This window comes from Passer domesticus, chromosome 10, assembly GCF_036417665.1.
Source record: "Passer domesticus isolate bPasDom1 chromosome 10, bPasDom1.hap1, whole genome shotgun sequence".
Classification (NCBI taxonomy): Eukaryota; Metazoa; Chordata; class Aves; order Passeriformes; family Passeridae; genus Passer; species Passer domesticus.
The window spans coordinates 6,966,611-7,021,829 of NC_087483.1; the positions used below are offsets into that span (position 1 = coordinate 6,966,611).

Below are 55,219 nucleotides of genomic sequence, written 5' to 3' on the forward strand. Positions count from 1 at the left end.
CAGCCCTGTGCGGTTCCGGGTCCCCTGTCACTGCCCTGTGCCCTTCAGGTCTTTGAGTGCTTGGACTTGTGTAAATGTGGTGACAGCATACTGGAGATCATGTCAAGGTGCCTGCAGAGCGAGTGCAGGGAGAGGCGTCGCCTGGCGCTCAGGGCCCTCATGGTGCTCAGCAAGGATCCCTTGAGGGTGAGAAGGGGGCAGAGGCTGGAGTTGTGAGGGCAGTGTCGGGTTGGGGAATGCAGTTGATTTGACTTGGCTGAGCTTCAGCAGCTGAGGCAGCTGCTCCCATCTCTCCTGCCTCACCTGCCCCAGTGCTTTGGGGCAGGCCTTTGGCCTGTGGGCCCTGCAGCAGCAGGGTGGGGTCGCAGTGCCCGGGCGCTGTTGGCGGTGCAGCTGTCCATGGCCTCCCAGCTCAGCCTTGTGTTCCACACAGGCCAGAAGAATGTGCAGTCTGTCTAAAAACCTTGTGGAGCTGCTGGGTGATGCAGATGGATATGTTGTCAGCATGACCCTCTCTGTGCTCACAAATATACTTGAGAATGACCACATCCTGATATCCAGCACCACTGCCCCGCAGCTGGCTGAGGCACTCCTGCCACTCTTTGACTGTGTAAGGCCACGGTTGCTGCCCAGAAATTTTGTGGATTTTCAGGACTTTGCCATGTGGGCTTGGAAAAATTGGGGTTGAGATATTTTCCTTTCTTCCAGGACGACATCCATATGCAGCTGCTCTCCCTAAACCTCTTCTTCAAGGTGATGGACTTGGTAGTGAAGAAAGGAAAAAAGCCCCTGAAGAGAATTGTGAAACAGAGCCTGCTGCCACTCTTCTTTCATTGCCATGATGCGAACGAGCGTGTGGCAAAAGTGAGGTTTTGTGTGATGCTGATGCCTCCCTGGAAGGGGTCTCCTGGTTGGCCTCTCCCGGGCTCCAGCCTTCTGCTCCCAGTCTTGCCACGGATGCAAGGCCTGTTCTTTGGGTTGCGGTGGCAGCTCCATGTCTCTGCTCCTCTTTAGGCCTCTCGTGAATTGCTGCTTTGTGTGGTAAGGTTCCTGAGGAGAAGGAAGCTCAAGCAACTACTTAAGAGGGAGAAGATGTTGAAGTTTGGCACCAGCCTGGTAAGAAGGGCCTGGAAGCCCCAGGCTCAGCCTGGAGAAGGCCCCTGAGCGCGGGGCTCAGTGTGCGGGGCTGGCAGCTGTGCCCCTGCCCGCTGCTGCAGCCAGAGGCCGCGCGGGCTCTTCTCCAGGCTGCTGTGGGCCCGAGCCGGGTGCCCATGGAGCCCCGGCGCGGCGGGGCTGCGGGGCGGCCCCGCGGCTCCCCGGGCAGCAGCCGGCCCTCTGCCCCCTGCGGAGCCCGGCGCCAGCAGCTGCTGGCCGCGCCTCAGGGCTGTGCGGGCAGGGGAGGCCGGGGCTGGGCGCAGGGAGCGCCCGCCACAGGGGCTGCGCCCGCGCCAAGCCTTCCCTGCTGCCGCTCTCTGCAGCTGGCAGAGGACACGAGCCGAGCGGCCGAGCAGCTGCGCCGGGCCCAGCGCTACCTCCAGAGCCCACAGGAGCCCCTGCGAGAGGCGGCCATCAGGTTCATGGGTGAGCCACGAGGCCGGGCTCCCTCCCCGGCCCGCCACAGCTCGGCCCCAGCCCCGCCCACTGCCCCGGCAGCGCCATCCGGGCCCGGCGCTGTGGAGCCCCGCCTGGCCCGGGCGCTGCTGCCGCCCTCTGGCAGCCGTGCCCTTGGGCGGCAGCGTGCGGCAAGGGCCCGGGCTGAGCCCTGCCGGGCCAGCAGGGCGTGTGGCCGCAGCGCTGGCAGCGCCGCTGGCAGGGAGCTGTGCCGCTGGCAGCGCCGTGACAGGCTCTGCCTTCACAGGGTCTGCCAGGGTATCCATGAGGGGACAGAAGGAAGTCCTCGAGGTCCTCAATGAGGGTGAGTTCGGGCAGTGGGCTGACATTGGTGACTCATGGGGAGAGCTGCAATCCCTGCCCTGGCTGCGCTGAGCTTCGCTCCCTGTGTGGATGTGGGGTGGTGTGAGCAGGCCACACACAGATTTCAGGGACATGGGCTGGGGTCTTCGTGTGTAGCCCTTGGGGGGAGATCCTGTTGGCCCTTCCTCTCTTCTGGCCGATGCAAGAGCTGAGTGGGACACTCTTGGCAGGAGGGTCTCCTAGGATTCCCGCAGATGTGCGCCCTCACTGTGGCTCTCTTCCTCTCTGTTCCAGCCATTCACACCCGGAAGAAAGGCTGTACATCCCACTGTAGCAGGAATATTCAAGCACAGTTTACAAGTCGAGTTGAAGAATTAAGTTCATCTTCAGGATCCAGTGAATCAGTGTCCTAAGAATAGCACCAGGAGATGCTGAAGAGGACACCATCTCCACTGCCACTGGAACCCCACGCACAGCTGATAATTGGTACAGCGGAGCCTGTGGGACACTGGTCTGGCTTCAGCCAACTCCCTGCCTGTAGATAGCTCCCTCCCTCCAGCTTTCACACCGTGTCGACCCTCCCCGCTTTGGTCCATTCCAGTTCATCCCTTTGCTTCGCCTGCCATTAATAAACAGTTTGGCTTCTTCATTTTGCCTGCATCCCTGTGGAGCTGAAGCGCCGCAAATGCGGGGCCCTGGGACACACAGGCCCCTGCTGCCGTTCTCTTCCACGCCGTGTTTTGTGCACAGGAACGAGGGCAGGTCAGGCTGGCACGGTCCCTGTGCTGAAGGTGCAGTTCCACAACCCTGTGCGGTTACAGATCTTGCTGAGCACACGGAAGGCCAGCAGTGGCACAAGGAGCCTGGGTGTCAGGAGTGAAGTCGTGTCTGAGGCCCTGCCACATTTGATCTGCTGTTGTGCACGTCAGCAAGACAATGAAGAACAGACAGTGAAGGAAGCCTTATGGGTGAACTGGTGGGAATGTGACCCTTAAGAGAGACAATGGATTGGTCAATCGATGGGAAATTGACCTGTGAAAGAGGAACAATACCCAATGGAGCTGTGTTTGGCATGGAGGGGGCATCACAAGCCATTGCAGCCTCTTCTCACGCGCTGACCGAGCATGAGACGACGTTATAACAGGAAAAACTCCGCTCCAGAGGAGGAGATGTCAGGCCTGGTTGTGGGGTGGAGGGATGAGAGGGACAACATGCATGTCCTTCTGATGGAGGGGATGCCCTGAATGTGGGTGGCCTGCCTGCCCCTCCCAGTGGAGCACCATGCTGAGATCCCCTGAGAGGAGCCCAGTGCTCCTTGCTCCTCTCTGCTGACACGTCAGCCTTTGTCTGGGTTCGGGATGGCCCTGGCTGTGTGAGGGCTGCTACGTGGATATGAGACAGCCGGTCCTGTGCCGCTGGGTGCCAGCAGTGCCTCGCAGCAGTCCTGCATCCACGTCAGGATGCTGGCCAAGAGAGGCCCTGGAAGCTGAGGCACATGATTTGAAGCTTTTGCAGCTACAAACAGGTCTAGGCCAGTCGTGCTCCCTCAGGATACAGCAGTCCTGAGGGGTCTCCCAAGAGTGGCCTGATGCCACCCACTCCTTGTGGCACCAGCTGCTTTCCTGTGGAATGTTCTACCTCCGCCAAGAGGAAAGAGGCAGCTGGAGAAAGAGATTGCCAGGCTGCTCTCCATCCTTTAGCAGCAGCCCTGGCTGAGTGGAGAAGTCCCAGCCGAGCACGAATGTGCCAACGGAACAGCCGTGCTCAGGAAGGCTCCCTGGGAAGGATGAGCCAGGAACCATGGGCCTGGCAGCCTGAGCTTGCTGATGGGCAAGGCCTTGGAGCAGATCCTCCTGAGTGCCATCCCACGGCACGTGCAGGGAACCAGGGGGTCTGCTGGAGGCTGGGAAAGCTCTGCGGAGGGACGGGGACAGCTGGGGGTGCTGGCGGGGTGTTGAGGGCTCCTGTGCGGGTGTTTGGGGGGTTGGTGTTGGGGGGCATGTTGGGGAAGGAGTTGTCTGGAAGGTGAGAGGTCTCGGCTGGAATTTGAGTCACTTTGGAGGCAGCATGTGTGCTTTGGCCCAGCTTTGGTTATGGAGGGCAAAAAGAATAGCTGTGACTATTTCTTGATTCTCCTGCAGGGAACAAGAAGGGAGAACTGTAATTTATTGGCAACTTAGTTATATGCACTGGGCAAGATTGGCCCTTTTGCCATCTACTCATTTGTTTTGGTTATTTTTGTAATAGGGAATGTACTTGCATTTCTTAGGAGCTTTTAATCCTCAAAAGAATTAGAATATTATAATCCGTTCATCGGAAACCACTTGCAAACCAAAGAATGGCCTTGTATTTGCCTCTGTATCGTGTTATGTTTTGTAAAGTGACTCTCAGTGGATGATGTTAAGGCAAATGAGTTGCTTCTGCCAGAGATGGGAACAAACTTCCAAACCATTCACATTCTCCGGCCATCGCCGTTCATTTGAGATGTTTGCAAATTTTGGAACTACTTGAGTTGAGCAATGGGAAAGTAAAGCTTTCATCAACTGAGGATTCTTAATTGCCCTGAGACCACAAAGCAGGGCAGTATTTGCTGATGGGCTGAGCCTTTCCTAAAGATCCTTTCGGGCTGCCTTAGACACTTGGGGCCAGGGATTCCTTCCAACCAGGGCCACTTTGGGTGGGCTGGGCATGGCCCCAGGGCAGGTGGCAGTGTGTGCAAGGGCCCTTTGTGACACCTGCAGCACAGTCACCCTGGCATGGAATGGAAGAGTGTGTCCTTTGTGACACGTGGTGACATAGGAGCTGGCAGCGACAAGAGCACGGCACAGTGCACAGAGCAGGCGCCGGGACAGGACAGGACAGAGCGGTGCTGTGAGGAGCCCCCACACAGCGCACTCGTTCGTGTCCGACCCGGAGCTTTTCTGTGGCGTTGTTCCTGCTGCTGGCCTCGTGGCCAGACTGTGGCATTTGGTGACCTGAATCATTTTGAGGAATCTCTGTCATTGTGGCAGGAGCCCTCAAGACCAGAGTGCAGGACTTGCTGTCCTACACCTTTCCTGAGGCTTCTCTGACTCAGGTGCCTTCAAGGCACAACTGCAATTGCTGACCTGGCAATATCCTGAGGATACTCTCTTGAAGGTGCCTTCAAGGCTGGATGCTGCAATGGCTGGCAGATTTCCTGGCCTGTTGAAGGTGTTCAGGGGGAAAAATAAAAAAGGCCCTGCAGCTACCCCAGCACAACAGCCTGAAGAGCCGGAGCGGATCCAGACACTGCAGGATGGTGAGTGGCAGAGCTGGGCCACAGGGCTGATGGCTGGCAGCCAGTGTGGGCCCATCCCATGCCATCCCATCCCATGCCATCCCATGCCATCCCATCCCATGCCATCCCATCCCATCCCCTGGGGACATGCCCATGGACAGGAGGGAAGCGGGGCAGGGCAGACACCCCGCAGTGGCCGTGCTCCATCCCCCTGGGGCATCCCGGAGCTGTCCCTGCCTGGGAGCGCAGGGCTGGGCTGTGTTCTCCGGCCTCTCCCGCAGCCCCTCAGCTCTGGCTGCGCTCGCTCTTTGCCAGATGCGTCCCTGGACGGGACACAAGCGCAGAAACCCGGCCATGGCCGCTTCCACAGAACCCTGAAGGTACCTGCAGCCATCCCAGCCAGGGGCTGGGCCTGCTGTCCCTGCTCAGCCGAGCACTACGCTTGAAGCATGCCATGGATCGTCCTTGGATTCCCTGTCCTTTGTTCTCCCGCAGATGTTCCGGAAGCTTCTGCGTATTCAGCGCAGAGAGACCGGGAGCAGTGCAGCTGAGGGCCCCGCCAAGCCTGACTCCGGGCTGACTGAGCTCCAGGCAGAGCCTGATGTCAGCCTGGATTCAGCTGAGCTCTCACAAGACTTGGACACCTCAGAGACTGAAATCTGGGCAACGGCTCTTCTCACAACAATGACTGAGGATGCAGTCATCACAAACAGTGACATTGAAGAGAGTGAGGGCATGACAAATACTGGCACCTCACCCGCCCCCACTGTTATTCATACTGCCCCTATGGAATTTTTCGAGGAGAGTGCTGTTCCTTCTCAGCAGCAGGTAAGCAGCCCGGGGTCAGGCCTGGAGGCCTCCCAGGACCGTGTGTCCCCTCAAGCCATTGTCACTGGGGCCCCTCAGGCTTTGAGGCCAGCACAGCGTGGCGGGAAGGGAAGTACTTCTTGGGGGAAGCTGGAGAAATTGCAGCCGCTGGACAGCGCTCCAAGTCTCTCCCATGCCTTTTCCAGGTGCCAGCCATTGTAAGGAACATCCACCAGAGGCTGGTGTCCCATGACACTGTGGATGCCAGGCTGCAAACTGACATTGTGAGGCTGGCTGAGAAACATCCTGTTGACGTGGTGCTGACCCTCCTGCGCTGTGCCCCAACGTGTGACAGGTACGAGGCCCACATGCCTTGAGAGCTCAGGGCTCACCAGCCTTTAGGGCCCGTGGCCCATCACAGCCTGTCCAATGGGCTCTGCCAGACAGGCAGAGAGCTCCAGGACCCTCGGGCCCCTCTCTTTGCCCAGCCTGCTGCCAATGCTCCTTCCCTGCCCCTCAGGGCACCGGGGCTCTGTCACCTGTGCCCCCACAGCTGCACAGGGCATGGTACTGTGACTGAGACACCCCTGACACACAGCCCTGATCCCACAGAGCTGCTGCAATCATGTGGAAAACCATAGGATCAGTGGGACCAGCACTGGAGAAAGTGCTGCCAACACTGCTGTGTGTGATGGAGGACTGGCCTGTGCACAGCGCATCCACCTCCGATGGGGATGACACAGATGTCTTTGCCCTGGCTGTGAGTTGCTGGAACTGGTCTCTTCTCAGCCCCCGGCTGCCTCTCCAGCAGCTCTCCAACCTCTCCCTGCCTCAGTCACTGGGCTGAAACCTGGGCTAGGGCCAGGCTCAGGGGCCACCAGGCCCACTGCTCCCCCTGCATCTGCCCTTGGGCCCTGACCCAAGGACACCTGGGCACTGAGCGCCGTTTGGGGCTGCTTCTTTTGCAGGCAACTCTGGTGATCTGGGTGATTGTGTCTGAATGCCACAAGGCCATGATCCCTTATTCTGGGCGACTGTTTGTGGCTCTGCTCTTCCATATTGTCATCACCACACAGCAGATGCCACCAGAGGAAGCTGGGCACTTTTGGAAAGCATGTCGGGAGGAACACCGCCTTCCCAGGAAGCCCAGCAGGTCCCAGTCCTCCTGTCCTTCCCATGCCCTTGTGGCCAGTGCCAGTGCTCCCAGTGTGACCTGGGCTTTGCTCTGCACACAGGTTTGCAGTACAGGCCATGAAGGCTCTGCTCTACCGCCTGCGGTGTGACAAGGAGGTGATGGCTGTGGAGCGCAAGCGTGGCTGGGACACGCTGCTGCGTGCTCACACCCAGCACTATGCCGTGGGTCTGCTGGCCAGGTGAGACCCCCTTCTCCTCCACGCTGCCCTCAACATTTGTGCCCTGTGCCCGGGTGCCCCCACACAGTCCCTGTGGTCATGGGCCAGAGGGCCTTGACACCAAGGGACGGCCAAGGAAACTGGAAAAGGCTGGGAGAGGAGGGGGTCCCAAAGGGACCACCTCCCACAGCGCTCACATTCCCTCCAGGGAGTCTGGGGAAAGACCAGACCTCCGTGAGTCCGTCCTGGCAGAGGTTTGGTCCCCCCACCTCAAGGTCTTGGTGCCTTTTTCCTCCTTCCAGGGAGATGCGCCGTATCTTTATCCCCTTTTGTTCCCTCATTGCATTACATCTACTGAAGGAGCTCCACAGGGCGGACCCATACTGGGATCTGCCCTTCCTGGCATTCCTTGTGGAGGTGAGCCTGGTGGCCAGCACTGCCTCGCTGAGCTGCCTCCCAGCTCTCTGCCCTCTGGTAGCCGCAGCTGCCTGGGACGGTGCCCGTGCCCGTGCCCTGTGCTGCTGCCTGGGCCCAGCCCTGTGCGGTTCCGGGTCCCCTGTCACTGCCCTGTGCCCTTCAGGTCTTTGAGTGCTTGGACTTGTGTAAATGTGGTGACAGCATACTGGAGATCATGTCAAGGTGCCTGCAGAGCGAGTGCAGGGAGAGGCGTCGCCTGGCGCTCAGGGCCCTCATGGTGCTCAGCAAGGATCCCTTGAGGGTGAGAAGGGGGCAGAGGCTGGAGTTGTGAGGGCAGTGTCGGGTTGGGGAATGCAGTTGATTTGACTTGGCTGAGCTTCAGCAGCTGAGGCAGCTGCTCCCATCTCTCCTGCCTCACCTGCCCCAGTGCTTTGGGGCAGGCCTTTGGCCTGTGGGCCCTGCAGCAGCAGGGTGGGGTCGCAGTGCCCGGGCGCTGTTGGCGGTGCAGCTGTCCATGGCCTCCCAGCTCAGCCTTGTGTTCCACACAGGCCAGAAGAATGTGCAGTCTGTCTAAAAACCTTGTGGAGCTGCTGGGTGATGCAGATGGATATGTTGTCAGCATGACCCTCTCTGTGCTCACAAATATACTTGAGAATGACCACATCCTGATATCCAGCACCACTGCCCCGCAGCTGGCTGAGGCACTCCTGCCACTCTTTGACTGTGTAAGGCCACGGTTGCTGCCCAGAAATTTTGTGGATTTTCAGGACTTTGCCATGTGGGCTTGGAAAAATTGGGGTTGAGATATTTTCCTTTCTTCCAGGACGACATCCATATGCAGCTGCTCTCCCTAAACCTCTTCTTCAAGGTGATGGACTTGGTAGTGAAGAAAGGAAAAAAGCCCCTGAAGAGAATTGTGAAACAGAGCCTGCTGCCACTCTTCTTTCATTGCCATGATGCGAACGAGCGTGTGGCAAAAGTGAGGTTTTGTGTGATGCTGATGCCTCCCTGGAAGGGGTCTCCTGGTTGGCCTCTCCCGGGCTCCAGCCTTCTGCTCCCAGTCTTGCCACGGATGCAAGGCCTGTTCTTTGGGTTGCGGTGGCAGCTCCATGTCTCTGCTCCTCTTTAGGCCTCTCGTGAATTGCTGCTTTGTGTGGTAAGGTTCCTGAGGAGAAGGAAGCTCAAGCAACTACTTAAGAGGGAGAAGATGTTGAAGTTTGGCACCAGCCTGGTAAGAAGGGCCTGGAAGCCCCAGGCTCAGCCTGGAGAAGGCCCCTGAGCGCGGGGCTCAGTGTGCGGGGCTGGCAGCTGTGCCCCTGCCCGCTGCTGCAGCCAGAGGCCGCGCGGGCTCTTCTCCAGGCTGCTGTGGGCCCGAGCCGGGTGCCCATGGAGCCCCGGCGCGGCGGGGCTGCGGGGCGGCCCCGCGGCTCCCCGGGCAGCAGCCGGCCCTCTGCCCCCTGCGGAGCCCGGCGCCAGCAGCTGCTGGCCGCGCCTCAGGGCTGTGCGGGCAGGGGAGGCCGGGGCTGGGCGCAGGGAGCGCCCGCCACAGGGGCTGCGCCCGCGCCAAGCCTTCCCTGCTGCCGCTCTCTGCAGCTGGCAGAGGACACGAGCCGAGCGGCCGAGCAGCTGCGCCGGGCCCAGCGCTACCTCCAGAGCCCACAGGAGCCCCTGCGAGAGGCGGCCATCAGGTTCATGGGTGAGCCCTGAGGCCGGGCTCCCTCCCCGGCCCGCCACAGCTCGGCCCCAGCCCCGCCCACTGCCCCGGCAGCGCCATCCGGGCCCGGCGCCGTGGAGCCCCGCCTGGCCCGGGCGCTGCTGCCGCCCTCTGGCAGCCGTGCCCTTGGGCGGCAGCGTGCGGCAAGGGCCCGGGCTGAGCCCTGCCGGGCCAGCAGGGCGTGTGGCCGCAGCGCTGGCAGCGCCGCTGGCAGGGAGCTGTGCCGCTGGCAGCGCCGTGACAGGCTCTGCCTTCACAGGGTCTGCCAGGGTATCCATGAGGGGACAGAAGGAAGTGCTCGAGGTCCTCAATGAGGGTGAGTTCGGGCAGTGGGCTGACATTGGTGAATCATGGGGAGAGCTGCAATCCCTGCCCTGGCTGAGCTGAGCTTCGCTCCCTGTGTGGATGTGGGGTGGTGTGAGCAGGCCACACACAGATTTCAGGGACATGGGCTGGGGTCTTCGTGTGTAGCCCTTGGGGGGAGATCCTGTTGGCCCTTCCTCTCTTCTGGCCGATGCAAGAGCTGAGTGGGACACTCTTGGCAGGAGGGTCTCCTAGGATTCCCGCAGATGTGCGCCCTCACTGTGGCTCTCTTCCTCTCTGTTCCAGCCATTCACACCCGGAAGAAAGGCTGTACATCCCACTGTAGCAGGAATATTCAAGCACAGTTTACAAGTCGAGTTGAAGAATTAAGTTCATCTTCAGGATCCAGTGAATCAGTGTCCTAAGAATAGCACCAGGAGATGCTGAAGAGGACACCATCTCCACTGCCACTGGAACCCCACGCACAGCTGATAATTGGTACAGCGGAGCCTGTGGGACACTGGTCTGGCTTCAGCCAACTCCCTGCCTGTAGATAGCTCCCTCCCTCCAGCTTTCACACCGTGTCGACCCTCCCCGCTTTGGTCCATTCCAGTTCATCCCTTTGCTTCGCCTGCCATTAATAAACAGTTTGGCTTCTTCATTTTGCCTGCATCCCTGTGGAGCTGAAGCGCCGCAAATGCGGGGCCCTGGGACACACAGGCCCCTGCTGCCGTTCTCTTCCACGCCGTGTTTTGTGCACAGGAACGAGGGCAGGTCAGGCTGGCACGGTCCCTGTGCTGAAGGTGCAGTTCCACAACCCTGTGCGGTTACAGATCTTGCTGAGCACACGGAAGGCCAGCAGTGGCACAAGGAGCCTGGGTGTCAGGAGTGAAGTCGTGTCTGAGGCCCTGCCACATTTGATCTGCTGTTGTGCACGTCAGCAAGACAATGAAGAACAGACAGTGAAGGAAGCCTTATGGGTGAACTGGTGGGAATGTGACCCTTAAGAGAGACAATGGATTGGTCAATCGATGGGAAATTGACCTGTGAAAGAGGAACAATACCCAATGGAGCTGTGTTTGGCATGGAGGGGGCATCACAAGCCATTGCAGCCTCTTCTCACGCGCTGACCGAGCATGAGACGACGTTATAACAGGAAAAACTCCGCTCCAGAGGAGGAGATGTCAGGCCTGGTTGTGGGGTGGAGGGATGAGAGGGACAACATGCATGTCCTTCTGATGGAGGGGATGCCCTGAATGTGGGTGGCCTGCCTGCCCCTCCCAGTGGAGCACCATGCTGAGATCCCCTGAGAGGAGCCCAGTGCTCCTTGCTCCTCTCTGCTGACACGTCAGCCTTTGTCTGGGTTCGGGATGGCCCTGGCTGTGTGAGGGCTGCTACGTGGATATGAGACAGCCGGTCCTGTGCCGCTGGGTGCCAGCAGTGCCTCGCAGCAGTCCTGCATCCACGTCAGGATGCTGGCCAAGAGAGGCCCTGGAAGCTGAGGCACATGATTTGAAGCTTTTGCAGCTACAAACAGTTCTAGGCCAGTCGTGCTCCCTCAGGATACAGCAGTCCTGAGGGGTCTCCCAAGAGTGGCCTGATGCCACCCACTCCTTGTGGCACCAGCTGCTTTCCTGTGGAATGTTCTACCTCCGCCAAGAGGAAAGAGGCAGCTGGAGAAAGAGATTGCCAGGCTGCTCTCCATCCTTTAGCAGCAGCCCTGGCTGAGTGGAGAAGTCCCAGCCGAGCACGAATGTGCCAACGGAACAGCCGTGCTCAGGAAGGCTCCCTGGGAAGGATGAGCCAGGAACCATGGGCCTGGCAGCCTGAGCTTGCTGATGGGCAAGGCCTTGGAGCAGATCCTCCTGAGTGCCATCCCACGGCACGTGCAGGGAACCAGGGGGTCTGCTGGAGGCTGGGAAAGCTCTGCGGAGGGACGGGGACAGCTGGGGGTGCTGGCGGGGTGTTGAGGGCTCCTGTGCGGGTGTTTGGGGGGTTGGTGTTGGGGGGCATGTTGGGGAAGGAGTTGTCTGGAAGGTGAGAGGTCTCGGCTGGAATTTGAGTCACTTTGGAGGCAGCATGTGTGCTTTGGCCCAGCTTTGGTTATGGAGGGCAAAAAGAATAGCTGTGACTATTTCTTGATTCTCCTGCAGGGAACAAGAAGGGAGAACTGTAATTTATTGGCAACTTAGTTATATGCACTGGGCAAGATTGGCCCTTTTGCCATCTACTCATTTGTTTTGGTTATTTTTGTAATAGGGAATGTACTTGCATTTCTTAGGAGCTTTTAATCCTCAAAAGAATTAGAATATTATAATCCGTTCATCGGAAACCACTTGCAAACCAAAGAATGGCCTTGTATTTGCCTCTGTATCGTGTTATGTTTTGTAAAGTGACTCTCAGTGGATGATGTTAAGGCAAATGAGTTGCTTCTGCCAGAGATGGGAACAAACTTCCAAACCATTCACATTCTCCGGCCATCGCCGTTCATTTGAGATGTTTGCAAATTTTGGAACTACTTGAGTTGAGCAATGGGAAAGTAAAGCTTTCATCAACTGAGGATTCTTAATTGCCCTGAGACCACAAAGCAGGGCAGTATTTGCTGATGGGCTGAGCCTTTCCTAAAGATCCTTTCGGGCTGCCTTAGACACTTGGGGCCAGGGATTCCTTCCAACCAGGGCCACTTTGGGTGGGCTGGGCATGGCCCCAGGGCAGGTGGCAGTGTGTGCAAGGGCCCTTTGTGACACGCTGCAGCACGGTCACCCTGGCATGGAATGGAAGAGCGTGTCCTTTGTGACATGTGGTGACATAGGAGCTGACAGTGACAGGAGCACGGCACAGTGCACAGAGCAGGCGACAGGACAGGACGGGACAGAGCGGTGCTGTGAGGAGCCCCTGCACAGCGCACTCGTTCGTGTCTGACCCGGAGCTTTTCTGTGGCGTTGTTCCTGCTGCTGGCCTCGTGGCCAGACTGTGGCATTTGGTGACCTGAATAATTTTGAGGAATCTCTGTCATTGTGGCAGGAGCCCTCAAGACCAGAGTGCAGGACTTGCTGTCCTACATCTTTCCTGAGGCTTCTCTGACTCAGGTGCCTTCAAGGCACAACTGCAATTGCTGACCTGGCAATATCCTGAGGATACTCTCTTGAAGGTGCCTTCAAGGCTGGATGCTGCAATGGCTGGCAGATTTCCTGGCCTGTTGAAGGTGTTCAGGGGGAAAAATAAAAAAGGCCCTGCAGCTACCCCAGCACAACAGCCTGAAGAGCCGGAGCGGATCCAGACACTGCAGGATGGTGAGTGGCAGAGCTGGGCCACAGGGCTGATGGCTGGCAGCCAGTGTGGGCCCATCCCATGCCATCCCATCCCATCCCATGGCATCCCATCCCATCCCATCCCATCCCATCCCATCCCATCCCATCCCATCCCATCCCATCCCATCCCATCCCATCCCATCCCATCCCATCCCATCCCATGCCATCCCATGCCATCCCATCCCATGCCATCCCATCCCATCCCCTGGGGACATGCCCATGGACAGGAGGGAAGCGGGGCGGGGCAGACACCCCGCAGTGGCCGTGCTCCATCCCCCTGGGGCATCCCGGAGCTGTCCCTGCCTGGGAGCGCAGGGCTGGGCTGTGTTCTCCGGCCTCTCCCGCAGCCCCTCAGCTCTGGCTGCGCTCGCTCTTTGCCAGATGCATCCCTGGACGGGACACAAGCGCAGAAACCCGGCCGTGGCCGCTTCCACAGAAACCTGAAGGTACCTGCAGCCATCCCAGCCAGGGGCTGGGCCTGCTGTCCCTGCTCAGCCGAGCACTACGCTTGAAGCATGCCATGGATCGTCCCTGGATTCCCTGTCCTTTGTTCTCCCGCAGATGTTCCGGAAGTTTCTGCGCATTCAGCGCAGAGAGACCGGGAGCAGTGCAGCTGAGGGCCCCGCCAAGCCTGACTCCGGGCTGACCGAGCTCCAGGCAGAGCCTGATGTCAGCCTGGATTCAGCTGAGCTCCCAGAAGACTTGGACACCTCAGAGACTGAAATCTGGGCAAAGGCTCTTCTCACAACAATGACTGAGGATGCAGTCATCACAAACAGTGACATTGAAGAGAGTGAGGGCATGACAAATACTGGCACCTCACCTGCCCCCACTGTTATTCATACTGCCCCTATGGAATTTTTCGAGGAGAGTGCTGTTCCTTCTCAGCAGCAGGTAAGCAGCCCGGGGTCAGGCCTGGAGGCCTCCCAGGACCGTGTGTCCCCTCAAGCCATTGTCACTGGGGCCCCTCAGGCTTTGAGGCCAGCACAGCGTGGCGGGAAGGGAAGTACTTCTTGGGGGAAGCTGGAGAAATTGCAGCCGCTGGACAGCGCTCCAAGTCTCTCCCATGCCTTTTCCAGGTGCCAGCCATTGTAAGGAACATCCACCAGAGGCTGGTGTCCCATGACACTGTGGATGCCAGGCTGCAAACTGACATTGTGAGGCTGGCTGAGGAACATCCTGTTGACGTGGTGCTGACCCTCCTGCGCTGTGCCCCAACGTGTGACAGGTACGGGGCCCACATGCCTTGAGAGCTCAGGGCTCACCAGCCTTTAGGGCCCGTGGCCCATCACAGCCTGTCCAATGGGCTCTGCCAGACAGGCAGAGAGCTCCAGGACCCTGGGGCCCCTCTCTTTGCCCAGCCTGCTGCCAGTGCTCCCTCCCTGCCCCTCAGGGCACCGGGGCTCTGTCACCTGTGCCCCCACAGCTGCACAGGGCATGGTACTGTGACTGAGACACCCCTGACACAGAGCCCTGATCCCACAGAGCTGCTGCAATCATGTGGAAAAGCATAGGATCAGTGGGACCAGCACTGGAGAAAGTGCTGCCAACACTGCTGTGTGTGATGGAGGACTGGCCTGTGCACAGCGCATCCACCTCCGATGGGGATGACACAGATGTCTTTGCCCTGGCTGTGAGTTGCTGGAACTGGTCTCTTCTCAGCCCCCGGCTGCCTCTCCAGCAGCTCTCCATCCTCTCCCTGCCTCAGTCACTGGGCTGAAACCTGGGCTAGGGCCAGGCTCAGGGGCCACCAGGCCCACTGCTCCCCCTGCATCTGCCCTTGGGCCCTGACCCAAGGACACCTGGGCACTGAGCGCCATTTGGGGCTGCTTCTTTTGCAGGCAACTCTGGTGATCTGGGTGATTGTGTCTGAATGCCACAAGGCCATGATCCCTTATTCTGGGCGACTGTTTGTGGCTCTGCTCTTCCATATTGTCATCACCACACAGCAGATGCCACCAGAGGAAGCTGGGCACTTTTGGAAAGCATGTCGGGAGGAACACCGCCTTCCCAGGAAGCCCAGCAGGTCCCAGTCCTCCTGTCCTTCCCATGCCCTTGTGGCCAGTGCCAGTGCTCCCAGTGTGACCTGGGCTTTGCTCTGCACACAGGTTTGCAGTGCAGGCCATGAAGGCTCTGCTCTACCGCCTGCGGTGTGACAAGGAGGTGATGGCTGTGGAGCGCAAGCGTGGCTGGGACACGCTGCTGCGTGCTCACACCCAGCACTATGCCGTGGGTCTGCTGGCCAGGTGAGACCCCCTTCTCCTCCACGCTTCCCTCAACATTTGTGCCCTGTGCCTGGGTGCCCCCACACAGTCCCTGTGGTCATGGGCCAGAGGGCCTTGACACCGAGGGACGGCCAAGGAAACTGGAAAAGGCTGGGAGAGGAGGGTGTCCCAAAGGGACCACCTCCCACAGCGCTCACATTCCCTCCAGGGAGTCTGGGGAAAGACCAGACCTCCGTGAGTCCGTCCTGGCAGAGGTTTGGTCCCCCCACCTCAAGGTCTTGGTGCCTTTTTCCTCCTTCCAGGGAGATGCGCCGTATCTTTATCCCCTTTTGTTCCCTCATTGCATTACATCTACTGAAAGAGCTCCACAGGGCGGACCCATACTGGGATCTGCCCTTCCTGGCATTCCTTGTGGAGGTGAGCCTGCTGGCCAGCACTGCCTCGCTGAGCTGCCTCCCAGCTCTCTGCCCTCTGGTAGCCGCAGCTGCCTGGGACGGTGCCCGTGCCCGTGCCCTGTGCTGCTGCCTGGGCCCAGCCCTGTGCGGTTCCGGGTCCCCTGTCACTGCCCTGTGCCCTTCAGGTCTTTGAGTGCTTGGACTTGTGTAAATGTGGTGACAGCATACTGGAGATCATGTCAAGGTGCCTGCAGAGCGAGTGCAGGGAGAGGCGTCGCCTGGCGCTCAGGGCCCTCATGGTGCTCAGCAAGGATCCCTTGAGGGTGAGAAGGGGGCAGAGGCTGGAGTTGTGAGGGCAGTGTCGGCTTGGGGAATGCAGTTGATTTGACTTGGCTGAGCTTCAGCAGCTGAGGCAGCTGCTCCCATCTCTCCTGCCTCACCTGCCCCAGTGCTTTGGGGCAGGCCTTTGGCCTGTGGGCCCTGCAGCAGCAGGGTGGGGTCGCAGTGCCCGGGCGCTGTTGGCGCTGCAGCTGTCCATGGCCTCCCAGCTCAGCCTTGTGTTCCACACAGGCCAGAAGAATGTGCAGTCTGTCTAAAAACCTTGTGGAGCTGCTGGGTGATGCAGATGGATATGTTGTCAGCATGACCCTCTCTGTGCTCACAAATATACTTGAGAATGACCACATCCTGATATCCAGCACCACTGCCCCGCAGCTGGCTGAGGCACTCCTGCCACTCTTTGACTGTGTAAGGCCACGGTTGCTGCCCAGAAATTTTGTGGATTTTCAGGACTTTGCCATGTGGGCTTGGAAAAATTGGGGTTGAGATATTTTCCTTTCTTCCAGGACGACATCCATATGCAGCTGCTCTCCCTAAACCTCTTCTTCAAGGTGATGGACTTGGTAGTGAAGAAAGGAAAAAAGCCCCTGAAGAGAATTGTGAAACAGAGCCTGCTGCCACTCTTCTTTCATTGCCATGATGCGAACGAGCGTGTGGCAAAAGTGAGGTTTTGTGTGATGCTGATGCCTCCCTGGAAGGGGTCTCCTGGTTGGCCTCTCCCGGGCTCCAGCCTTCTGCTCCCAGTCTTGCCACGGATGCAAGGCCTGTTCTTTGGGTTGCGGTGGCAGCTCCATGTCTCTGCTCCTCTTTAGGCCTCTCGTGAATTGCTGCTTTGTGTGGTAAGGTTCCTGAGGAGAAGGAAGCTCAAGCAACTACTTAAGAGGGAGAAGATGTTGAAGTTTGGCACCAGCCTGGTAAGAAGGGCCTGGAAGCCCCAGGCTCAGCCTGGAGAAGGCCCCTGAGCGTGGGGCTCAGTGTGCGGGGCTGGCAGCTGTGCCCCTGCCCGCTGCTGCAGCCAGAGGCCGCGCGGGCTCTTCTCCAGGCTGCTGTGGGCCGAGCTGGGTGCCCATGGAGCCCCGGCGCGGCGGGGCTGCGGGGCGGCCCCGCGGCTCCCCGGGCAGCAGCCGGCCCTCTGCCCCCTGCGGAGCCCGGCGCCAGCGGCTGCTGGCCGCGCCTCAGGGCTGTGCGGGCAGGGGAGGCCGGGGCTGGGCGCAGGGAGCGCCCGCCACAGGGGCTGAGCCCGCGCCGAGCCTTCTCTGCTGCCGCTCTCTGCAGCTGGCAGAGGACACGAGCCGAGCGGCCGAGCAGCTGCGCCGGGCCCAGCGCTACCTCCAGAGCCCACAGGAGCCCCTGCGAGAGGCGGCCATCAGGTTCATGGGTGAGCCACGAGGCCGGGCTCCCTCCCCGGCCCGCCGCAGCTCGGCCCCAGCCCCGCCCGCTGCCCCGGCAGCGCCATCCGGGCCCGGCGCCGTGCAGCCCCGCCTGGCCCGGGCGCTGCTGCCGCCCTCTGGCAGCCGTGCCCTTGGGCGGCAGCGTGCGGCAAGGGCCCGGGCTGAGCCCTGCCGGGCCAGCAGGGCGTGTGGCCGCAGCGCTGGCAGCGCCGCTGGCAGGGAGCTGTGCCGCTGGCAGCGCCGTGACAGGCTCTGCCTTCACAGGGTCTGCCAGGGTATCCATGAGGGGACAGAAGGAAGTCCTCGAGGTCCTCAATGAGGGTGAGTTCGGGCAGTGGGCTGACATTGGTGACTCATGGGGAGAGCTGCAATCCCTGCCCTGGCTGCGCTGAGCTTCGCTCCCTGTGTGGATGTGGGGTGGTGTGAGCAGGCCACACACAGATTTCAGGGACATGGGCTGGGGTCTTCGTGTGTAGCCCTTGGGGGGAGATCCTGTTGGCCCTTCCTCTCTTCTGGCCGATGCAAGAGCTGAGTGGGACACTCTTGGCAGGAGGGTCTCCTAGGATTCCCGCAGATGTGCGCCCTCACTGTGGCTCTCTTCCTCTCTGTTCCAGCCATTCACACCCGGAAGAAAGGCTGTACATCCCACTGTAGCAGGAATATTCAAGCACAGTTTACAAGTCGAGTTGAAGAATTAAGTTCATCTTCAGGATCCAGTGAATCAGTGTCCTAAGAATAGCACCAGGAGATGCTGAAGAGGACACCATCTCCACTGCCACTGGAACCCCACGCACAGCTGATAATTGGTACAGCGGAGCCTGTGGGACACTGGTCTGGCTTCAGCCAACTCCCTGCCTGTAGATAGCTCCCTCCCTCCAGCTTTCACACCGTGTCGACCCTCCCCGCTTTGGTCCATTCCAGTTCATCCCTTTGCTTCGCCTGCCATTAATAAACAGTTTGGCTTCTTCATTTTGCCTGCATCCCGGTGGAGCTGAAGCGCCGCAAATGCGGGGCCCTGGGACACACAGGCCCCTGCTGCCGTTCTCTTCCACGCCGTGTTTTGTGCACAGGAACGAGGGCAGGTCAGGCTGGCACGGTCCCCGTGCTGAAGGTGCAGTTCCACAACCCTGTGCGGTTACAGATCTTGCTGAGCACACGGAAGGCCAGCAGTGGCACAAGGAGCCTGGGTGTCAGGAGTGAAGTCGTGTCTAAGGCCCTGCCACATTTGATCTGCTGTTGTGCACGTCAGCAAGACAATGAAGAACAGGCAGTGAAGGAAGCCTTATGGGTGAACTGGTGGGAATGTGACCCTTAAGAGAGACAATGGATTGGTCAATCCATGGGAAGTTAACCTGTGAAAGAGGAACAATACCCAATGGAGCTGTGTTTGGCATGGAGGTGGCATCACAAGCCATTGCAGCCTCTTCTCACGCGCTGACCAAGCATGAGACGACGTTATAACAGGAAAAACTCCGCTCCAGAGGAGGAGATGTCAGGCCTGGTTGTGGGGTGGAGGGATGAGAGGGACAACATGCATGTCCTTCTGATGGAGGGGATGCCCTGAATGTGGGTGGCCTGCCTGCCCCTCCCATTGCAGCACCATGCTGAGATCCCCTGAGAGGAGCCCAGTGCTCCTTGCTCCTCTCTGCTGACACGTCAGCCTTTGGCTGGGTTCGGGATGGCCCTGGCTGTGTGAGGGCTGCTACGTGGACATGAGACAGCCGGTCCTGTGCCGCTGGGTGCCAGCAGTGCCTCGCAGCAGTCCTGCATCCACGTCAGGATGCTGGCCAAGAGAGGCCCTGGAAGCTGAGGCACATGATTTGAAGCTTTTGCAGCTACAAACAGGTCAAGGCCAGTGGTGCTCCCTCAGGATACAGCAGTCCTGAGGGGTCTCCCAAGAGTGGCCTGATGCCACCCACTCCTTGTGGCACCAGCTGCTTTCCTGTGGAATGTTCTACTTCCGCCAAGAGGAAAGAGGCAGCTGGAGAAAGAGCTTGCCAGGCTGCTCTCCATCCTTTAGCAGCAGCCCTGGCTGAGTGGAGAAGTCCCAGGCGAGCGCAAATGTGCCAATGGAATAGCCGTGCTCAGGAAGGCTCAGTGGGAAGGATGAGCCAGGAACCATGGGCCTGGCAGCCTGAGCTTGCTGATGGGCAAGGCCTTGGAGCAGATCCTCCTGAGTGCCATCCCACGGCATGTGCAGGGAACCAGGGGGTCTGCTGGAGGCTGGGAAAGCTCTGCGGAGGGACGGGGACAGCTGGGGGTGCTGGCGGGGTGTTGAGGGCTCCTGTGCGGGTGTTTGGGGGGGTTGGTGTTGGGGGGCATGTTGGGGAAGGAGTTGTCTGGAAGGTGAGAGGTCTCGGCTGGAATTTGAGTCACTTTGGAGGCAGCATGTGTGCTTTGGCCCAGCTTTGGTTATGGAGGGCAAAAAGAATAGCTGTGACTATTTCTTGATTCTCCTGCAGGGAACAAGAAGGGAGAACTGTAATTTATTGGCAACTTAGTTATATGCACTGGGAAAGATTGGCCCTTTTGCCATCTACTCATTTGTTTTGGTTATTTTTGTAATAGGGAATGTACTTGCATTTCTTAGGAGCTTTTAATCCTCAAAAGAATTAGAATATTATAATCCGTTCATCGGAAACCACTTGCAAACCAAAGAATGGCCTTGTATTTGCCTCTGTATCGTGTTATGTTTTGTAAAGTGACTCTCAGTGGATGATGTTAAGGCAAATGAGTTGCTTCTGCCAGAGATGGGAACAAACTTCCAAACCATTCACATTCTCCGGCCATTGCCGTTCATTTGAGATGTTTGCAAATTTTGGAACTACTTGAGTTGAGCAATGGGAAAGTAAAGCTTTCATCAACTGAGGATTCTTAATTGCCCTGAGACCACAAAGCAGGGCAGTATTTGCTGATGGGCTGAGCCTTTCCTAAAGATCCTTTCGGGCTGCCTTAGACACTTGGGGCCAGGGATTCCTTCCAACCAGGGCCACTTTGGGTGGGCTGGGCATGGCCCCAGGGCAGGTGGCAGTGTGTGCAAGGGCCCTTTGTGACACACTGCAGCACGGTCACCCTGGCATGGAATGGAACAGTGTGTCCTTTGTGACACGTGGTGACATAGGAGCTGGCAGCGACAAGAGCACGGCACAGTGCACAGAGCAGGCGCCGGGACAGGACAGGACAGAGCGGTGCTGTGAGGAGCCCCTGCACAGTGCACTCGTTCGTGTCCGACCCGGAGCTTTTCTGTGGCGTTGTTCCTGCTGCTGGCCTCGTGGCCAGACTGTGGCATTTGGTGACCTGAATCATTTTGAGGAATCTCTGTCATTGTGGCAGGAGCCCTCAAGACCAGAGTGCAGGACTTGGTGTCCTACACCTTTCCTGAGGCTTCTCTGACTCAGGTGCCTTCAAGGCACGACTGCAATTGCTGACCTGGCAATATCCTGAGGATACTCTCTTGAAGGTGCCTTCAAGGCTGGATGCTGCAATGGCTGGCAGATTTCCTGGCCTGTTGAAGGTGTTCAGGGGGAAAAATAAAAAAGGCCCTGCAGCTACCCCAGCACAACAGCCTGAAGAGCCGGAGCGGATCCAGACACTGCAGGATGGTGAGTGGCAGAGCTGGGCCACAGGGCTGGTGGCTGGCAGCCAGTGTGGGCCCATCCCATGCCATCCCATCCCATGCCATCCCATCCCATGCCATCCCATGGCATCCCATCCCATGCCATCCCATGCCATGCCATGCCATCCCATCCCATGCCATCCCATCCCATCCCCTGGGGACATGCCCATGGACAGGAGGGAAGCGGGGCAGGGCAGACACCCCGCAGTGGCCGTGCTCCATCCCCCTGGGGCAACCCGGAGCTGTCCCTGCCTGGGAGCGCAGGGCTGGGCTGTGTTCTCCGGCCTCTCCCGCAGCCCCTCAGCTCTGGCTGCGCTCGCTCTTTGCCAGATGCATCCCTGGACGGGACACAAGCGCAGAAACCCGGCCGTGGCCGCTTCCACAGAACCCTGAAGGTACCTGCAGCCATCCCAGCCAGGGGCTGGGCCTGCTGTCCCTGCTCAGCCGAGCACTACGCTTGAAGCATGCCATGGATCGTCCCTGGATTCCCTGTCCTTTGTTCTCCCGCAGATGTTCCGGAAGTTTCTGCGCATTCAGCGCAGAGAGACCGGGAGCAGTGCAGCTGAGGGCCCCGCCAAGCCTGACTCCGGGCTGACCGAGCTCCAGGCAGAGCCTGATGTCAGCCTGGATTCAGCTGAGCTCCCAGAAGACTTGGACACCTCAGAGACTGAAATCTGGGCAACGGCTCTTCTCACAACAATGACTGAGGATGCAGTCATCACAAACAGTGACATTGAAGAGAGTGAGGGCATGACAAATACTGGCACCTCACCCGCCCCCACTGTTATTCATACTGCCCCTATGGAATTTTTCGAGGAGAGTGCTGTTCCTTCTCAGCAGCAGGTAAGCAGCCCGGGGTCAGGCCTGGAGGCCTCCCAGAACCGTGTGTCCCCTCAAGCCATTGTCACTGGGGCCCCTCAGGCTTTGAGGCCAGCACAGCGTGGTGGGAAGGGAAGCACTTCTTGGGGGAAGCTGGAGAAATTGCAGCCGCTGGACAGCGCTCCAAGTCTCTCCCATGCCTTTTCCAGGTGCCAGCCATTGTAAGGAACATCCACCAGAGGCTGGTGTCCCATGACACTGTGGATGCCAGGCTGCAAACTGACATTGTGAGGCTGGCTGAGGAACATCCTGTTGACGTGGTGCTGACCCTCCTGCGCTGTGCCCCAACGTGTGACAGGTACGGGGCCCACATGCCTTGAGAGCTCAGGGCTCACCAGCCTTTAGGGCCCGTGGCCCATCACAGCCTGTCCAATGGGCTCTGCCAGACAGGCAGAGAGCTCCAGGACCCTGGGGCCCCTCTCTTTGCCCAGCCTGCTGCCAGTGCTCCCTCCCTGCCCCTCAGGGCACCGGGGCTCTGTCACCTGTGCCCCCACAGCTGCACAGGGCATGGTACTGTGACTGAGACACCCCTGACACAGAGCCCTGATCCCACAGAGCTGCTGCAATCATGTGGAAAAGCATAGGATCAGTGGGACCAGCACTGGAGAAAGTGCTGCCAACACTGCTGTGTGTGATGGAGGACTGGCCTGTGCACAGCGCATCCACCTCCGATGGGGATGACACAGATGTCTTTGCCCTGGCTGTGAGTTGCTGGAACTGGTCTCTTCTCAGCCCCCGGCTGCCTCTCCAGCAGCTCTCCATCCTCTCCCTGCCTCAGTCACTGGGCTGAAACCTGGGCTAGGGCCAGGCTCAGGGGCCACCAGGCCCACTGCTCCCCCTGCATCTGCCCTTGGGCCCTGACCCAAGGACACCTGGGCACTGAGCGCCGTTTGGGGCTGCTTCTTTTGCAGGCAACTCTGGTGATCTGGGTGATTGTGTCTGAATGCCACAAGGCCATGATCCCTTATTCTGGGCGACTGTTTGTGGCTCTGCTCTTCCATATTGTCATCACCACACAGCAGATGCCACCAGAGGAAGCTGGGCACTTTTGGAAAGCATGTCGGGAGGAACACCGCCTTCCCAGGAAGCCCAGCAGGTCCCAGTCCTCCTGTCCTTCCCATGCCCTTGTGGCCAGTGCCAGTGCTCCCAGTGTGACCTGGGCTTTGCTCTGCACACAGGTTTGCAGTGCAGGCCATGAAGGCTCTGCTCTACCGCCTGCGGTGTGACAAGGAGGTGATGGCTGTGGAGCGCAAGCGTGGCTGGGACACGCTGCTGCGTGCTCACACCCAGCACTATGCCGTGGGTCTGCTGGCCAGGTGAGACCCCCTTCTCCTCCACGCTGCCCTCAACATTTGTGCCCTGTGCCCGGGTGCCCCCACACAGTCCCTGTGGTCATGGGCCAGAGGGCCTTGACACCGAGGGACGGCCAAGGAAACTGGAAAAGGCTGGGAGAGGAGGGGGTCCCAAAGGGACCACCTCCCACAGCGCTCACATTCCCTCCAGGGAGTCTGGGGAAAGACCAGACCTCCGTGAGTCCGTCCTGGCAGAGGTTTGGTCCCCCCACCTCAAGGTCTTGGTGCCTTTTTCCTCCTTCCAGGGAGATGCGCCGTATCTTTATCCCCTTTTGTTCCCTCATTGCATTACATCTACTGAAGGAGCTCCACAGGGCGGACCCATACTGGGATCTGCCCTTCCTGGCATTCCTTGTGGAGGTGAGCCTGGTGGCCAGCACTGCCCCCCTGAGCTGCCTCCCAGCTCTCTGCCCTCTGGTAGCCGCAGCTGCCTGGGACGGTGCCCGTGCCCTGTGCTGCTGCCTGGGCCCAGCCCTGTGCGGTTCCGGGTCCCCTGTCACTGCCCTGTGCCCTTCAGGTCTTTGAGTGCTTGGACTTGTGTAAATGTGGTGACAGCATACTGGAGATCATGTCAAGGTGCCTGCAGAGCGAGTGCAGGGAGAGGCGTCGCCTGGCGCTCAGGGCCCTCATGGTGCTCAGCAAGGATCCCTTGAGGGTGAGAAGGGGGCAGAGGCTGGAGTTGTGAGGGCAGTGTCGGGTTGGGGAATGCAGTTGATTTGACTTGGCTGAGCTTCAGCAGCTGAGGCAGCTGCTCCCATCTCTCCTGCCTCACCGGCCCCAGTGCTTTGGGGCAGGCCTTTGGCCTGTGGGCCCTGCAGCAGCAGGGTGGGGTCGCAGTGCCCGGGCGCTGTTGGCGGTGCAGCTGTCCATGGCCTCCCAGCTCAGCCTTGTGTTCCACACAGGCCAGAAGAATGTGCAGTCTGTCTAAAAACCTTGTGGAGCTGCTGGGTGATGCAGATGGATATGTTGTCAGCATGACCCTCTCTGTGCTCACAAATATACTTGAGAATGACCACATCCTGATATCCAGCACCACTGCCCCGCAGCTGGCTGAGGCACTCCTGCCACTCTTTGACTGTGTAAGGCCACGGTTGCTGCCCAGAAATTTTGTGGATTTTCAGGACTTTGCCATGTGGGCTTGGAAAAATTGGGGTTGAGATATTTTCCTTTCTTCCAGGACGACATCCATATGCAGCTGCTCTCCCTAAACCTCTTCTTCAAGGTGATGGACTTGGTAGTGAAGAAAGGAAAAAAGCCCCTGAAGAGAATTGTGAAACAGAGCCTGCTGCCACTCTTCTTTCATTGCCATGATGCGAACGAGCGTGTGGCAAAAGTGAGGTTTTGTGTGATGCTGATGCCTCCCTGGAAGGGGTCTCCTGGTTGGCCTCTCCCGGGCTCCAGCCTTCTGCTCCCAGTCTTGCCACGGATGCAAGGCCTGTTCTTTGGGTTGCGGTGGCAGCTCCATGTCTCTGCTCCTCTTTAGGCCTCTCGTGAATTGCTGCTTTGTGTGGTAAGGTTCCTGAGGAGAAGGAAGCTCAAGCAACTACTTAAGAGGGAGAAGATGTTGAAGTTTGGCACCAGCCTGGTAAGAAGGGCCTGGAAGCCCCAGGCTCAGCCTGGAGAAGGCCCCTGAGCGCGGGGCTCAGTGTGCGGGGCTGGCAGCTGTGCCCCTGCCCGCTGCTGCAGCCAGAGGCCGCGCGGGCTCTTCTCCAGGCTGCTGTGGGCCCGAGCCGGGTGCCCATGGAGCCCCGGCGCGGCGGGGCTGCGGGGCGGCCCCGCGGCTCCCCGGGCAGCAGCCGGCCCTCTGCCCCCTGCGGAGCCCGGCGCCAGCAGCTGCTGGCCGCGCCTCAGGGCTGTGCGGGCAGGGGAGGCCGGGGCTGGGCGCAGGGAGCGCCCGCCACAGGGGCTGCGCCCGCGCCAAGCCTTCCCTGCTGCCGCTCTCTGCAGCTGGCAGAGGACACGAGCCGAGCGGCCGAGCAGCTGCGCCGGGCCCAGCGCTACCTCCAGAGCCCACAGGAGCCCCTGCGAGAGGCGGCCATCAGGTTCATGGGTGAGCCACGAGGCCGGGCTCCCTCCCCGGCCCGCCGCAGCTCGGCCCCAGCCCCGCCCGCTGCCCCGGCAGCGCCATCCGGGCCCGGCGCCGTGGAGCCCCGCCTGGCCCGGGCGCTGCTGCCGCCCTCTGGCAGCCGTGCCCTTGGGCGGCAGCGTGCGGCAAGGGCCCGGGCTGAGCCCTGCCGGGCCAGCAGGGCGTGTGGCCGCAGCGCTGGCAGCGCCGCTGGCAGGGAGCTGTGCCGCTGGCAGCGCCGTGACAGGCTCTGCCTTCACAGGGTCTGCCAGGGTATCCATGAGGGGACAGAAGGAAGTGCTCGAGGTCCTCAATGAGGGTGAGTTCGGGCAGTGGGCTGACATTGGTGACTCATGGGGAGAGCTGCAATCCCTGCCCTGGCTGCGCTGAGCTTCGCTCCCTGTGTGGATGTGGGGTGGTGTGAGCAGGCCACACACAGATTTCAGGGACATGGGCTGGGGTCTTCGTGTGTAGTCCTTGGGGGGAGATCCTGTTGGCCCTTCCTCTCTTCTGGCCGATGCAAGAGCTGAGTGGGACACTCTTGGCAGGAGGGTCTCCTAGGATTCCCGCAGATGTGCGCCCTCACTGTGGCTCTCTTCCTCTCTGTTCCAGCCATTCACACCCGGAAGAAAGGCTGTACATCCCACTGTAGCAGGAATATTCAAGCACAGTTTACAAGTTGAGTTGAAGAATTAAGTTCATCTTCAGGATCCAGTGAATCAGTGTCCTAAGAATAGCACCAGGAGATGCTGAAGAGGACACCATCTCCACTGCCACTGGAACCCCACGCACAGCTGATAATTGGTACAGCGGAGCCTGTGGGACACTGGTCTGGCTTCAGCCAACTCCCTGCCTGTAGATAGCTCCCTCCCTCCAGCTTTCACACCGTGTCGACCCTCCCCGCTTTGGTCCATTCCAGTTCATCCCTTTGCTTCGCCTGCCATTAATAAACAGTTTGGCTTCTTCATTTTGCTTGCATCCCTGTGGAACTGAAGCGCCGCAAATGCGGGGCCCTGGGACACACAGGCCCCTGCTGCCGTTCTCTTCCACGCCGTGTTTTGTGCACAGGAACGAGGGCAGGTCAGGCTGGCACGGTCCCTGTGCTGAAGGTGCAGTTCCACAACCCTGTGCGGTTACAGATCTTGCTGAGCACACGGAAGGCCAGCAGTGGCACAAGGAGCCTGGGTGTCAGGAGTGAAGTCGTGTCTAAGACCCTGCCACATTTGATCTGCTGTTGTGCACGTCAGCAAGACAATGAAGAACAGGCAGTGAAGGAAGCCTTATGGGTGAACTGGTGGGAATGTGACCCTTAAGAGAGACAATGGATTGGTCAATCGATGGGAAATTGACCTGTGAAAGAGGAACAATACCCAATGGAGCTGTGTTTGGCATGGAGGTGGCATCACAAGCCATTGCAGCCTCTTCTCACGCGCTGACCAAGCATGAGACGACGTTATAACAGGAAAAACTCCGCTCCAGAGGAGGAGATGTCAGGCCTGGTTGTGGGGTGGAGGGATGAGAGGGACAACATGCATGTCCTTCTGATGGAGGGGATGCCCTGAATGTGGGTGGCCTGCCTGCCCCTCCCAGTGGAGCACCATGCTGAGATCCCCTGAGAGGAGCCCAGTGCTCCTTGCTCCTCTCTGCTGACACATCAGCCTTTGGCTGGGTTCGGGATGGCCCTGGCTGTGTGAGGGCTGCTACGTGGACATGAGACAGCCGGTCCTGTGCCGCTGGGTGCCAGCAGTGCCTCGCAGCAGTCCTGCATCCACGTCAGGATGCTGGCCAAGAGAGGCCCTGGAAGCTGAGGCACATGATTTGAAGCTTTTGCAGCTACAAACAGGTCAAGGCCAGTGGTGCTCCCTCAGGATACAGCAGTCCTGAGGGGTCTCCCAAGAGTGGCCTGATGCCACCCACTCCTTGTGGCACCAGCTGCTTTCCTGTGGAATGTTCTACCTCCGCCAAGAGGAAAGAGGCAGCTGGAGAAAGAGCTTGCCAGGCTGCTCTCCATCCTTTAGCAGCAGCCCTGGCTGAGTGGAGAAGTCCCAGGCGAGCGCAAATGTGCCAATGGAACAGCCGTGCTCAGAAAGGCTCCCTGGGAAGGATGAGCCAGGAACCATGGGCCTGGCAGCCTGAGCTTGCTGATGGGCAAGGCCTTGGAGCAGATCCTCCTGAGTGCCATCCCACGGCACGTGCAGGGAACCAGGGGGTCTGCTGGAGGCTGGGAAAGCTCTGCGGAGGGACGGGGACAGCTGGGGGTGCTGGCGGGGTGTTGAGGGCTCCTGTGTGGGTGTTTGGGGGGGTTGGTGTTGGGGGGCATGTTGGGGAAGGAGTTGTCTGGAAGGTGAGAGGTCTCGGCTGGAATTTGAGTCACTTTGGAGGCAGCATGTGTGCCTTGTCCCAGCATTGGTTATGGAGGGCAAAAAGAATAGCTGTGACTATTTCTTGATTCTCCTGCAGGGAACAAGAAGGGATAACTGTAATTTATTGGCAACTTAGTTATATGCACTGGGCAAGATTGGCCCTTTTGCCATCTACTCATTTGTTTTGGTTATTTTTGTAATAGGGAATGTACTTGCATTTCTTAGGAGCTTTTAATCCTCAAAAGAATTAGAATATTATAATCCGTTCATCGGAAACCACTTGCAAACCAAAGAATGGCCTTGTATTTGCCTCTGTATCGTGTTATGTTTTGTAAAGTGACTCTCAGTGGATGATGTTAAGGCAAATGAGTTGCTTCTGCCAGAGATGGGAACAAACTTCCAAACCATTCACATTCTCCGGCCATCGCCGTTCATTTGAGATGTTTGCAAATTTTGGAACTACTTGAGTTGAGCAATGGGAAAGTAAAGCTTTCATCAACTGAGGATTCTTAATTGCCCTGAGACCACAAAGCAGGGCAGTATTTGCTGATGGGCTGAGCCTTTCCTAAAGATCCTTTCGGGCTGCCTTAGACACTTGGGGCCAGGGATTCCTTCCAACCAGGGCCACTTTGGGTGGGCTGGGCATGGCCCCAGGGCAGGTGGCAGTGTGTGCAAGGGCCCTTTGTGACACCTGCAGCACGGTCACCCTGGCATGGAATGGAAGAGTGTGTCCTTTGTGACACGTGGTGACATAGGAGCTGGCAGCGACAAGAGCACGGCACAGTGCACAGAGCAGGCGCCGGGACAGGACAGGACAGAGCGGTGCTGTGAGGAGCCCCCACACAGCGCACTCGTTCGTGTCCGACCCGGAGCTTCTGAGGCGTTGTTCCTGCTGCTGGCCTCGTGGCCAGACTGTGGCATTTGGTGACCTGAATCATTTTGAGGAATCTCTGTCATTGTGGCAGGAGCCCTCAAGACCAGAGTGCAGGACTTGCTGTCCTACACCTTTCCTGAGGCTTCTCTGACTCAGGTGCCTTCAAGGCACAACTGCAATTGCTGACCTGGCAATATCCTGAGGATACTCTCTTGAAGGTGCCTTCAAGGCTGGATGCTGCAATGGCTGGCAGATTTCCTGGCCTGTTGAAGGTGTTCAGGGGGAAAAATAAAAAAGACCCTGCAGCTACCCCAGCACAACAGCCTGAAGAGCCGGAGCGGATCCAGACACTGCAGGATGGTGAGTGGCAGAGCTGGGCCACAGGGCTGATGGCTGGCAGCCAGTGTGGGCCCATCCCATGCCATCCCATCCCATGCCATCCCATGCCATCCCATCCCATGCCATCCCATCCCATCCCCTGGGGACATGCCCATGGACAGGAGGGAAGCGGGGCAGGGCAGACACCCCGCAGTGGCCGTGCTCCATCCCCCTGGGGCATCCCGGAGCTGTCCCTGCCTGGGAGCGCAGGGCTGGGCTGTGTTCTCCGGCCTCTCCCGCAGCCCCTCAGCTCTGGCTGCGCTCGCTCTTTGCCAGATGCATCCCTGGACGGGACACAAGCGCAGAAACCCGGCCATGGCCGCTTCCACAGAACCCTGGAGGTACCTGCAGCCATCCCAGCCAGGGGCTGGGCCTGCTGTCCCTGCTCAGCCGAGCACTACGCTTGAAGCATGCCATGGATCATCCCTGGATTCCCTGTCCTTTGTTCTCCCGCAGATGTTCCGGAAGTTTCTGCGCATTCAGCGCAGAGAGACCGGGAGCAGTGCAGCTGAGGGCCCCGCCAAGCCTGACTCCGGGCTGACCGAGCTCCAGGCAGAGCCTGATGTCAGCCTGGATTCAGCTGAGCTCCCAGAAGACTTGGACACCTCAGAGACTGAAATCTGGGCAACGGCTCTTCTCACAACAATGACTGAGGATGCAGTCATCACAAACAGTGACATTGAAGAGAGTGAGGGCATGACAAATACTGGCACCTCACCCGCCCCCACTGTTATTCATACTGCCCCTATGGAATTTTTCGAGGAGAGTGCTGTTCCTTCTCAGCAGCAGGTAAGCAGCCCGGGGTCAGGCCTGGAGGCCTCCCAGGACCGTGTGTCCCCTCAAGCCATTGTCACTGGGGCCCCTCAGGCTTTGAGGCCAGCACAGCGTGGCGGGAAGGGAAGTACTTCTTGGGGGAAGCTGGAGAAATTGCAGCCGCTGGACAGCGCTCCAAGTCTCTCCCATGCCTTTTCCAGGTGCCAGCCATTGTAAGGAACATCCACCAGAGGCTGGTGTCCCATGACACTGTGGATGCCAGGCTGCAAACTGACATTGTGAGGCTGGCTGAGAAACATCCTGTTGACGTGGTGCTGACCCTCCTGCGCTGTGCCCCAACGTGTGACAGGTACGGGGCCCACATGCCTTGAGAGCTCAGGGCTCACCAGCCTTTAGGGCCCGTGGCCCATCACAGCCTGTCCAATGGGCTCTGCCAGACAGGCAGAGAGCTCCAGGACCCTCGGGCCCCTCTCTTTGCCCAGCCTGCTGCCAATGCTCCTTCCCTGCCCCTCAGGGCACCGGGGCTCTGTCACCTGTGCCCCCACAGCTGCACAGGGCATGGTACTGTGACTGAGACACCCCTGACACAGAGCCCTGATCCCACAGAGCTGCTGCAATCATGTGGAAAAGCATAGGATCAGTGGGACCAGCACTGGAGAAAGTGCTGCCAACACTGCTGTGTGTGATGGAGGACTGGCCTGTGCACAGCGCATCCACCTCCGATGGGGATGACACAGATGTCTTTGCCCTGGCTGTGAGTTGCTGGAACTGGTCTCTTCTCAGCCCCCGGCTGCCTCTCCAGCAGCTCTCCATCCTCTCCCTGCCTCAGTCACTGGGCTGAAACCTGGGCTAGGGCCAGGCTCAGGGGCCACCAGGCCCACTGCTCCCCCTGCATCTGCCCTTGGGCCCTGACCCAAGGACACCTGGGCACTGAGCGCCGTTTGGGGCTGCTTCTTTTGCAGGCAACTCTGGTGATCTGGGTGATTGTGTCTGAATGCCACAAGGCCATGATCCCTTATTCTGGGCGACTGTTTGTGGCTCTGCTCTTCCATATTGTCATCACCACACAGCAGATGCCACCAGAGGAAGCTGGGCACTTTTGGAAAGCATGTCGGGAGGAACACCGCCTTCCCAGGAAGCCCAGCAGGTCCCAGTCCTCCTGTCCTTCCCATGCCCTTGTGGCCAGTGCCAGTGCTCCCAGTGTGACCTGGGCTTTGCTCTGCACACAGGTTTGCAGTGCAGGCCATGAAGGCTCTGCTCTACCGCCTGCGGTGTGACAAGGAGGTGATGGCTGTGGAGCGCAAGCGTGGCTGGGACACGCTGCTGCGTGCTCACACCCAGCACTATGCCGTGGGTCTGCTGGCCAGGTGAGACCCCCTTCTCCTCCACGCTGCCCTCAACATTTGTGCCCTGTGCCCGGGTGCCCCCACACAGTCCCTGTGGTCATGGGCCAGAGGGCCTTGACACCGAGGGACGGCCAAGGAAACTGGAAAAGGCTGGGAGAGGAGGGGGTCCCAAAGGGACCACCTCCCACAGCGCTCACATTCCCTCCAGGGAGTCTGGGGAAAGACCAGACCTCCGTGAGTCCGTCCTGGCAGAGGTTTGGTCCCCCCACCTCAAGGTCTTGGTGCCTTTTTCCTCCTTCCAGGGAGATGCGCCGTATCTTTATCCCCTTTTGTTCCCTCATTGCATTACATCTACTGAAGGAGCTCCACAGGGCGGACCCATACTGGGATCTGCCCTTCCTGGCATTCCTTGTGGAGGTGAGCCTGGTGGCCAGCACTGCCCCCCTGAGCTGCCTCCCAGCTCTCTGCCCTCTGGTAGCCGCAGCTGCCTGGGACGGTGCCCGTGCCCTGTGCTGCTGCCTGGGCCCAGCCCTGTGCGGTTCCGGGTCCCCTGTCACTGCCCTGTGCCCTTCAGGTCTTTGAGTGCTTGGACTTGTGTAAATGTGGTGACAGCATACTGGAGATCATGTCAAGGTGCCTGCAGAGCGAGTGCAGGGAGAGGCGTCGCCTGGCGCTCAGGGCCCTCATGGTGCTCAGCAAGGATCCCTTGAGGGTGAGAAGGGGGCAGAGGCTGGAGTTGTGAGGGCAGTGTCGGGTTGGGGAATGCAGTTGATTTGACTTGGCTGAGCTTCAGCAGCTGAGGCAGCTGCTCCCATCTCTCCTGCCTCACCGGCCCCAGTGCTTTGGGGCAGGCCTTTGGCCTGTGGGCCCTGCAGCAGCAGGGTGGGGTCGCAGTGCCCGGGCGCTGTTGGCGGTGCAGCTGTCCATGGCCTCCCAGCTCAGCCTTGTGTTCCACACAGGCCAGAAGAATGTGCAGTCTGTCTAAAAACCTTGTGGAGCTGCTGGGTGATGCAGATGGATATGTTGTCAGCATGACCCTCTCTGTGCTCACAAATATACTTGAGAATGACCACATCCTGATATCCAGCACCACTGCCCCGCAGCTGGCTGAGGCACTCCTGCCACTCTTTGACTGTGTAAGGCCACGGTTGCTGCCCAGAAATTTTGTGGATTTTCAGGACTTTGCCATGTGGGCTTGGAAAAATTGGGGTTGAGATATTTTCCTTTCTTCCAGGACGACATCCATATGCAGCTGCTCTCCCTAAACCTCTTCTTCAAGGTGATGGACTTGGTAGTGAAGAAAGGAAAAAAGCCCCTGAAGAGAATTGTGAAACAGAGCCTGCTGCCACTCTTCTTTCATTGCCATGATGCGAACGAGCGTGTGGCAAAAGTGAGGTTTTGTGTGATGCTGATGCCTCCCTGGAAGGGGTCTCCTGGTTGGCCTCTCCCGGGCTCCAGCCTTCTGCTCCCAGTCTTGCCACGGATGCAAGGCCTGTTCTTTGGGTTGCGGTGGCAGCTCCATGTCTCTGCTCCTCTTTAGGCCTCTCGTGAATTGCTGCTTTGTGTGGTAAGGTTCCTGAGGAGAAGGAAGCTCAAGCAACTACTTAAGAGGGAGAAGATGTTGAAGTTTGGCACCAGCCTGGTAAGAAGGGCCTGGAAGCCCCAGGCTCAGCCTGGAGAAGGCCCCTGAGCGCGGGGCTCAGTGTGCGGGGCTGGCAGCTGTGCCCCTGCCCGCTGCTGCAGCCAGAGGCCGCGCGGGCTCTTCTCCAGGCTGCTGTGGGCCCGAGCCGGGTGCCCATGGAGCCCCGGCGCGGCGGGGCTGCGGGGCGGCCCCGCGGCTCCTCGGGCAGCAGCCGGCCCTCTGCCCCCTGCGGAGCCCGGCGCCAGCAGCTGCTGGCCGCGCCTCAGGGCTGTGCGGGCAGGGGAGGCCGGGGCTGGGCGCAGGGAGCGCCCGCCACAGGGGCTGCGCCCGCGCCAAGCCTTCCCTGCTGCCGCTCTCTGCAGCTGGCAGAGGACACGAGCCGAGCGGCCGAGCAGCTGCGCCGGGCCCAGCGCTACCTCCAGAGCCCACAGGAGCCCCTGCGAGAGGCGGCCATCAGGTTCATGGGTGAGCCACGAGGCCGGGCTCCCTCCCCGGCCCGCCGCAGCTCGGCCCCAGCCCCGCCCGCTGCCCCGGCAGCGCCATCCGGGCCCGGCGCCGTGGAGCCCTGCCGGGCCCGGGCGCTGCTGCCGCCCTCTGGCAGCCGTGCCCTTGGGCGGCAGCGTGCGGCAAGGGCCCGGGCTGAGCCCTGCCGGGCCAGCAGGGCGTGTGGCCGCAGCGCTGGCAGCGCCGCTGGCAGGGAGCTGTGCCGCTGGCAGCGCCGTGACAGGCTCTGCCTTCACAGGGTCTGCCAGGGTATCCATGAGGGGACAGAAGGAAGTCCTCGAGGTCCTCAATGAGGGTGAGTTCGGGCAGTGGGCTGACATTGGTGACTCATGGGGAGAGCTGCAATCCCTGCCCTGGCTGCGCTGAGCTTCGCTCCCTGTGTGGCTGTGGGGTGGTGTGAGCAGGCCACACACAGATTTCAGGGACATGGGCTGGGGTCTTCGTGTGTAGCCCTTGGGGGGAGATCCTGTTGGCCCTTCCTCTCTTCTGGCCGATGCAAGAGCTGAGTGGGACACTCTTGGCAGGAGGGTCTCCTAGGATTCCCGCAGATGTGCGCCCTCACTGTGGCTCTCTTCCTCTCTGTTCCAGCCATTCACACCTGGAAGAAAGGCTGTACATCCCACTGTAGCAGGAATATTCAAGCACAGTTTACAAGTCGAGTTGAAGAATTAAGTTCATCTTCAGGATCCAGTGAATCAGTGTCCTAAGAATAGCACCAGGAGATGCTGAAGAGGACACCATCTCCACTGCCACTGGAACCCCACGCACAGCTGATAATTGGTACAGCGGAGCCTGTGGGACACTGGTCTGGCTTCAGCCAACTCCCTGCCTGTAGATAGCTCCCTCCCTCCAGCTTTCACACCGTGTCGACCCTCCCCGCTTTGGTCCATTCCAGTTCATCCCTTTGCTTCGCCTGCCATTAATAAACAGTTTGGCTTCTTCATTTTGCCTGCATCCCTGTGGAGCTGAAGCGCCGCAAATGCGGGGCCCTGGGACACACAGGCCCCTGCTGCCGTTCTCTTCCACGCCGTGTTTTGTGCACAGGAACGAGGGCAGGTCAGGCTGGCACGGTCCCTGTGCTGAAGGTGCAGTTCCACAACCCTGTGCGGTTACAGATCTTGCTGAGCACACGGAAGGCCAGCAGTGGCACAAGGAGCCTGGGTGTCAGGAGTGAAGTCGTGTCTGAGGCCCTGCCACATTTGATCTGCTGTTGTGCACGTCAGCAAGACAATGAAGAACAGACAGTGAAGGAAGCCTTATGGGTGAACTGGTGGGAATGTGACCCTTAAGAGAGACAATGGATTGGTCAATCGATGGGAAATTGACCTGTGAAAGAGGAACAATACCCAATGGAGCTGTGTTTGGCATGGAGGGGGCATCACAAGCCATTGCAGCCTCTTCTCACGCGCTGACCGAGCATGAGACGACGTTATAACAGGAAAAACTCCGCTCCAGAGGAGGAGATGTCAGGCCTGGTTGTGGGGTGGAGGGATGAGAGGGACAACATGCATGTCCTTCTGATGGAGGGGATGCCCTGAATGTGGGTGGCCTGCCTGCCCCTCCCAGTGGAGCACCATGCTGAGATCCCCTGAGAGGAGCCCAGTGCTCCTTGCTCCTCTCTGCTGACACGTCAGCCTTTGTCTGGGTTCGGGATGGCCCTGGCTGTGTGAGGGCTGCTACGTGGATATGAGACAGCCGGTCCTGTGCCGCTGGGTGCCAGCAGTGCCTCGCAGCAGTCCTGCATCCACGTCAGGATGCTGGCCAAGAGAGGCCCTGGAAGCTGAGGCACATGATTTGAAGCTTTTGCTGCTACAAACAGGTCTAGGCCAGTCGTGCTCCCTCAGGATACAGCAGTCCTGAGGGGTCTCCCAAGAGTGGCCTGATGCCACCCACTCCTTGTGGCACCAGCTGCTTTCCTGTGGAATGTTCTACCTCCGCCAAGAGGAAAGAGGCAGCTGGAGAAAGAGATTGCCAGGCTGCTCTCCATCCTTTAGCAGCAGCCCTGGCTGAGTGGAGAAGTCCCAGCCGAGCACGAATGTGCCAACGGAACAGCCGTGCTCAGGAAGGCTCCCTGGGAAGGATGAGCCAGGAACCATGGGCCTGGCAGCCTGAGCTTGCTGATGGGCAAGGCCTTGGAGCAGATCCTCCTGAGTGCCATCCCACGGCACGTGCAGGGAACCAGGGGGTCTGCTGGAGGCTGGGAAAGCTCTGCGGAGGGACAGGGACAGCTGGGGGTGCTGGCGGGGTGTTGAGGGCTCCTGTGCGGGTGTTTGGGGGGTTGGTGTTGGGGGGCATGTTGGGGAAGGAGTTGTCTGGAAGGTGAGAGGTCTCGGCTGGAATTTGAGTCACTTTGGAGGCAGCATGTGTGCCTTGTCCCAGCATTGGTTATGGAGGGCAAAAAGAATAGCTGTGACTATTTCTTGATTCTCCTGCAGGGAACAAGAAGGGATAACTGTAATTTATTGGCAACTTAGTTATATGCACTGGGCAAGATTGGCCCTTTTGCCATCTACTCATTTGTTTTGGTTATTTTTGTAATAGGGAATGTACTTGCATTTCTTAGGAGCTTTTAATCCTCAAAAGAATTAGAATATTATAATCCGTTCATCGGAAACCACTTGCAAACCAAAGAATGGCCTTGTATTTGCCTCTGTATCGTGTTATGTTTTGTAAAGTGACTCTCAGTGGATGATGTTAAGGCAAATGAGTTGCTTCTGCCAGAGATGGGAACAAACTTCCAAACCATTCACATTCTCCGGCCATCGCCGTTCATTTGAGATGTTTGCAAATTTTGGAACTACTTGAGTTGAGCAATGGGAAAGTAAAGCTTTCATCAACTGAGGATTCTTAATTGCCCTGAGACCACAAAGCAGGGCAGTATTTGCTGATGGGCTGAGCCTTTCCTAAAGATCCTTTCGGGCTGCCTTAGACACTTGGGGCCAGGGATTCCTTCCAACCAGGGCCACTTTGGGTGGGCTGGGCATGGCCCCAGGGCAGGTGGCAGTGTGTGCAATGCCCTTTGTGACACCTGCAGCACGGTCACCCTGGCATGGAATGGAAGAGTGTGTCCTTTGTGACACGTGGTGACATAGGAGCTGGCAGCGACAAGAGCACGGCACAGTGCACAGAGCAGGCGCCGGGACAGGACAGGACAGAGCGGTGCTGTGAGGAGCCCCCACACAGCGCACTCGTTCGTGTCCGACCCGGAGCTTTTCTGTGGCGTTGTTCCTGCTGCTGGCCTCGTGGCCAGACTGTGGCATTTGGTGACCTGAATCATTTTGAGGAATCTCTGTCATTGTGGCAGGAGCCCTCAAGACCAGAGTGCAGGACTTGCTGTCCTACACCTTTCCTGAGGCTTCTCTGACTCAGGTGCCTTCAAGGCACAACTGCAATTGCTGACCTGGCAATATCCTGAGGATACTCTCTTGAAGGTGCCTTCAAGGCTGGATGCTGCAATGGCTGGCAGATTTCCTGGCCTGTTGAAGGTGTTCAGGGGGAAAAATAAAAAAGGCCCTGCAGCTACCCCAGCACAACAGCCTGAAGAGCCGGAGCGGATCCAGACACTGCAGGATGGTGAGTGGCAGAGCTGGGCCACAGGGCTGATGGCTGGCAGCCAGTGTGGGCCCATCCCATGCCATCCCATCCCATGCCATCCCATGCCATCCCATCCCATGCCATCCCATCCCATCCCCTGGGGACATGCCCATGGACAGGAGGGAAGCGGGGCAGGGCAGACACCCCGCAGTGGCCGTGCTCCATCCCCCTGGGGCATCCCGGAGCTGTCCCTGCCTGGGAGCGCAGGGCTGGGCTGTGTTCTCCGGCCTCTCCCGCAGCCCCTCAGCTCTGGCTGCGCTCGCTCTTTGCCAGATGCATCCCTGGACGGGACACAAGCGCAGAAACCCGGCCATGGCCGCTTCCACAGAACCCTGGAGGTACCTGCAGCCATCCCAGCCAGGGGCTGGGCCTGCTGTCCCTGCTCAGCCGAGCACTACGCTTGAAGCATGCCATGGATCGTCCCTGGATTCCCTGTCCTTTGTTCTCCCGCAGATGTTCCGGAAGTTTCTGCTCATTCAGCGCAGAGAGACCGGGAGCAGTGCAGCTGAGGGCCCCGCCAAGCCTGACTCCGGGCTGACCGAGCTCCAGGCAGAGCCTGATGTCAGCCTGGATTCAGCTGAGCTCCCAGAAGACTTGGACACCTCAGAGACTGAAATCTGGGCAAAGGCTCTTCTCACAACAATGACTGAGGATGCAGTCATCACAAACAGTGACATTGAAGAGAGTGAGGGCATGACAAATACTGGCACCTCACCCGCCCCCACTGTTATTCATACTGCCCCTATGGAATTTTTCGAGGAGAGTGCTGTTCCTTCTCAGCAGCAGGTAAGCAGCCCGGGGTCAGGCCTGGAGGCCTCCCAGGACCGTGTGTCCCCTCAAGCCATTGTCACTGGGGCCCCTCAGGCTTTGAGGCCAGCACAGCGTGGCGGGAAGGGAAGTACTTCTTGGGGGAAGCTGGAGAAATTGCAGCCGCTGGACAGCGCTCCAAGTCTCTCCCATGCCTTTTCCAGGTGCCAGCCATTGTAAGGAACATCCACCAGAGGCTGGTGTCCCATGACACTGTGGATGCCAGGCTGCAAACTGACATTGTGAGGCTGGCTGAGAAACATCCTGTTGACGTGGTGCTGACCCTCCTGTGCTGTGCCCCAACGTGTGACAGGTACGGGGCCCACATGCCTTGAGAGCTCAGGGCTCACCAGCCTTTAGGGCCCGTGGCCCATCACAGCCTGTCCAATGGGCTCTGCCAGACAGGCAGAGAGCTCCAGGACCCTCGGGCCCCTCTCTTTGCCCAGCCTGCTGCCAATGCTCCTTCCCTGCCCCTCAGGGCACCGGGGCTCTGTCACCTGTGCCCCCACAGCTGCACAGGGCATGGTACTGTGACTGAGACACCCCTGACACAGAGCCCTGATCCCACAGAGCTGCTGCAATCATGTGGAAAAGCATAGGATCAGTGGGACCAGCACTGGAGAAAGTGCTGCCAACACTGCTGTGTGTGATGGAGGACTGGCCTGTGCACAGCGCATCCACCTCCGATGGGGATGACACAGATGTCTTTGCCCTGGCTGTGAGTTGCTGGAACTGGTCTCTTCTCAGCCCCCGGCTGCCTCTCCAGCAGCTCTCCATCCTCTCCCTGCCTCAGTCACTGGGCTGAAACCTGGGCTAGGGCCAGGCTCAGGGGCCACCAGGCCCACTGCTCCCCCTGCATCTGCCCTTGGGCCCTGACCCAAGGACACCTGGGCACTGAGCGCCGTTTGGGGCTGCTTCTTTTGCAGGCAACTCTGGTGATCTGGGTGATTGTGTCTGAATGCCACAAGGCCATGATCCCTTATTCTGGGCGACTGTTTGTGGCTCTGCTCTTCCATATTGTCATCACCACACAGCAGATGCCACCAGAGGAAGCTGGGCACTTTTGGAAAGCATGCGACTGTTTGTGGCTCTGCTCTTCCATATTGTCATCACCACACAGCAGATGCCACCAGAGGAAGCTGGGCACTTTTGGAAAGCATGTCGGGAGGAACACCGCCTTCCCAGGAAGCCCAGCAGGTCCCAGTCCTCCTGTCCTTCCCATGCCCTTGTGGCCAGTGCCAGTGCTCCCAGTGTGACCTGGGCTTTGCTCTGCACACAGGTTTGCAGTGCAGGCCATGAAGGCTCTGCTCTACCGCCTGCGGTGTGACAAGGAGGTGATGGCTGTGGAGCGCAAGCGTGGCTGGGACACGCTGCTGCGTGCTCACACCCAGCACTATGCCGTGGGTCTGCTGGCCAGGTGAGACCCCCTTCTCCTCCACGCTGCCCTCAACATTTGTGCCCTGTGCCCGGGTGCCCCCACACAGTCCCTGTGGTCATGGGCCAGAGGGCCTTGACACCGAGGGACGGCCAAGGAAACTGGAAAAGGCTGGGAGAGGAGGGGGTCCCAAAGGGACCACCTCCCACAGCGCTCACATTCCCTCCAGGGAGTCTGGGGAAAGACCAGACCTCCGTGAGTCCGTCCTGGCAGAGGTTTGGTCCCCCCACCTCAAGGTCTTGGTGCCTTTTTCCTCCTTCCAGGGAGATGCGCCGTATCTTTATCCCCTTTTGTTCCCTCATTGCATTACATCTACTGAAGGAGCTCCACAGGGCGGACCCATACTGGGATCTGCCCTTCCTGGCATTCCTTGTGGAGGTGAGCCTGGTGGCCAGCACTGCCTCGCTGAGCTGCCTCCCAGCTCTCTGCCCTCTGGTAGCCGCAGCTGCCTGGGACGGTGCCCGTGCCCGTGCCCTGTGCTGCTGCCTGGGCCCAGCCCTGTGCGGTTCCGGGTCCCCTGTCACTGCCCTGTGCCCTTCAGGTCTTTGAGTGCTTGGACTTGTGTAAATGTGGTGACAGCATACTGGAGATCATGTCAAGGTGCCTGCAGAGCGAGTGCAGGGAGAGGCGTCGCCTGGCGCTCAGGGCCCTCATGGTGCTCAGCAAGGATCCCTTGAGGGTGAGAAGGGGGCAGAGGCTGGAGTTGTGAGGGCAGTGTCGGGTTGGGGAATGCAGTTGATTTGACTTGGCTGAGCTTCAGCAGCTGAGGCAGCTGCTCCCATCTCTCCTGCCTCACCTGCCCCAGTGCTTTGGGGCAGGCCTTTGGCCTGTGGGCCCTGCAGCAGCAGGGTGGGGTCGCAGTGCCCGGGCGCTGTTGGCGGTGCAGCTGTCCATGGCCTCCCAGCTCAGCCTTGTGTTCCACACAGGCCAGAAGAATGTGCAGTCTGTCTAAAAACCTTGTGGAGCTGCTGGGTGATGCAGATGGATATGTTGTCAGCATGACCCTCTCTGTGCTCACAAATATACTTGAGAATGACCACATCCTGATATCCAGCACCACTGCCCCGCAGCTGGCTGAGGCACTCCTGCCACTCTTTGACTGTGTAAGGCCACGGTTGCTGCCCAGAAATTTTGTGGATTTTCAGGACTTTGCCATGTGGGCTTGGAAAAATTGGGGTTGAGATATTTTCCTTTCTTCCAGGACGACATCCATATGCAGCTGCTCTCCCTAAACCTCTTCTTCAAGGTGATGGACTTGGTAGTGAAGAAAGGAAAAAAGCCCCTGAAGAGAATTGTGAAACAGAGCCTGCTGCCACTCTTCTTTCATTGCCATGATGCGAACGAGCGTGTGGCAAAAGTGAGGTTTTGTGTGATGCTGATGCCTCCCTGGAAGGGGTCTCCTGGTTGTCCTCTCCCGGGCTCCAGCCTTCTGCTCCCAGTCTTGCCACGGATGCAAGGCCTGTTCTTTGGGTTGCGGTGGCAGCTCCATGTCTCTGCTCCTCTTTAGGCCTCTCGTGAATTGCTGCTTTGTGTGGTAAGGTTCCTGAGGAGAAGGAAGCTCAAGCAACTACTTAAGAGGGAGAAGATGTTGAAGTTTGGCACCAGCCTGGTAAGAAGGGCCTGGAAGCCCCAGGCTCAGCCTGGAGAAGGCCCCTGAGCGCGGGGCTCAGTGTGCGGGGCTGGCAGCTGTGCCCCTGCCCGCTGCTGCAGCCAGAGGCCGCGCGGGCTCTTCTCCAGGCTGCTGTGGGCCCGAGCCGGGTGCCCATGGAGCCCCGGCGCGGCGGGGCTGCGGGGCGGCCCCGCGGCTCCCCGGGCAGCAGCCGGCCCTCTGCCCCCTGCGGAGCCCGGCGCCAGCGGCTGCTGGCCGCGCCTCAGGGCTGTGCGGGCAGGGGAGGCCGGGGCTGGGCGCAGGGAGCACCCGCCACAGGGGCTGAGCCCGCGCCAAGCCTTCCCTGCTGCCGCTCTCTGCAGCTGGCAGAGGACACGAGCCGAGCGGCCGAGCAGCTGCGCCGGGCCCAGCTCTACCTCCAGAGCCCACAGGAGCCCCTGCGAGAGGCGGCCATCAGGTTCATGGGTGAGCCCTGAGGCCGGGCTCCCTCCCCGGCCCGCCACAGCTCGGCCCCAGCCCCGCCCACTGCCCCGGCAGCGCCATCCGGGCCCGGCGCCGTGGAGCCCCGCCTGGCCCGGGCGCTGCTGCCGCCCTCTGGCAGCCGTGCCCTTGGGCGGCAGCGTGCGGCAAGGGCCCGGGCTGAGCCCTGCCGGGCCAGCAGGGCGTGTGGCCGCAGCGCTGGCAGCGCCGCTGGCAGGGAGCTGTGCCGCTGGCAGCGCCGTGACAGGCTCTGCCTTCACAGGGTCTGCCAGGGTATCCATGAGGGGACAGAAGGAAGTCCTCGAGGTCCTCAATGAGGGTGAGTTCGGGCAGTGGGCTGACATTGGTGACTCATGGGGAGAGCTGCAATCCCTGCCCTGGCTGCGCTGAGCTTCGCTCCCTGTGTGGATGTGGGGTGGTGTGAGCAGGCCACACACAGATTTCAGGGACATGGGCTGGGGTCTTCGTGTGTAGCCCTTGGGGGGAGATCCTGTTGGCCCTTCCTCTCTTCTGGCCGATGCAAGAGCTGAGTGGGACACTCTTGGCAGGAGGGTCTCCTAGGATTCCCGCAGATGTGCGCCCTCACTGTGGCTCTCTTCCTCTCTGTTCCAGCCATTCACACCCGGAAGAAAGGCTGTACATCCCACTGTAGCAGGAATATTCAAGCACAGTTTACAAGTCGAGTTGAAGAATTAAGTTCATCTTCAGGATCCAGTGAATCAGTGTCCTAAGAATAGCACCAGGAGATGCTGAAGAGGACACCATCTCCACTGCCACTGGAACCCCACGCACAGCTGATAATTGGTACAGCGGAGCCTGTGGGACACTGGTCTGGCTTCAGCCAACTCCCTGCCTGTAGATAGCTCCCTCCCTCCAGCTTTCACACCGTGTCGACCCTCCCCGCTTTGGTCCATTCCAGTTCATCCCTTTGCTTCGCCTGCCATTAATAAACAGTTTGGCTTCTTCATTTTGCCTGCATCCCTGTGGAGCTGAAGCGCCGCAAATGCGGGGCCCTGGGACACACAGGCCCCTGCTGCCGTTCTCTTCCACGCCGTGTTTTGTGCACAGGAACGAGGGCAGGTCAGGCTGGCACGGTCCCTGTGCTGAAGGTGCAGTTCCACAACCCTGTGCGGTTACAGATCTTGCTGAGCACACGGAAGGCCAGCAGTGGCACAAGGAGCCTGGGTGTCAGGAGTGAAGTCGTGTCTGAGGCCCTGCCACATTTGATCTGCTGTTGTGCACGTCAGCAAGACAATGAAGAACAGACAGTGAAGGAAGCCTTATGGGTGAACTGGTGGGAATGTGACCCTTAAGAGAGACAATGGATTGGTCAATCGATGGGAAATTGACCTGTGAAAGAGGAACAATACCCAATGGAGCTGTGTTTGGCATGGAGGGGGCATCACAAGCCATTGCAGCCTCTTCTCACGCGCTGACCGAGCATGAGACGACGTTATAACAGGAAAAACTCCGCTCCAGAGGAGGAGATGTCAGGCCTGGTTGTGGGGTGGAGGGATGAGAGGGACAACATGCATGTCCTTCTGATGGAGGGGATGCCCTGAATGTGGGTGGCCTGCCTGCCCCTCCCAGTGGAGCACCATGCTGAGATCCCCTGAGAGGAGCCCAGTGCTCCTTGCTCCTCTCTGCTGACACGTCAGCCTTTGTCTGGGTTCGGGATGGCCCTGGCTGTGTGAGGGCTGCTACGTGGATATGAGACAGCCGGTCCTGTGCCGCTGGGTGCCAGCAGTGCCTCGCAGCAGTCCTGCATCCACGTCAGGATGCTGGCCAAGAGAGGCCCTGGAAGCTGAGGCACATGATTTGAAGCTTTTGCTGCTACAAACAGGTCTAGGCCAGTCGTGCTCCCTCAGGATACAGCAGTCCTGAGGGGTCTCCCAAGAGTGGCCTGATGCCACCCACTCCTTGTGGCACCAGCTGCTTTCCTGTGGAATGTTCTACCTCCGCCAAGAGGAAAGAGGCAGCTGGAGAAAGAGATTGCCAGGCTGCTCTCCATCCTTTAGCAGCAGCCCTGGCTGAGTGGAGAAGTCCCAGCCGAGCACGAATGTGCCAACGGAACAGCCGTGCTCAGGAAGGCTCCCTGGGAAGGATGAGCCAGGAACCATGGGCCTGGCAGCCTGAGCTTGCTGATGGGCAAGGCCTTGGAGCAGATCCTCCTGAGTGCCATCCCACGGCACGTGCAGGGAACCAGGGGGTCTGCTGGAGGCTGGGAAAGCTCTGCGGAGGGACGGGGACAGCTGGGGGTGCTGGCGGGGTGTTGAGGGCTCCTGTGCGGGTGTTTGGGGGGTTGGTGTTGGGGGGCATGTTGGGGAAGGAGTTGTCTGGAAGGTGAGAGGTCTCGGCTGGAATTTGAGTCACTTTGGAGGCAGCATGTGTGCCTTGGCCCAGCTTTGGTTATGGAGGGCAAAAAGAATAGCTGTGACTATTTCTTGATTCTCCTGCAGGGAACAAGAAGGGAGAACTGTAATTTATTGGCAACTTAGTTATATGCACTGGGCAAGATTGGCCCTTTTGCCATCTACTCATTTGTTTTGGTTATTTTTGTAATAGGGAATGTACTTGCATTTCTTAGGAGCTTTTAATCCTCAAAAGAATTAGAATATTATAATCCGTTCATCGGAAACCACTTGCAAACCAAAGAATGGCCTTGTATTTGCCTCTGTATCGTGTTATGTTTTGTAAAGTGACTCTCAGTGGATGATGTTAAGGCAAATGAGTTGCTTCTGCCAGAGATGGGAACAAACTTCCAAACCATTCACATTCTCCGGCCATCGCCGTTCATTTGAGATGTTTGCAAATTTTGGAACTACTTGAGTTGAGCAATGGGAAAGTAAAGCTTTCATCAACTGAGGATTCTTAATTGCCCTGAGACCACAAAGCAGGGCAGTATTTGCTGATGGGCTGAGCCTTTCCTAAAGATCCTTTCGGGCTGCCTTAGACACTTGGGGCCAGGGATTCCTTCCAACCAGGGCCACTTTGGGTGGGCTGGGCATGGCCCCAGGGCAGGTGGCAGTGTGTGCAAGGGCCCTTTGTGACACCTGCAGCACGGTCACCCTGGCATGGAATGGAACAGTGTGTCCTTTGTGACACGTGGTGACATAGGAGCTGGCAGCGACAAGAGCACGGCACAGTGCACAGAGCAGGCGCCGGGACAGGACAGGACAGAGCGGTGCTGTGAGGAGCCCCCACACAGCGCACTCGTTCGTGTCCGACCCGGAGCTTTTCTGTGGCGTTGTTCCTGCTGCTGGCCTCGTGGCCAGACTGTGGCATTTGGTGACCTGAATCATTTTGAGGAATCTCTGTCATTGTGGCAGGAGCCCTCAAGACCAGAGTGCAGGACTTGCTGTCCTACACCTTTCCTGAGGCTTCTCTGACTCAGGTGCCTTCAAGGCACAACTGCAATTGCTGACCTGGCAATATCCTGAGGATACTCTCTTGAAGGTGCCTTCAAGGCTGGATGCTGCAATGGCTGGCAGATTTCCTGGCCTGTTGAAGGTGTTCAGGGGGAAAAATAAAAAAGGCCCTGCAGCTACCCCAGCACAACAGCCTGAAGAGCCGGAGCGGATCCAGACACTGCAGGATGGTGAGTGGCAGAGCTGGGCCACAGGGCTGACGGCTGGCAGCCAGTGTGGGCCCATCCCATGCCATCCCATCCCATGCCATCCCATGCCATCCCATCCCATGCCATCCCATCCCATCCCCTGGGGACATGCCCATGGACAGGAGGGAAGCGGGGCAGGGCAGACACCCCGCAGTGGCCGTGCTCCATCCCCCTGGGGCATCCCGGGGCTGTCCCTGCCTGGGAGCGCAGGGCTGGGCTGTGTTCTCCGGCCTCTCCCGCAGCCCCTCAGCTCTGGCTGCGCTCGCTCTTTGCCAGATGCATCCCTGGACGGGACACAAGCGCAGAAACCCGGCCATGGCCGCTTCCACAGAACCCTGAAGGTACCTGCAGCCATCCCAGCCAGGGGCTGGGCCTGCTGTCCCTGCTCAGCCGAGCACTACGCTTGAAGCATGCCATGGATCGTCCTTGGATTCCCTGTCCTTTGTTCTCCCGCAGATGTTCTGGAAGTTTCTGCGCATTCAGCGCAGAGAGACCGGGAGCAGTGCAGCTGAGGGCCCCGCCAAGCCTGACTCCGGGCTGACCGAGCTCCAGGCAGAGCCTGATGTCAGCCTGGATTCAGCTGAGCTCCCAGAAGACTTGGACACCTCAGAGACTGAAATCTGGGCAAAGGCTCTTCTCACAACAATGACTGAGGATGCAGTCATCACAAACAGTGACATTGAAGAGAGTGAGGGCATGACAAATACTGGCACCTCACCCGCCCCCACTGTTATTCATACTGCCCCTATGGAATTTTTCGAGGAGAGTGCTGTTCCTTCTCAGCAGCAGGTAAGCAGCCCGGGGTCAGGCCTGGAGGCCTCCCAGGACCGTGTGTCCCCTCAAGCCATTGTCACTGGGGCCCCTCAGGCTTTGAGGCCAGCACAGCGTGGCGGGAAGGGAAGTACTTCTTGGGGGAAGCTGGAGAAATTGCAGCCGCTGGACAGCGCTCCAAGTCTCTCCCATGCCTTTTCCAGGTGCCAGCCATTGTAAGGAACATCCACCAGAGGCTGGTGTCCCATGACACTGTGGATGCCAGGCTGCAAACTGACATTGTGAGGCTGGCTGAGAAACATCCTGTTGACGTGGTGCTGACCCTCCTGTGCTGTGCCCCAACGTGTGACAGGTACGGGGCCCACATGCCTTGAGAGCTCAGGGCTCACCAGCCTTTAGGGCCCGTGGCCCATCACAGCCTGTCCAATGGGCTCTGCCAGACAGGCAGAGAGCTCCAGGACCCTCGGGCCCCTCTCTTTGCCCAGCCTGCTGCCAATGCTCCTTCCCTGCCCCTCAGGGCACCGGGGCTCTGTCACCTGTGCCCCCACAGCTGCACAGGGCATGGTACTGTGACTGAGACACCCCTGACACAGAGCCCTGATCCCACAGAGCTGCTGCAATCATGTGGAAAAGCATAGGATCAGTGGGACCAGCACTGGAGAAAGTGCTGCCAACACTGCTGTGTGTGATGGAGGACTGGCCTGTGCACAGCGCATCCACCTCCGATGGGGATGACACAGATGTCTTTGCCCTGGCTGTGAGTTGCTGGAACTGGTCTCTTCTCAGCCCCCGGCTGCCTCTCCAGCAGCTCTCCATCCTCTCCCTGCCTCAGTCACTGGGCTGAAACCTGGGCTAGGGCCAGGCTCAGGGGCCACCAGGCCCACTGCTCCCCCTGCATCTGCCCTTGGGCCCTGACCCAAGGACACCTGGGCACTGAGCGCCGTTTGGGGCTGCTTCTTTTGCAGGCAACTCTGGTGATCTGGGTGATTGTGTCTGAATGCCACAAGGCCATGATCCCTTATTCTGGGCGACTGTTTGTGGCTCTGCTCTTCCATATTGTCATCACCACACAGCAGATGCCACCAGAGGAAGCTGGGCACTTTTGGAAAGCATGTCGGGAGGAACACCGCCTTCCCAGGAAGCCCAGCAGGTCCCAGTCCTCCTGTCCTTCCCATGCCCTTGTGGCCAGTGCCAGTGCTCCCAGTGTGACCTGGGCTTTGCTCTGCACACAGGTTTGCAGTGCAGGCCATGAAGGCTCTGCTCTACCGCCTGCGGTGTGACAAGGAGGTGATGGCTGTGGAGCGCAAGCGTGGCTGGGACACGCTGCTGCGTGCTCACACCCAGCACTATGCCGTGGGTCTGCTGGCCAGGTGAGACCCCCTTCTCCTCCACGCTGCCCTCAACATTTGTGCCCTGTGCCCGGGTGCCCCCACACAGTCCCTGTGGTCATGGGCCAGAGGGCCTTGACACCAAGGGACGGCCAAGGAAACTGGAAAAGGCTGGGAGAGGAGGGGGTCCCAAAGGGACCACCTCCCACAGCGCTCACATTCCCTCCAGGGAGTCTGGGGAAAGACCAGACCTCCGTGAGTCCGTCCTGGCAGAGGTTTGGTCCCCCCACCTCAAGGTCTTGGTGCCTTTTTCCTCCTTCCAGGGAGATGCGCCGTATCTTTATCCCCTTTTGTTCCCTCATTGCATTACATCTACTGAAGGAGCTCCACAGGGCGGACCCATACTGGGATCTGCCCTTCCTGGCATTCCTTGTGGAGGTGAGCCTGGTGGCCAGCACTGCCTCGCTGAGCTGCCTCCCAGCTCTCTGCCCTCTGGTAGCCGCAGCTGCCTGGGACGGTGCCCGTGCCCGTGCCCTGTGCTGCTGCCTGGGCCCAGCCCTGTGCGGTTCCGGGTCCCCTGTCACTGCCCTGTGCCCTTCAGGTCTTTGAGTGCTTGGACTTGTGTAAATGTGGTGACAGCATACTGGAGATCATGTCAAGGTGCCTGCAGAGCGAGTGCAGGGAGAGGCGTCGCCTGGCGCTCAGGGCCCTCATGGTGCTCAGCAAGGATCCCTTGAGGGTGAGAAGGGGGCAGAGGCTGGAGTTGTGAGGGCAGTGTCGGGTTGGGGAATGCAGTTGATTTGACTTGGCTGAGCTTCAGCAGCTGAGGCAGCTGCTCCCATCTCTCCTGCCTCACCTGCCCCAGTGCTTTGGGGCAGGCCTTTGGCCTGTGGGCCCTGCAGCAGCAGGGTGGGGTCGCAGTGCCCGGGCGCTGTTGGCGGTGCAGCTGTCCATGGCCTCCCAGCTCAGCCTTGTGTTCCACACAGGCCAGAAGAATGTGCAGTCTGTCTAAAAACCTTGTGGAGCTGCTGGGTGATGCAGATGGATATGTTGTCAGCATGACCCTCTCTGTGCTCACAAATATACTTGAGAATGACCACATCCTGATATCCAGCACCACTGCCCCGCAGCTGGCTGAGGCACTCCTGCCACTCTTTGACTGTGTAAGGCCACGGTTGCTGCCCAGAAATTTTGTGGATTTTCAGGACTTTGCCATGTGGGCTTGGAAAAATTGGGGTTGAGATATTTTCCTTTCTTCCAGGACGACATCCATATGCAGCTGCTCTCCCTAAACCTCTTCTTCAAGGTGATGGACTTGGTAGTGAAGAAAGGAAAAAAGCCCCTGAAGAGAATTGTGAAACAGAGCCTGCTGCCACTCTTCTTTCATTGCCATGATGCGAACGAGCGTGTGGCAAAAGTGAGGTTTTGTGTGATGCTGATGCCTCCCTGGAAGGGGTCTCCTGGTTGGCCTCTCCCGGGCTCCAGCCTTCTGCTCCCAGTCTTGCCACGGATGCAAGGCCTGTTCTTTGGGTTGCGGTGGCAGCTCCATGTCTCTGCTCCTCTTTAGGCCTCTCGTGAATTGCTGCTTTGTGTGGTAAGGTTCCTGAGGAGAAGGAAGCTCAAGCAACTACTTAAGAGGGAGAAGATGTTGAAGTTTGGCACCAGCCTGGTAAGAAGGGCCTGGAAGCCCCAGGCTCAGCCTGGAGAAGGCCCCTGAGCGCGGGGCTCAGTGTGCGGGGCTGGCAGCTGTGCCCCTGCCCGCTGCTGCAGCCAGAGGCCGCGCGGGCTCTTCTCCAGGCTGCTGTGGGCCCGAGCCGGGTGCCCATGGAGCCCCGGCGCGGCGGGGCTGCGGGGCGGCCCCGCGGCTCCTCGGGCAGCAGCCGGCCCTCTGCCCCCTGCGGAGCCCGGCGCCAGCAGCTGCTGGCCGCGCCTCAGGGCTGTGCGGGCAGGGGAGGCCGGGGCTGGGCGCAGGGAGCGCCCGCCACAGGGGCTGCGCCCGCGCCAAGCCTTCCCTGCTGCCGCTCTCTGCAGCTGGCAGAGGACACGAGCCGAGCGGCCGAGCAGCTGCGCCGGGCCCAGCGCTACCTCCAGAGCCCACAGGAGCCCCTGCGAGAGGCGGCCATCAGGTTCATGGGTGAGCCACGAGGCCGGGCTCCCTCCCCGGCCCGCCACAGCTCGGCCCCAGCCCCGCCCACTGCCCCGGCAGCGCCATCCGGGCCCGGCGCCGTGGAGCCCCGCCTGGCCCGGGCGCTGCTGCCGCCCTCTGGCAGCCGTGCCCTTGGGCGGCAGCGTGCGGCAAGGGCCCGGGCTGAGCCCTGCCGGGCCAGCAGGGCGTGTGGCCGCAGCGCTGGCAGCGCCGCTGGCAGGGAGCTGTGCCGCTGGCAGCGCCGTGACAGGCTCTGCCTTCACAGGGTCTGCCAGGGTATCCATGAGGGGACAGAAGGAAGTCCTCGAGGTCCTCAATGAGGGTGAGTTCGGGCAGTGGGCTGACATTGGTGACTCATGGGGAGAGCTGCAATCCCTGCCCTGGCTGCGCTGAGCTTCGCTCCCTGTGTGGATGTGGGGTGGTGTGAGCAGGCCACACACAGATTTCAGGGACATGGGCTGGGGTCTTCGTGTGTAGCCCTTGGGGGGAGATCCTGTTGGCCCTTCCTCTCTTCTGGCCGATGCAAGAGCTGAGTGGGACACTCTTGGCAGGAGGGTCTCATAGGATTCCCTCAGATGTGCGCCCTCACTGTGGCTCTCTTCCTCTCTGTTCCAGCCATTCACACCCGGAAGAAAGGCTGTACATCCCACTGTAGCAGGAATATTCAAGCACAGTTTACAAGTCGAGTTGAAGAATTAAGTTCATCTTCAGGATCCAGTGAATCAGTGTCCTAAGAATAGCACCAGGAGATGCTGAAGAGGACACCATCTCCACTGCCACTGGAACCCCACGCACAGCTGATAATTGGTACAGCGGAGCCTGTGGGACACTGGTCTGGCTTCAGCCAACTCCCTGCCTGTAGATAGCTCCCTCCCTCCAGCTTTCACACCGTGTCCACCCCCCCCCGCCCCGCCGCTTTGGTCCATTCCAGCTCTTCCCTTTGCTTCGCCCGCCATTAATAAACAGTTTGACTTCTTCATTTTGCCTGTATCCCTGTGGAGCGGAAGCGCTGCAAATCCAGGGCCCTGGGACACACAGGCCCCTGCTGCCGTTCTCTTCCACGCCGTGTTTTGTGCACAGGAACGAGGGCAGGTCAGGCTGGCACGGTCCCTGTGCTGAAGGTGCAGTTCCACAACCCTGTGCGGTTACAGATCTTGCTGAGCACACGGAAGGCCAGCAGTGGCACAAGGAGCCTGGGTGTCAGGAGTGAAGTCGTGTCTGAGGCCCTGCCACATTTGATCTGCTGTTGTGCACGTCAGCAAGACAATGAAGAACAGACAGTGAAGGAAGCCTTATGGGTGAACTGGTGGGAATGTGACAATTAAGAGAGACAATGGATTGGTCAATCGATGGGAAATTGACCTGTGAAAGAGGAACAATACCCAATGGAGCTGTGTTTGGCATGGAGGGGGCATCACAAGCCATTGCAGCCTCTTCTCACGCGCTGACCAAGCATGAGATGATGTTATAACAGGAAAAACTCCACTCCAGAGGAGGAGATGTTAGGCCTGGTTGTGGGGTGGAGGGATGAGAAGGACAACATGCATGTCCTTCTGATGGAGGGGATGCCCTGAATGTGGGTGGCCTGCCTGCCCCTCTCAGTGGAGCACCATGCTGAGATCCCCTGAGAGGAGCCCAGTGCTCCTTGCTCCTCTCTGCTGACATGTCTGCCTTTGTCTGGGTTCGGGATGGCCCTGGCTGTGTGAGGGCTGCTACGTGGACATGAGACAGCCGGTCCTGTCCCGCTGGGTGCCAGCAGTGCCTCGCAGCAGTCCTGCATCCACGTCAGGATGCTGGCCAAGAGAGGCCCTGGAAGCTGAGGCAGCTGATTTGAAGCTTTTGAAGCTACAAACAGGTCAAGGCCAGTCGTGCTCCCTCAGGATACAGCAGTCCTGAGGGGTCTCCCTGATTCAAAGAAATCCGCAGACAAATGCATTGTCTGCTAAAAGCCCTTTTATTGTGCTGGCAGGAGGGCAAGGGTCTGCACCCTACCAAAATGCATTTTCAGCATGTATAAATTTCAGTGGGTTGATGTAGGAATTGTATCAAAAATACCATCCATCTTTAACCTGCTGAGGTGATTGCATAGGCAGGGGTTAGAAATACCTTCTGTCAGATTCCTGTACTTGAAGCTGATGTCCAGGCACTGGCCGGAGTGGTCTCCATGCCCTAATGCGGCACTTCTTCCTCATGGCTTCCCTGCACAGGGCTCATTGCCTACTTGCCCTTCCTTCTTCCGCTAGAAAGTGTCTAAAGCTTTTTTCAAGTCCCTCTCCTGTCAAGTTAGGCCCGCCAGGTTTTTCTCATGCTAACTGGTGCTAAGTACTTACCTGTGTCTGTGCTAAGTACTTGTTTGCTTATGTGAATTGCTTGTGCTTATGTCAAACAAAGGCCTTCTTTCATTCTCCTCTTTATCCTGATGCAAATTCTTTTGCAAGATCCTCTGGACAGTCCCCAGTACATATGTACTGTTATGCTGCTCTTTTAATTTTCTACCACATCCATAGGTTCAGGATGGTTAAGAGGAGGATTAATTTTTGTTTAAGTTGGAACTGGTTTTCTGAGGAAGCTAAAAATCTGAGGAGCTGTTGGTGATTCCAGATTTGTCCATCACAAGAAGACACCTGACTCATGATTTTCTCTTTCTTTCTCTATTTTGGTGATGATTTCGGGAATTTCTTTGATAGCAGATCTGAGTGTCCATAAGGCTCTGTGAGATGCATTTTTGACTTCTGCCACTGGCCATTCTATATTAGGCTGGTACAGCATTTGCTTTACAACATCAATGTCCCTTCCAGTTTGGAATTTGGGCGCTCCGTGATACACATCGTACGCATTCTGCATAATCTCAAGAGAAGTTCTTGTGTGGTGCAGTTGAAGTCGCATCCACTTTTGGTTGTGAAATTATAAAAATAGAGAAGTTAGTACCATGATAGTTAGTTCATTGTTAGTACAATGAACCAGTTAGTTCATTTAAAGAATCTGTTGTAATAGTTGTGCAAGCAGATCTCACCCAGGCACATCCCCTTCCCACATAACATACCTGTGACTGTGCATGGGTTACTGGGCTCATTTCACAAATACAAGGGCTTCCCTCAGTGTGCAGACACCGATCCTCTCTGTCAAGCCCTGCATTTTTGCACACAAAATTCAGTGCATCCCTTGGCACACATGCTTTGATACTAAGAGTTTGCCAGTTTCTAGTCTTCTTGTTGGAAATGGCCCAGACATTATGCTGAATGTGTTATGAATAAAAATTTATCTATTTTTTTAAGGTTGCAGAGTTAAAAACAAGTTAGACCCGTTGTTGTTAACTTAGCTTCATTGTTAAGAGTTCTTCTTCAATTATGTTAATTGAATTCAATTATGTTTCTTCTTCAATACCTGTTAATGGTTAGTGATTAACCTTTGTCCCCCTGATGCTTGCCAGGGACCCTGAGGGTACCAGGAGAATGGGAGTGGCATCAGAGCTAGTATACAAATGAGAAATGCATAGCACAAAATTTTGCAATTTTCCAGGAAAACCCCTAAAAATAAAGCGCCAACATAGAACTAGGGGACCTAAGTGATGTCTAAGGATGGGAGCGTAGTCCAGTGACTGCTTGGATCCTTTTTGCTTCTCACCCTAACCTGAAAAGATGCTAACTAGAAAGAGGACCCGAGGTGTTGGACCGAAAAGGCGGAATCTCCTAATCTCCCGTGATGACGGAATCCCCAGCTCTGCCTGCAGACCAGGGGACAAAGCTGCATCATCCTCCTCCTCTGTGCCACTCCTGGCAGCAACGGCGGCGTGGGCGTGACTGTCAATTTCTCCCCACCTGAGGTGATTCTTTTTAATAAAGGCATCAAAAAGGAGAAAGATCTCCTGCCCATTTATTTCAAATGGTTCTGACAGTTACATGAGTTCTTATAACTCCAAGGGCCAAAATTGGAATTACATGGTATTTTTTTTGCATTCTTAATAGTTAATACCAAAGCCTGCAGGGTTCTGTTCATTCTATGTGAAACTGACCAATTGCCACCAAGTGTGGAAGTCTTTTTCAAATTGCTTGGTGGTTTCATTTTTAGGCATGATTTAGTTAATTGTGATGGCAATTTCCCCACCTCTCCTTTTTTCATGTTTTCCTGAGATTACGGACTGTAGCCACAGCTGAGCTTGTATACATTGAAATGCTAAAGAAATGTTACCCTGTAGTTTTCCCATAAAGCCAAAAACTGCTGGAAACAATCCTGCTGTGTATTGTTGGCCAGGGTGGTTAATAGGTTAGCTGCCAGGCTGTGGGTTTGGGTGCAAGTGTTAGCAGGGCTGATCTGAGAGGAGTTTGTGTCTGTCCAATATAAGAACTCACAGTGTGTCATTTATGGGCTAAGACTTCTTGATCAATAGAATTTCATATTCCCAGTTCAGACCCAAACCATCCCCTTAAGCCTTTTTTAGACCTATGATTTGGTGTCCGGGAATGTATCCATGACTCCTAGCCTTTTAGGCTTTGCTGTATGAGTGGGTAATATTGCTGTTTAATTTTGGAAATATTTGCCTGTATCTTTTTCAGCTTTTTCAGAGAGTACTGTGGATTTAGAAGCAACAGTTGTTCATTTGTTTGTCCTACCACAGAGTGAAAGACTATATTATTTCATATATGGCTCCCATGCTATGCGGTTGTTTGCTAATGTAGAGTTGTTTGTTTTGATTTTAATTTTCAATGCCTGTTGTGTGACCCATGTTCACTCCTTGTCGAGTACCCAAGGCATGGTAACTGGTTTCTTCAGATACATTGCCTGCCTTTAGGCAAGCATTTCAGAAACCTTCAGAAACCTTACACTGGCCTCTGGTAGTATTACAAAGGATAAAGTTCTCAGTACAAATGGCTGAGTATTCTGAGTACCTGAGCCCATAAGAGGATGTAGTTGTGCTGTCAGGATTCCATGCATATCTGGGTTGCCATCACGCGGTCATGACATTGGGCATGATATACTCTAAGAGGATGATTGTGCTCCCAGCTTCCCCTCCAACTGTTTGGTTACTATTTCTGATGGCCTGGAATATGCCAAGAATGAAATTCAGTTCTCAAAAGCAGATCCTCTATGAGACCTGTTCCACGTACTAAGCTTACCAGCAGGACGATTTATTATTCTAGTGGCACAAGAGCTGCCTGCTGGAAACAATATGTGTTGGGCCGCATTCCTGGTGGGCTCAATTCCTGTATCTCTGTGTGATGATGGTCCTCCCACCCCACCTGTGCACTGCAGATGAAGGGAATTATCTTGTGCTGGTTATAGTCTCCCCTTTTAATTTGCATAGCACAAAAATCCTGATAGCAATCACACGAAAATAGATTCACACGCTGCTTGTTAGAAAGGTCAGGGATGCATATGGTCACTGTAGTAATCAAATTTAAAAGAGGTTTGTGAGTCTCAAATTTACAAGCCATAGAGATCCTGCTTTAAGGTGGGACAAGAAAGACAGGCATGGAGTCAGCTTTTCCTCAGTCTTCAAGTGCTTGGTCATTAATCCTTAAAATGGCGTAAAGTGTTTTACCTTATTAATCCCTTTTAGCCATTTAGGTCCTGAATATTTTTGAGTGTTCCATCTGCCAGGATCTTGCAGGCCAAGGAGATATTGATGGTAGTGACAGTCATCTACTGTGGCTTGGATTCTGATCAGAAATATCGGGAAGATGATGACGGTGTGAAGCGCATCTTGGTTTCTCCTGTTCTTTCTGAGGTCCAGTTGGGGACTCCACTTGCCTTTTGCAGAAGTCTTTTAATTCTGGAATAGTGTAGCCAAGAGGTTAACGCTTCAAGCTTTAAAGGCTGTATAAGTGATTAAAAGTACTAATTAGAGTCCTTTCCATTTTGGGATAAGAGGCTTTCCCCCAGGGGATTTGACATATACCTGGTCATCAGGCTGGATTTGTGGAGAGGAGCATCCACGTGCTCAAAATGTGTTGATTTATTTTCTGCAGCTGTTGTGTCAGTTGCACAACATGGTTCTGCAGTTACCCCTCCCCAACTTGTACAGTGTCTTCCCCTTGACAGTTATGCTTATATGGTATTCTGTGCAGTGTTTCAAAGGAATTCAGATTTTCTTTTGTTCTTTGTCTCATTGAATCTGTTATAAAGCTAAAGTTAGGGCTTGGGGCCACGGTATGTTGGCCTCCTGTCTACTTTTGACTATCTGTTGTTTTAGCAGATAATTCATCTTTTCCACCT

General features: G+C 58.0%; 7 protein-coding genes across 11 annotated transcripts in view; all 7 read left to right on the top strand.

Moving 5' to 3' along the window:
* Window positions 1-2,563, top strand: part of LOC135309396 (uncharacterized) — a 4,687-nt gene extending 2,124 nt beyond the window's left edge. Inside the window, exons 7-12 of the mRNA XM_064435536.1 lie at window positions 49-186; window positions 434-610; window positions 709-864; window positions 1,015-1,116; window positions 1,859-1,915; window positions 2,209-2,563. Of these exons, the coding sequence (XP_064291606.1) occupies window positions 49-186; window positions 434-610; window positions 709-864; window positions 1,015-1,116; window positions 1,859-1,879 (594 nt within the window). The 3' untranslated portion in view covers window positions 1,880-1,915; window positions 2,209-2,563. The remainder of the gene's footprint in view (window positions 1-48; window positions 187-433; window positions 611-708; window positions 865-1,014; window positions 1,117-1,858; window positions 1,916-2,208) is intronic.
* A 3,176-nt stretch (window positions 2,564-5,739) lies between these two features.
* Window positions 5,740-10,427, top strand: LOC135309397 (uncharacterized). Of its 3 annotated transcripts, XM_064435537.1 has the most exons (13): window positions 5,744-6,001; window positions 6,187-6,335; window positions 6,593-6,740; window positions 6,949-7,133; window positions 7,216-7,353; window positions 7,635-7,749; window positions 7,913-8,050; window positions 8,298-8,474; window positions 8,573-8,728; window positions 8,879-8,980; window positions 9,343-9,445; window positions 9,723-9,779; window positions 10,073-10,427. In XM_064435537.1, exons 1-13 carry the CDS (start codon window positions 5,858-5,860, stop codon window positions 10,189-10,191), a joined length of 1,731 nt encoding a protein of 576 aa, XP_064291607.1. In that variant the 5' UTR covers window positions 5,744-5,857; the 3' UTR covers window positions 10,192-10,427. The 3 variants fall into 3 exon arrangements, with proteins under 3 accessions (XP_064291608.1, XP_064291607.1, XP_064291609.1); XM_064435538.1 differs by lacking the exon at window positions 8,298-8,474 and having other exon boundaries at window positions 5,740-6,001; XM_064435539.1 differs by lacking the exon at window positions 9,343-9,445 and having other exon boundaries at window positions 5,745-6,001.
* Window positions 10,428-12,624: 2,197 nt separating this feature from the next.
* On the top strand, window positions 12,625-18,160 carry LOC135309358 (uncharacterized). The gene is made up of 14 exons (XM_064435509.1): window positions 12,625-13,059; window positions 13,459-13,523; window positions 13,639-13,971; window positions 14,157-14,305; window positions 14,563-14,710; window positions 14,919-15,103; window positions 15,186-15,323; window positions 15,605-15,719; window positions 15,883-16,020; window positions 16,268-16,444; window positions 16,543-16,698; window positions 16,849-16,950; window positions 17,312-17,414; window positions 18,042-18,160. The coding sequence occupies exons 1-14, from the start codon at window positions 12,942-12,944 to the stop codon at window positions 18,158-18,160; spliced, it is 2,046 nt and encodes a 681-aa protein (XP_064291579.1). The 5' UTR covers window positions 12,625-12,941.
* A 2,405-nt stretch (window positions 18,161-20,565) lies between these two features.
* Window positions 20,566-26,306, top strand: LOC135309398 (uncharacterized). Of its 3 annotated transcripts, XM_064435540.1 has the most exons (15): window positions 20,567-21,029; window positions 21,374-21,438; window positions 21,554-21,886; window positions 22,072-22,220; window positions 22,478-22,625; window positions 22,834-23,018; window positions 23,101-23,238; window positions 23,520-23,634; window positions 23,792-23,929; window positions 24,177-24,353; window positions 24,452-24,607; window positions 24,758-24,859; window positions 25,222-25,324; window positions 25,602-25,658; window positions 25,952-26,306. In XM_064435540.1, the coding sequence occupies exons 1-15, from the start codon at window positions 20,912-20,914 to the stop codon at window positions 26,020-26,022; spliced, it is 2,055 nt and encodes a 684-aa protein (XP_064291610.1). In that variant the 5' UTR covers window positions 20,567-20,911; the 3' UTR covers window positions 26,023-26,306. The 3 variants fall into 3 exon arrangements, with proteins under 3 accessions (XP_064291611.1, XP_064291610.1, XP_064291613.1); XM_064435541.1 differs by lacking the exon at window positions 24,177-24,353 and having other exon boundaries at window positions 20,566-21,029; XM_064435543.1 differs by lacking the exon at window positions 25,222-25,324 and having other exon boundaries at window positions 25,952-26,023.
* Window positions 26,307-29,395: 3,089 nt separating this feature from the next.
* On the top strand, window positions 29,396-33,586 carry LOC135309359 (uncharacterized). The gene is made up of 12 exons (XM_064435510.1): window positions 29,396-29,743; window positions 29,929-30,077; window positions 30,335-30,482; window positions 30,691-30,875; window positions 30,958-31,095; window positions 31,377-31,491; window positions 31,649-31,786; window positions 32,034-32,210; window positions 32,309-32,464; window positions 32,615-32,716; window positions 33,079-33,181; window positions 33,459-33,586. Exons 1-12 carry the CDS (start codon window positions 29,411-29,413, stop codon window positions 33,584-33,586), a joined length of 1,872 nt encoding a protein of 623 aa, XP_064291580.1. The 5' UTR covers window positions 29,396-29,410.
* Window positions 33,587-38,193: 4,607 nt separating this feature from the next.
* Window positions 38,194-42,112, top strand: LOC135309401 (maestro heat-like repeat-containing protein family member 6). The gene is made up of 10 exons (XM_064435544.1): window positions 38,194-38,339; window positions 38,548-38,818; window positions 38,901-39,038; window positions 39,320-39,434; window positions 39,598-39,735; window positions 39,983-40,159; window positions 40,258-40,413; window positions 40,564-40,665; window positions 41,408-41,464; window positions 41,758-42,112. The coding sequence occupies exons 2-9, from the start codon at window positions 38,580-38,582 to the stop codon at window positions 41,426-41,428; spliced, it is 1,086 nt and encodes a 361-aa protein (XP_064291614.1). The 5' UTR covers window positions 38,194-38,339; window positions 38,548-38,579; the 3' UTR covers window positions 41,429-41,464; window positions 41,758-42,112.
* Window positions 42,113-46,143: 4,031 nt separating this feature from the next.
* Window positions 46,144-49,740, top strand: LOC135309360 (maestro heat-like repeat-containing protein family member 6). The gene is made up of 10 exons (XM_064435511.1): window positions 46,144-46,289; window positions 46,498-46,682; window positions 46,765-46,902; window positions 47,184-47,298; window positions 47,462-47,599; window positions 47,847-48,023; window positions 48,122-48,277; window positions 48,428-48,529; window positions 48,892-48,994; window positions 49,622-49,740. Exons 1-10 carry the CDS (start codon window positions 46,155-46,157, stop codon window positions 49,738-49,740), a joined length of 1,368 nt encoding a protein of 455 aa, XP_064291581.1. The 5' UTR covers window positions 46,144-46,154.
* Window positions 49,741-55,219: the final 5,479 nt, after the last annotated feature.

Bases quoted from the DNA above. Each gene is read 5' to 3' on its own strand.
- LOC135309360 (XM_064435511.1), top strand. From the start codon at position 46,155: ATGTGGAAAAGCATAGGATCAGTGGGACCAGCACTGGAGAAAGTGCTG. The intron at 48,024-48,121 runs GTAAGGCCACGG...CCTTTCTTCCAG, and splicing joins TCCTGCCACTCTTTGACTGT to GACGACATCCATATGCAGCT. The intron at 48,278-48,427 runs GTGAGGTTTTGT...GCTCCTCTTTAG, and splicing joins CGAACGAGCGTGTGGCAAAA to GCCTCTCGTGAATTGCTGCT.
- LOC135309358 (XM_064435509.1), top strand. From the start codon at position 12,942: ATGGCTGGCAGATTTCCTGGCCTGTTGAAGGTGTTCAGGGGGAAAAAT. The intron at 15,720-15,882 runs GTGAGCCTGCTG...TGTGCCCTTCAG, and splicing joins TCCTGGCATTCCTTGTGGAG to GTCTTTGAGTGCTTGGACTT. The intron at 16,951-17,311 runs GTAAGAAGGGCC...CGCTCTCTGCAG, and splicing joins TGAAGTTTGGCACCAGCCTG to CTGGCAGAGGACACGAGCCG.
- LOC135309359 (XM_064435510.1), top strand. From the start codon at position 29,411: ATGTTCCGGAAGTTTCTGCGCATTCAGCGCAGAGAGACCGGGAGCAGT. The intron at 31,787-32,033 runs GTGAGAAGGGGG...TGTTCCACACAG, and splicing joins TCAGCAAGGATCCCTTGAGG to GCCAGAAGAATGTGCAGTCT. The intron at 32,717-33,078 runs GTAAGAAGGGCC...CGCTCTCTGCAG, and splicing joins TGAAGTTTGGCACCAGCCTG to CTGGCAGAGGACACGAGCCG.
- LOC135309397 (XM_064435537.1), top strand. From the start codon at position 5,858: ATGACTGAGGATGCAGTCATCACAAACAGTGACATTGAAGAGAGTGAG. The intron at 6,002-6,186 runs GTAAGCAGCCCG...TGCCTTTTCCAG, and splicing joins CTGTTCCTTCTCAGCAGCAG to GTGCCAGCCATTGTAAGGAA. The intron at 6,336-6,592 runs GTACGAGGCCCA...CTGATCCCACAG, and splicing joins TGTGCCCCAACGTGTGACAG to AGCTGCTGCAATCATGTGGA.
- LOC135309398 (XM_064435540.1), top strand. From the start codon at position 20,912: ATGGCTGGCAGATTTCCTGGCCTGTTGAAGGTGTTCAGGGGGAAAAAT. The intron at 21,439-21,553 runs GTACCTGCAGCC...GTTCTCCCGCAG, and splicing joins GCTTCCACAGAACCCTGAAG to ATGTTCCGGAAGTTTCTGCG. The intron at 23,019-23,100 runs GTCCCAGTCCTC...CTCTGCACACAG, and splicing joins CTTCCCAGGAAGCCCAGCAG to GTTTGCAGTGCAGGCCATGA.
- LOC135309401 (XM_064435544.1), top strand. From the start codon at position 38,580: ATGCCACAAGGCCATGATCCCTTATTCTGGGCGACTGTTTGTGGCTCT. The intron at 39,736-39,982 runs GTGAGAAGGGGG...TGTTCCACACAG, and splicing joins TCAGCAAGGATCCCTTGAGG to GCCAGAAGAATGTGCAGTCT. The intron at 40,160-40,257 runs GTAAGGCCACGG...CCTTTCTTCCAG, and splicing joins TCCTGCCACTCTTTGACTGT to GACGACATCCATATGCAGCT.